The sequence below is a fragment of the Perca flavescens genome, chromosome 10 (assembly GCF_004354835.1).
Source record: "Perca flavescens isolate YP-PL-M2 chromosome 10, PFLA_1.0, whole genome shotgun sequence".
Taxonomy (NCBI): Eukaryota; Metazoa; Chordata; class Actinopteri; order Perciformes; family Percidae; genus Perca; species Perca flavescens.
The window spans coordinates 19678786-19750369 of record NC_041340.1 but is presented as its reverse complement, the minus strand read 5'-3'; the positions used below and the strand labels follow the sequence as shown (position 1 = coordinate 19750369).

Below are 71584 nucleotides of genomic sequence, written 5' to 3'. Positions count from 1 at the left end.
TAGTTGGAATCAGATACCCAGCACTTCTATCTGTGCCCATGGTTGTTTAAATCTCCCTTTCCCCATTTTCCTCTCGCTCTCTCTCTCTCTCTCCCTCTCTCTCTCTCTCTCTCTCTCTCTCTCTCTCTATTGCTCGATCCATCTCCATGTCAACCTCCCCTCTCCTTTTCCCTGCTCCATTCTTATATTTGATGGTGACACTTCGGCATAAAGGGCGGATGGATGACCTACACATTCTTGACTACAAGGATGAATTACTCGCCTCACCCTTTCTCTCTTGTCCTGTTCTATGAAAGCTCTTTCACATGTGGTGTTTGTCTTCTGCTTTTCTGTCATGGCAAAGCCTTGAGGTTTACTCATGCCTTTTCCAAGGAAGACACCAGGGGTGTAAATATAGACGGTGTAAGCAGTGCAGTTGCACTAGGGCCCATGGGGTGGGGGGGCCCAGAGAGAGAAGAATGGGCCCTTGTGAGTGCTTTAGATTGTCACCTTGGAAATATGCCTGTGCTCAAAAAGGAAACTCACGTTAAATGAAACATGATACATTTGCTATATAAATGCACTCGAAAAGGCAAACCCACCTCCGTCATGCTTTTCAATTTGTTTTTGTTTAATAGCAATCTATAACAAACATATATGCTTATTCTACATAAACTATAAAAACTTTACAAAAAAAACTTCAATTAGATAAATAATTTCTTATTTTCTAAGGTATTTTTGTCATATACAGATAAGAAATGATGCTTGCTGGGTAATATGTACGTTAATGTTGTTCAATGTCAAGTCTCTATTCGAACATGTGACGAGACGATACGATATATGGTAGCTAGTTTAGGCGCTATATTTGTGAAGACTGACAACCTGAACACATCTGCCAGCCGAACACCTAATGCTGTGTGTGTTTGTGTGTTTCATAACTAGGAACTAGCATGCACTGGGGCCCGTCGCAACTACCTTGCGCCACTGGAAGACACATATAACCATATCCTATATCATTCTTTCCAAACTTCACTCAGTATTTTGATATCAGGAATAATATGATTTATTGTATTGACACTAGCTCAGGGACCAGCCCATGGGTAATGAGCTTTGAATAGAAAAAAAGTAATGGTCCTTTGAAAAAACTGCTTTGTTCTAATTGCGTTGTCAATTAGAACAATTAACAAATAAGAGCAGGCCAAAATCATCTGTATGTCTGAAGGCAAGGCAAGGCAGCTTTATTTGTATAGCACATTTCAGCAACAGGGCAATTCAATTTACATAAAACAATAAAGAGCAGTTAAAAACGATTTAAAAAAATTCAAACATTAAAGAGCAGTTCAAAACGATTAAAAAAAAAATGTTTAAGTCCGAAGAGGACTTATGCTTTCTGTTGCAACTCAGGTTCCAAACCTGGCATCCCAGAGGACTTAACCAGTTCCAAACTGGGCCTTACAAAGGACTTAACAAGTTAACCGAGTCCAACTCGGGCCTCCCAGAGGACTTATACTTTAACTCTTTTTCTGTTGCAACGCAGGATCCAAACCTGGCCTCCCAGAGGACTTATAACACCCTTGGACCCAAGAGGGATTATTAAGTACTCTGTACTCTGTATTGGCGAGTACCCAAATGTAAGAATCGGTGCATCCCTAATTGTAACCGTACATACAGTATATGGCTGTGGGGGTGAAAGATTGTCCGACACAGAACTGTCAGTATGTACTATGATACATGAAGCTGTAAACATGAAGTTGAAATCAACACATCTGTGACACAGACTGAACAGTATAAGTAGCACAATTTCCAAGGCTGTTGGGTTTATATTTGGATTTATATTTTTTGTCATCTAGAGTCTACAAGTTTATCTTTCAACTGTTTAGTCACTAGTCCATTATTTAAAAAGCAAATGTAGGGAATGTTTGTTCATGCTATGTGTTAAATGTTAAAAAGCAAATATTGACCAATATTTTTAACTCTCAAATATCAGAAAATCTGATATTCCTTAGCTGATAGTTCTTCAATCTGTTCGTAATCTAATATATTCATGAATCCATGTACAGAACTCTATTTTTGCTCTATTATCTGTAATCTGTAATAGTGCAGGATCAGCCACAGTCTAGTCCCCTCGGGGCCGTTTGGCATGCAGTGTCTCATTCAAGATGACTTCAGCAGGGTGAATGCTTCCCCTCACGGGGGCCCTGTATTCAAGGTCTCTCTGAACCACTAAGCCCCCTTGTGCTCGGAATTTACAAGTGTTCACCATGTATTCCCTGTGGAACAACTTTGATGTCAGTTGTGTGTCTGACTCTGACATCTTTAAGCCAGCCTGACCCTGCTGTGCTGCTAACAGAAACAGTTAACAGGACATGTTGTCTCTGTGCATCTTGTCGCTTTGTATGTGTGCCTCCCAGTGTGCAAATGTTTTCTGCTCAGGCTTTCTGACTCAGTGCCCAGCAAAGGGCTTCCATCACAGGCAGCAGTGTCGTTCCTGTCCAAAACAATTTGGTTCACGCCAAGTGAGACAGAAAAGAGAGTTCCTTCGAGACTCATCGTGGGCCACAGTGCAAAGTCATAAGAGAGCAGAGCGGCAACGATGGAGGGAGGGAGAAGTCAGAGCAGCAGGACAATCGGAGGAGGAAAGGATAAAGTGAGTGTCAAAGTAAAACAAATTGAGTTAGTGTCCAAACACCAAAAGACTGTCAAAGGGAGAAAATGGAAAAAGAACGGAAGGAGGCATTAAAGTGAAGGAGAAAATGAGTGTTTCAACTTAAATCATGTCTTGAGATAAATTGCTTTTATTGAGCAGCGGAGAGTAAATTAATTAATTCAGATTGTTCTTATCAGATGCAGTTCTTGTTGAATCATATTTGTGATTGTATATGGGAAGAATATGAAATGTTTCAATTATAAACTGTTTTTATTCATTCATTTTTGTTGTTAGATTAGTAAAACCCCATATATGAAAATCAGTCATCAATCATTGTGTTCCCAGAGTTACTCCGGTGTTTTCTTCACATGCCATCTTTGTTTATCAATTAGTGCTGCCGATCAAAGAGACTCTCACACACACACAAACCAAATATGCAGGTCAGGTATAATTATCAGATTGCGTTCCTATGGTAACAGTCAAGACTTTGCAACAGATTGTGTGTTTACTGTGCTGCGTAGAAAGGAGAGTTTATATGTAAAATGAAAAGGAAAGGAAGAGAATACATGTTTGTTTTTCCTCTCTGTTTCTCTGTTAATTTGGTGTGTGTGTGTGTGTGTGTGTGTGTGTGTGTGTGTGTGTGTGTGTGTGAGTGAGTCTGTAGGGCTTTGTACCAGTTTCTCCCACTTAACCTTTCTCCACATTTCTGAGTCACTCTCAGCTTTGAGTGGACCCCCGATAAAATATACGGGATTTAGTGGTAAAATAACAAGACCATAAATTGAGATACCACTTGTTCCAAGGGAACATTGGAATGGAAAACTTGTATTTAAATGTGGCAGGGAGAACTTTACCGTAATAACGGCATGCAATTTCTTTTACATTACTGCCCTCCACTGTTCATCTTGTTTCTATTTGTTTGCACTTGATGCCAAGTGTGGTGGTGAAAATGATTTGTTTTTTTTTAGGGAAAGGGGAAGGCTAAAAGGTCACTTGACAGAGAAGCATTTTTAAATTGGGACACCGCAACATTTGAATTGAATGTGCCATCAGACGGGGTTGGGGTAGTGAGGGAAAACCTATATGTTTTTGTTAAATTGGAATAGACTTTGGAGGACCAAAAATAATGATTTACGATTTGTTTTCATTTAGCATGAAAAGGTTTTGGCATCCAACATTTTTTGTGTGGCAGATAAGGTAATAACTGATGAAAATTGCCTTCTTTACTGTTTTTGAAAAAGTACTGTTTTCTGAACAATCATTTGTGTGTCATCTGCATAACAATGGTACTCTTGTGTTTATGTAATACGTTTAATTAATGTATTTCTACTGCAGGTGTAGGCTATTTAAATACTTTTGGAGGTTTAGTCTGATGCTGGCCAGATCTAAGTAAGATCATGATTCTCAGGATTTTGTCATTCATGGAAATGAATACACACACAAGCACATATCTCTCATATGTCTGCTGCTCTGTCTCTAGACTCTGACACCAGCATCTTGCCCATCTGTAAATACTCACTGGCTGGATGAGTTAAGAGAGGAAGAAATGTAAGATGCAGCGAATGTGTATTGAACAGTGAGGTTTGCAGCCCTAAAACCGTCCATAGAGAAAGTGATGACAATGTAAGTGGTTGTACTGCCTCCTGCTGCCGTTTCAGGAAGGCGGTTTAATAAACTCTGAGTCTAACCCTGAACTCTGAGTTGATTTACCCTGAGATGGGAAACTCTGAGTTTTTGGTTCCAGAACAGCTGATTCAAGTTGGTTCAATCAACTCTGAGTAGGTTCACTCAGAGTTAAGCACCACCACCACTATAAAAAGGCAGCATGAATGGAGCAATGATACTACGGTTCACCATGGTAAGAACCAAAAACAATCAGCAATATTGCGAGTTTGAACATATATTTCGTTATAAAAGCAACAGAGTGGCAAAAGAGAGAGAATTTGTGTGGGAGAAAATTGTTGTAAGAGTAAATGCGTATGTTCCAATATAGTGTATTAATTTTATATTTAATCATAAGTATAATATTACTGGTGAAATGGTATTGAACCTATAATCTATTTCATTTAGGTGCAATCCTGCGGCCTACTAATCCCATTCTGAGGCTGCAGCACCATCATTAACAGAATTATAATTCATAATCTTTTATTTCAAAGGGTTTATATCATTCACCTGCAATATTGTGGAACTCCTTTTTAATGGCTCTAACTGGTTTGTGTCCAGGGAACACTACAAAAACGTTTAAAACACGTTTCAGAGCGAGTCACATAGGGGGGTGAGCAAGTGGCAGCAGGTCAAGCATCAATCATCACAAACCATACATATATTAACCCTTGTGTGGTCCTTCGGGTCCCGGTGACCCGAAGGACCACACAAGGGTTAAATAGATATGCATACTTGCGTATCGATAATGTCATCGCCACACCCCTCGACCTCTAGCCTTCGACCTCTTATCCCGCGACAACGTCTCATAACAACAACAACACTACATGCTTGTGTTCCTGCTGGAGAAGATATTGAGCTTATTAGGGTTACTAGGGCTGATTGGTTTCTTCTTCTACTGTCTGTTTGTAAGCTTTATGCGCATGCTCAACTTCTTCTTCTCCGTTTTTGGTGAATTTCTGTAGCAGAAACAGCGCTACCTATAGGCCTGGAATATGAAGTAGCGTGTTGAGTCATTTACAAATGGATCCATTTGGACGCAAACATTCTTGAAACGATGCCAGGGAAGACGGGGGAAAAAAAAGATCGTTTTGGTACGTGTGGACGTGGCCTAAGAAAAACTTGAGGTTTATTGGAGAAAACCTGCTCCCGGCCAGGTTAGGTTCACAGGCTCAGTTACCATAGTAACTGACTCTGAGGTTAAGTTACCTCTCTTTCTGAAATGGGCTGGAGTTCCCCCTCTCTCTCAGGTTTGATTAACCTCTCTTTCTGAAACAGAAAACCCAGAGTTCCCCTCATCTCAGGGTTAACAAACTCAAGAGTTTTCACTAAACCTGCTTTCTGAAACGGACCCCTGATGCAGAAAGAATGATGGGGAAAGGTAAACAGGTACAACATGGAAAGAGGAGAGGGGCAGCAAGACAGGCAGGAATGAAACAATAGATAAGCATGGACAGGTTTTTGACAGACAATTTCAAGAGGTTGATGGTGGTTTAAGTCAATACTTTAAATGGCAAAAGTATGGAGAGGACAACGGAGGTGGACAAGGCAGGAAAGTGAAAATCAAAATGTCTTTTTTTTTCTTGATACAATTGTGTTTTGTTTTGTTAAACTGTATCTTCCTGTGATTGTAGGATTGCTTTGCCAAAGCAAGAGACACATGATCCAGACTCGAAAGGAAAGGGCCTGCAGGTCAGGTCAGGTCAGGTTTCATTTCATTTTCTTAGATTTAAAGGAATCAGCAACTCATGCGCACTGGATATCTTTAACACAGGTTTCATCAGCCAGTCTTTTATTACTGAGCATATTACTCTTACTGAAAACAATACACAAATGGCCTTTGTGTATACATGTCTAAATGTTGTTAAAGGTGAATGGCAGCCTTGAAGTAGGCATCAGCCTTTACTGTGCTTAACATTCCTCATTCATGTTTTTGTTTCTCTATTCTGTTTTTGCTGTGTTGGTATTTGGACAAATAAAGCAACAGAACCGAATGGCTCCAGCCAACAAGGCAGCCCCAGCTGTTGTATTACCACCACAACCACAAGACCACAACACTGACTTGAGCACAGATTATAAAACTGGCAGTTTTTTTTTTTTTTTTTTTTTTTTATCAAATTATGTGATATATTATTCAAATGTACATTAATCCCTAACTCAAAAGTTCCTGCCGTCCCTTTCCTATGCATAAAAAATACCCCATCCATCCAACCTGGGGATTTTCCTGTCTTTCCGAGTTATCTTTTTGATTCTGGTGGAGTGCTGTGAGACTGTAATCTTTCTGCCTGTGTAATCTGGACTGCTGCAGACAGCCTGCAGAGATTCTCTTTAAACATTATACTGAAACATAGTGAACATCACAGTTACAATTGTACTGTCTTTTAGAGGCACATCACAGAGCGAAGTGTGGGTGGCACAGAGAACATTGAGTATGTAAAGGTCCCCTATGCATTTGTTGACCACTAGAGGGCACCAAAGACTCCAAAACAAACTCACAGGAACGAGACTACGTACAGTATAGTACTGTACATGAACTAATCAAGATGGAAGCATATTAGCAAACATTTTTCTAACATTGCTTGCACATCCAGTCGAAGCAACATGAATATCCTGAAGGGAGTTCAATCCTACTACTCACCTGCTGAATCCAAGTCCAATGTTGACTCACTTTTTGCCCGTGTTTGGTCTGTCAACTGCTAAAAACAAATCTGGGTCTCTTTGGTTTATTAGATTAAGTTTTTGCTGCTAGCCATTTACTTCGGCATGTGTGTGTGTGTGTGTGTGTGTGTGTGTGTGTGTGTGTGTGTGTGTGCGTGTGCGTGTGTGTGTGTGTGTGTGTGGTCTATTTACCTCTGAGTTTAAACTCTTGTATCTGTTTCCCCCCGAGATGATGATGGGTTATATATTGGCTACACAAAAAAACACCAAATAACTAAAGGGAATCTGCCAGCCTCTTTGTAAGTCTGTTGTCTTTCTGCAGATGAGGAGCAGGACACATCTGGGGATTTTAGCAGCCAGGATGATGTAATTCTCTTTGTTGACCAAGAGAAGGAGTCATCACAGAATGAGCAAGGCAAACAGAAACAGCGATCCACCCCAGAGGAGCTATTGAGGGCGATAAAGACCTGGCGGGGGAGGATGAAACTGGATGTGTTCGGTAGCTTTGCCCCATCTACTCTGCCTTAGCCAAGTAGGGACCTCTGTTCTCTCAGCACACACTTGAAGCCATTTTAGTCAGTCCACAAACTTAAGACTGCCCAATAATCTTCCATTCAGGTGATGAGTAGACTCTATTTGGGAGGAGTTCTAAATGTACACATTCTAAATATCGTTATCAAAAGTTGAATATTTTTTATGGCTCTTCAGAAAACATTCATCTTACCAATTGTGGTGGTACCAAAGTGATAAGATATTGTGGAACTTTGAGGACCAGCAGCCATTCATTAAGTGTGCCTAGTGTCTCATTTTACCTTGGCTTTAGTTCATGTTTTTGCTTTGATAATTTTAAAACTACTGGAATTTGGATGGCCAGGTCAAGGTGTAAGGCACTCTCTTACAATTACAATTAAATTGCACTCTCTTACAATTAAATAAATCAATTCAAATCAAATCAAAATCAGGTCATGGTGTACATACATCTTGCAAAACAAAGAAGAATGATCATTAATTTTGATAATGATCATGGTGACATTGTTGCTGCTTTGGTCCATCGCAGCGATCACAGTGATATGGCCTTCTTCTTTTTCTCCCAAGCTCAGAGTGGAAATATATCAAAATGCTGATTGCATGACACAAGAGCAGTCCAATATTGCTACTTTTATTACCTTGTAAAACATATGAATCCAATAAAACACTAGCTTTTTTCACCCAAGTCATGCTCTCGAGTAAAATCTTTATAAACAAGACAGTCTGCCACCATATTTGACCTCTTTGAAAAAAGTATTTACACAGACCCAATGGGAAATAACAGAAACAGTGTTTACCTGTCGGCTTTGCAAGATAGGAATCTGAAAGAGTAACAAGTATTGTTTGAAGAAGTCTGGTGCTTGTTGCCTGTGAGTTTAACTAAGCAAGTTCAAGTCTCTCTCTGGAGTCTGCTCAAAGAATATTTATCATATAATTTGTCTCTATTATATCTTACCAACATATCTTAGAAGAACCAGTTGTAAAAACCATTGTATTGTAGCCTGGGAAAACCCTGACGAACTTCCAGCAAATTTGAGATTTGCTCTGCAAGTTAGTCTGGCCAAGAGCCCATTCAAGCCCATTTCCAATTTTTCCAAATCGAGGCACCAATCACAACCGTTGATGAGGGCTTTACACAATGACGATAGCGCAGCGACGGCAAGCAGCTTTTTGTTTACATTCAACATGACGGCCACCAAGTGCAGCAATCTCTCTCTATTAATACATCCATGGCAGCTACCCGTTGATGCTGCTGTCGCCGCAACGTCACCCGGATTGTTGGTCTGATTGGTTGAAGGACTATCCAATCGCGCCCAGAGGCATTTGAGCGGTGTCCGTTGGTGACGCCCCTTTGGAAATGAGCTGTGAATGAACCTTGCCCAGACCCTTCTCAGTTACAACTGAGAAGGGTCTGGTGTCAACCAGGCTAATTGTATTGTAGAATGTAAAGCACTATATTTATTTTGTTGTGGGCTTTAATATGAAGTGATATGTCTGCTGATAGCAAATACATTTGGATCAGTATCTCATCATTATTAACACTGCTGAAAAAGTACTGAAACACTGAGTTGAATTACTCAGTTGTGGCTAGTTGTTATAATAAAGAAATGTTTGTATGCAAAAAATCTTGAGCTCAAAAATTGACCTTTGACCCTTGTTTGGCAGTAACTGTATTCTGCCTTTGTATCATGTGCCAAAAATAAGGAGTCGTGCAAAGGCAAAATGCAGTAACTGACATATAATTAATATTTGCTTGCTGTTCACCATACTTACATCCATTATAAGAACACCTAACCAAGGTCTAGTCATCATGGTATTTGTTTTAAATTATATAGAAGACTTTTGGTTGTTCCTATTTAGTGCTATAATGATCAGGACAGTGCGGCAACACTAACACAGTTAAACAGTATGACAGATAAGTTACTTTGTAGTACAGTATGTACAGTATGAATAAATACAATAAATATTTTCTCAATAAAGATAATTTAATTATAATTGAATACAAAGGTATATTTATTTAAATGCAAGATAGAATAATAATTAATTAAACATTAGACCAAGACATTAGGGGCCCTATCTTGGCCGCTGCGGATCGCCCACTAATTGCGGGGGTGAGCAAGACAATGGATCCCAGAATTCTCTAAATGGTTAGGGTTTGCGCTGCTGAATTGTAAAGTGTTTTGCATAACAGCGCTAAATAAATACATTACTCAAGCAGGAAAATACTGCTTGAGTAGTCAAATTAGAAAGAGTAGTTAGATTCACAAATTTAAGAGACAAATATAGCAAAGTATAACCTGAATTCTTTTTGCTGTTTTTTTTTTCCATTTTGACTTCTCTTAGCTTCACAGTCAGACTGGTCTTTTCTGTTGCCCTCTCGTGATGTTGTCAGTGAGCTATGATATCCTGCATGGTCTTACCCTTTGGCTATGAGGTGCTTCTTCGTGGGGCTATAGGCACACACAGATGTAAACATTCCCAATGATAAACACAAAAACATTTTACAGGTTTGTCTTTTACAAATGCAATACTAAATGGCCACATTTGCAAAGGCGTTTTGTTCTATTAATTAAATTGGTTATATTATGAGCTGAAAAGGTTTGAGTTTCACTGTGACAGTTCCACAATGTTTGTTTGAATAAATGAGTCTCCCTGTCTCATGCTGTCTGTTCAGTGTCCTCATTTCAGCATCGGTCGTATACATGTGCCAGCAGCAGACACACACTGTGCAAATGACACTTTTGCATGCACCAGAGCAGACTCAACCCAACACACACACACACACACACACACACACACACACACACACACACACACACACACAAACACACACCCGTTGCATACATTGACTTGAGCACCTTCCCTATGTGTGTTAAAAATAATGTACACAATAAATACATTACACAACCCACACAATTATACATGTATAGTTTGATTGTGAGTAATGCATTTAGGAGAGTTTTTATTTTTACAAATAATTTCACTTTGGCATCGACTTTTGATCATTCCCTTCATCATCCCTCAAAGTAAGCCCGCTTCACCGGACATGCCTTTGTCCTCCATTGTACTGATAATGCCCTTTCTGTAGTCAATGTGATTAATGCAGCTCGAAGAAAATCTATTTTCCACCGCCTTTCTCCCCTGTTTCATCCCCTCTTCCCATCTTTCTTTCCCTATCAGTCTATCTGTGAGGTTGTCATGGTAGTGGCTTCCAAAAGAATGATTTCAGACTGGTTTAAAGCTGCACTGCATGAGTGATGGCATGGGTTACTGCATGTTCTTGCATTTACAATTGTTTTGTTAATACATGTTTTGTGAAAGAGGGGCAGATTAAATTATAAAATGAATCTACTTTCTGCTCCTTTTCATTCAGGACTTGAAAGTTTGTGTTTGCATTCAGTTTTTTTTTTTTTTTTTTTTTTTTTTTTAAAGTGCTCATATTATGCTCCTTTTCAGGTTCATAATTATATTTAGAGGTTGTACCAGAATAGGTTCATGTAGTTTAATTTTCAGAAAACATCATATATTTGTTGTACTGCACATTGCTGCAGCTCCTCTTTTCACCCTGTGTGTTGAGCTCTGTTTTAGCTACCGAGTGAGGCTTCTCACTTCTGTTCCATCTTTGTTGGGAGTCGCACATGTGCAGTAAGTACTGCTAGCTAGGCAGTTGCAGAGTATGAGGGCGTGCCATGCTAGCAGCTAGGTGAGCATGATAACATGTGTTACAAAGTGACGCACGTTTGTCACAGAAGTAAAGGCTGTATAGATATATAACACAATAAAGGAAAGGGGAAAAGCCAAAAAGCATAATATGAGCACTTTAATGAATGAAGTAAACTTATATGAAATAAAAATAAAATGTACTGGACTCACTAGTATGAAAACTTGATTTTCCCTAGGAGTGACGACCAAGACCTCAGCATCTCTGGTGCCCAGAGATACCACCCCAGCAAATTGGTATAGATTCATCTAAAAACAGCACCAAACTAACATTAAGTTAGGCGTGACTTTGATTCTCTTAATTTTCTATCTTTGTTTATTGTGCCAAAGGAATGTAGCCATCAGATGAAGAAATGCAGTGTTTATGTGTGTGGCAGGTGTTGATGGAACAGATGTTCCAGAACAGCTGCATTTGGTAAGTTTTTGCATACACAGATATGTGTTTTTCTGCATGTACAAATGTATGTATACATTCATGCTGTTTCTCCAATATACATTGCTGGCAAAGAGGATATACCATCAGGCTGGGGGGAAGATGTGAGATTGATGGGAGCATCTGGTAATCTCTCCTTGGGGAGTGATGTGTGGCATCTAGGCCTTATCAACTGGATGTGTTGACTTCAACACAGCATTATCCTCCAGTCCAACATTGACAGGTAGCACCTTGTTTACTCAAGGAATTCTGCTTTTATTTTCATATTTACTAGTCTGCAGAAAATGTGGGAAAAATAGTTTTAAAATCTAACTTAAACTTAAACAAAATACACCGAACTCCTCGCTTCCTGAGGCGTGAAAGACAATTGGATTATGCCTTGGGGCAGTGAGTGGTGTAAGCAGGCCTGCTGGTCCATATTACCTTTGGGTTTAACCCCTTTCCAATGCATCATTAAGATTGACTGTGTGTCTTGGCCTCTAGATTGAGGTTATTGGTCTTAATCCACTGCACTGATAAACTCCTAATAGCCTTCACTGTGTGGACATGAAGCGTGTCTCGCACTATGCCTGAAAAGACCTCATTTATATTTATGACAACCTCGACTCTCCATTCCTGATTAATCCACTTAATATTAGGACGCAGATCCGTAAATCTCCTTGTGCCTCTGTGGAGAGCAGTGAGAGAACCAGGGATGTGACAGGAATGTCAACTCTAAGATTTGCACACAAAAAAACATACTTGCACCCAAACACCCCTGCTGCTGCTGCTGCTGAAATCCCAAATTGTTGCACTTGTCCCAGAACCAAAAGCTCAGTGGTGCAGCAGACAGCTGACGGACACCAACAGTTGTACATTCTCAAACTCATACAGCACGTCCTAAGAAGATTGGTTTAAGTCATAAGCAAGCTATTGAAATGCTGATGATTATGATCCTCTTTTTCACTGGAGAGGACATACAAAGAGAGCCTGAGAGACAGACGCATACTGAGTCACAGATTAGTCAGCAGAGAATGTGTGCTGCTTAATTCCCTTCCTTGTCTGTATCGAGAGCTGCACTACACACACTGAGGGGCAAATAATGTTTTCATGTAGGGTTAGCATTAAAGCTTTAACCCTTGTGTTGCCTTCCCGTCAACCTTGAAAAAAACACTTATTTTTTCGACGTTTTTGACGCCTTTTTTTCACAGTTTGTTTTTGCTTTTTCCAACGTTTTTAATTGTAAAATTTTTCTTCTACACATGTTCAGCGCTTATTTCTACGTCCCATATTTTCTGATATAAAACAAAAATTGAAAACGGGTCAATTTGACAAAGGGTTTTTAACATGTCAGTGACAGCAAGAGTCAGCGAAACAGGTATCACAGAGCTTTGATTGGCTGAATGTCTTTTTAGTTAATAGTTTTTGACTAACTTTTACATGTCCAGGATGTTGCTCTCTCTGATATGCAGCCAAGGCGTTTCACAACTTCCATGTCAATGTGTTTATGTACATATATCTGTGATTATGTAACCGCCTCTTTATGGAAGTGTCAGATTGGATGCATCCTCACTCCCTATGTCTTTTTACCCCACTCGCATTCCGTGATGACAAGCAAGACTGTGTCCTTGAATACCCCTGAGAGTCCCACCTTCACTCATCCCTATCTCCCTTCAACTCTACTTAAGCAGATGGTCACAGATGCATTGGAAATAGAGCCCTGTGAACCTGGTGGCATTTGTTTTGGGTCACACTCCATAACTCTCGCACATGAATACCTATGTACACAACACACACACAAATACACAGAATGCTTCCTTCTTAAGGTCACTATGACAAAAAAGACTTATTAGTCAGTTTAGGGGTTTTTCCTGATACAAGAGCACAGTGTGAGATTCTGGAAGAGCAGCCAAATTGGCTACACATTTATGGAAAACTTCTAAAGAACTACCCAACAAGTACTCTATTCACAATAACAATATAACTTATTCTGGTCAAGGGTATGAAAACTGACAGAATGTAAAAGCATCAATACAAAAGCACAAAACATTCAAATGTATGGGTGCATCAAAAACCTGAGTTTAATAAAATATCTGAGTATGTGCTTTGTATTTACTTATAGATACATGTCCAAACTACACATATAGGCAGACAATGAGGCAATTAAGTTGGGATCCTTTTAAATGTTCTTTTAACAAGACAATTATGATTTGTGTTGATGTATCTGCTATATTTTTAATTGAAACACTATATAGGTTTTCAATGTCATTGTTTCATTGTATATTTGAAACTCTTTCAGAGCTCTTCACTGAAAAAAGTGATTCTGAGCATTTCTATATATATCTTAAATTAAATCTGTGAAATTAACAATAAAAGTCTCAGTTTGTATCTTTACATGAAAATGTATAGTTTGAAATCCATCTGCATTTTTTCAAAATACAATAAAATTGTGTTTTCTTTCATGTACATGCATTATTTAGTTATCCCAGTCGATGTTCTCAAGTACAAACCCTCAACGAACAATAAGCTTGTTTCATTTATGCTGTTCCGTAATACCGCGAACTGGCACGCACACCTGTTCCCTCCTGATTGAAATTGAACAGCAGACCGCATTTCCAGAGGCTGACTTTATGGTTGAGTCGGCTGAACGTTAAGGTAAGAATAAGGTTTGCCAAGTAGCCTACCTGGTTAGATTCTAATCTAACCATTGACAGTAGGCCTGATCTCTATCGTCTTTTCGTTTAATTTGAAGATTAGCAAGTGGCTTTCCTCGAGGCCTGCTAGTGTATTAGCAGCTAGCCAACTAGCTGCTAATACACGTCAAAATCGTTATTTTTAAAATATTAAGAAGGCTCGACATAACATGACACGTTGCTTGAAGTATTACAATGGTCCCTACACATGAACTTGTGTTGTATGTGAAACCTGGATTTATAATTTAATTTAAAACGAAACATTAATATCCTGTATTATGTCTTATCTAATACTACAGGCTGTTACTATGTTTGTTGGACTTGGAAGTAGCCTACCACAGCAACAGCTAGTTTGAGAAGCTACAAGTAGGAAAAATATTCAGTGCAACTTTTGAGATGTTAAAATCTCAAAAGTCACTGTCAGATCATAATGGTTTTAGAGGTATTATGCAGAATGTGACCCATAATGTATAAATTACTCACTAATGTTTATATAAATGTCCTGAAGTTGTTTGAGATATGGAAAGAAATTTACATGTAAGTCTATGAGAGGCAAAGTCTTTCTGCAAACAGCAGACTAATTTATTCTAACAGCAGAATAAATGTACAGTGTGCTTCAGAAAAGATGTGAATGCATGCAAAAACAGAAATAATCTGCAAAGAAATAAAATTAACATCAGATAAATGATAAATGTGGAAGACGTAGAATAAATAAATTTAGGTCAATGCAAATCTTAAAACTTGAATTACTATTTTTCATGCATTTTATTTTGGTCTTTTAGTGTAGTTTTGGTTAATTGCAGTGGTTAGTAACTAACTATGATGTATCTTTACCAGCTGTCTCTACAACCACACTGGATGAAGGTATCCTTACCAGGTGACTCTACAAGTTTGTTTTATCGACCTTACGAGGTGAAACTGATGCCAGATGAAACTGATGCAACGCTTGAAAAGAGTGGAGCTTCTCTATGAGTACCAGAAGAGAGACAATAACAAACTCATTAATGAGAAGATGGCAAAAACCTTCTCACTGCGTCGAAATTATGTAATCCTCCAACCACCTGTGATCGACCTTAAAGCTCGATGGCCTGCCTTCTTTGAGTGTTTCCAGGTATGTTGAACATTTTGATCACATCTTCTCCAATACAGGGTGTTTTTTGGCAAAGTTTCAAAGTGAATTTTGCTATTTTGAAATAATCATTATGTCCTTGTTTGATAGTATCACTGCCATTATCCTGTAACCTATGTGACACTTTCTGAAGTGAAAATCACACATCTTCCTGTAAAGATTCAACAGTGTTTTGGGTGTGCTTTTAATTTCTAAGTGCAACATTGAAATGTAACTGGAATAGCTGTAGGCAGATGCTTAGTTTTAGTAAGCAATATATTTACCTGATGAGGCTGCCAGAATGAAAGCTATTCTTACCTGATTACCTGTGGATAACATTATTCAGTATTCTTACACTTCCGGTGCAGCATCCCCATGTTAAATGAGGCATGTATTTACAACAGTGTAGTAGTAGTTAGTTTTATGTAGTCGCTTTCTGACGTCTGTAATCTCATGTTTTATATTAATCTCATATTTCTCGTTTAATTAGTAATCTAATTTCATATTTTTGTAGGACGGCAACATTGAGTCCCAAAGAACAAAGAGTTATGCATCCTTCACATTACTATACAATAAATGTTTTATTCTCTCTGGTGTATTTTACAGGTTTTCAATGACAACGATGGTGCAGCTGTCCAAGAAGCTCTACTACTACTTTTGTCCTCGGCATCTTTGTTGTCAGCAAAACCAGGGATGGTCTCCCCAAGCAAGCTGGAATAGCCGTTGAGGGAGCAGAAATCCTTTTTGGTATCCCAGATGTGGCACATGCTTGCACCTATCTGATGGGCCTTATCTATGCCTTGGAACTAAGGTACCCTAATAAACTGAAATACACATTTGAGGTCTTTCAGAAGATCTTCCTAGAGCTGGAGGATGCGAACAAAAAAAATTCCTCCAAAGTCCATGATCTCAAGATCGGTTTGCATGCTTAAAAGCTATACAGATGGTGTTGAAGGTGTAGGATTTGAGTGAGCTCACTCTTATCAAGTTTTACAGAGTTTTACACAGTTCTTCTGAGGTTCTCCCAATGCACTCTCTCAGGTTACACTGCTCGTTTTTTTCTATGATGTTGGGAAATAATTAATTTGATAGAGTTTAATGTGCTGGCGCATGCTTTATTATGTTACAGTGGTGCTCATAAGTTTATGAACCCATGCTTAAGTTGACTAAAAGAGGAATAAAAAATAATCTTTTGGAAATGGATCTTAATGCCTTAATTTAAAAAATGAGGGAAAATTCAACCTTTGAGGACACCAATTTTCTTTTAATGAATAATGTGTCGTAAATAAATTAAATAAATGTTCTTCCTTAAAATACAGGGGGCATAAGTAAGTACACTCCTATGTTAAATTCTCATAGAGGCAGGCAGATTTTTATTTTGAAAGGCCAGTTATTTCATTGATCAAGGATACTATGCATCCTGATAAAGTTCCCTTGGCCTTTGGAATTAAAATAGCCCCACATCATCACATACCCTTCACCATACCTAGAGATTGGCATGGGGTACTTTCCATAAAATCATCTCTCAATGCAAATCAAAACAGCTATTAGGCTAACTGAAATAAAACCATGCCACTTTCTAGGTATAGTGAAGGGTATCTTCAAAGTCAACTTTAGCATGGGTTCATAAACTTATGAGCACAACTGTATATGTATTGTGAATTGTATCTGTTCTTTGCACTTTAAATGGTAAAGCATTTAAAGTAACCTGAACTATATTTTTCGAGCAGTTTTTCATGTACTGCCACAAGAGGCAGAGAAACCATGTAGAACTGGACATTTCTTCACTACAGTTTAAAATTTTGAAAGCTGCTGGATTTTGGTGTGTTTTTTTGGCCTCATCAATGTATCTGAATGTAGCTGTTGATTTGAATGTAGCCATGTAAAAGCTAGGATTTCATTTTGTTATGGTGTTCTAACCTCTAACCCCAGATTTCCACTAGATGTGGAACGGCTGCGGAACGTCTATTCTACCTGAATTCTACCTGGGTCCTTGTGACTACAGCTGTCAGTCATGGCCGCAGCCGTGCCGCAACAAATCCGGACCTGGTGGGTATTGACGGACGGCGGAGCACGCAGCAGACACGCAGCGGAGCCGGTACGCAGCCGTTACGCATCCTGTGGAAATCCAAAGTAAGAAAGACTGTCAGTGGGGTTCTGATAGCATGTCCTGTGCTGATGGCACTGATTCATTCAGTGTTCATGACTCTGTGGAATGGGGTTCTGATTTTATTGTCAAATAAATTTGTTTATTTGAGCTAAACAACTTCCAAGTCTTGTTTTGGGTTAAGATGCATAATTATACCTGAGATTGTTTGACTCATGTGAGAGTTGTTCATAGTATCCAGTGTTGGGACTGCAACCAATGATTTAATCTGTCGATTTTCTTGATAATCGATTTGTAGTTTGGTCCATACAATGTAAGACTATGGTTAAAAATCCGTCTTCTCTTTCCCAAAGTCCAAGACGCAACCTAAAATGTCTTGTTTTGTCCTAATCAGCAGTTCACAATTTAAAACATTCACATCAGAGAATCTGGGATTATCCTAATTGTTGATGATTAATTTAGTTGTTGGCAACTAATTGATCAATCAACTAATCGTTGCAGCTCCTGTCTTTTTATCAGTATGGTCAACACTGGGCTCCATGGCAGCATATCTTGACATGTGATAAGAGGACTGTCATTTCTAACACATAGCCTAGATGACACATACTTAACTTCTTAAGTAGACCAAGCATGATACAAAATATCGTGCCTGATCTACTTAAAAAAGGTATGGCAACTTTTTCATCAGATTATTATGTAGATAAAGCAAGGCTAGTCTTTGTATAGGCTACTTAATTTCTTGAATATAAGAAATTAGTTTCTGAAGTAAAGTCTACTTAATTTAGTCAACTTAATTTATTAAGTAAAGTCTTCTTAACTTTGCAAGTTCAGTCATTTGCAAAACTAAGTTGACTTTACTTGAAAAAGCAAGTTGACATTACTTCCAAAACTCATTTCTTACACACAAGAAATTAAGTAGCCTATACAAAGACTAGCCTTGCTTTATTTACATAATCTGATGCAAAAAGTTCCCTTACCCTTTTTAAGTAGATCAGGCTCTATATTTTTTATCAGTGTTGAAAACAGAATAATAAATCATAACTTGATCAAATTTTCACAAAAACTTAGCAACCCTTACTGCTGGGATCATGAGAATATTTCAGAGCTAAAATCTGGGCCAAAAAGGGGTTAAAAACCCTGATACTGTATAAACCCTTATGCTGATTGTATGTCTTGCTGCTGTAATAGGAAATAGTGTCTTATATGCTAAAATGCTGAAGATTCAACAACCTGTCAACCTTCTCTGCTCATCTGAATGCTCATGTGTGACGACTAGATGAAATGAGAAATAGCGGCCCTGGCCAGGACAGCTCTCATCCACAGCACAGCAAGCACCATCCATTTCCAAGCGACAGATCATTACAGCTCTGATAGTCGACAGATGGTGATGAATTGGTGCTGATATCGGTGCTGGACAATTTTGGAGGCACAAACTGCAATATCACTTTTTCTCAATGATGTAGCTATCCTGTGAGTGTCAGATCCAGACACAAGCTCCACCCACCTCCTACTACTCCCCCAGTTCACCAGAGATGGGTAATACCACAGAGATAATCCTTGGGTTTGTAGCTTCATGCAAAAACAGATGTTTGTTCTGATAGAAACAACCCCAATTCACTAAAGACACTGACTAATATCAAGCATATGGCAACCTAATAAAGTCTAACAAACTGCATGCCACAATTAGTAAAATAAATACACAACAAGACCTGACTTGAGTGTCCCATTGAGCAATGCAAAAAAAAAAGGGATATGATACCCCTTCATCAACTAATACAAACAAGCCAGATACTGGAGAAGCTATTCATTTGTCCTTTAACCAATACTGTCATCTAGTGGTGTAAATGTGTATAGGCCATATTATCCTTCAACTGCTCCATGTAAAAGAAAATATGCAGGTGTCTTCTGTGTAGATCTTACATTGAAAATGGAAATATATCAGATTAGTGTATTGTCCCTATATATTTTTGCCTTTTTGCTTCTGATGCAGGCTCCCACTGCCAGCCTGTTCTAGTAAACATATCCTTTAACGTAGCTATGTGGAATGAAATAGTGAAAAATGGAAACATATCAGGAAAAGTGACAGACTCTGACCTCTAATTTATTGTTTAGAAAATACTATAGGCTTTTGATGTTCAGAGTGATTGCACTTCACTCCCCTGACAGTTATTGACAAAGAGGGGGGAAAAGATATGCAATAAATGTCATCCACGTTTGCTTATTAATTTTTCTAAAAATCAGGTGTCCAAAGATGGATAGGACTAAAACCATAACACACACATATATATATATATATATATATATATATATATATATATATATATATATATATATATATATATATATATATATATATATAGCATACACTTTAAAAAAAATAACAGATGTAGTATTAACAGTGAACAGAAACCTTTTAGTTAAAACTATTGTTATATCAGATTTTTGTTATGTTCTGATTGAGTTCAAACTGTTTAGTGAAGTTTTTTTAAACACCATTTCTATATATATTTTTCTCCTATAAAAAGTACCAAATATCATTGAAGACAAAATATTCTAAGAGTAAAAAGGACAAACCGATATACAGTATTTCACTAAATATGGCACACCATATCTACAGAAGGCTCAGCAGTTAATTGTTGTGTTGCGGAGTGACCTATAACCCTAATCAGAACCACACTATACTTACACCATCCTCACACTGCAATATTATGCTTACACAATAGCTCACTCAGCATCTCACCCAATAATATGCATCTGCATCATCAACCTCAACAAAATAAGGTAATTAGATTACTGAGCGGTCTGGCTTGAAGCACACTGCTAGATTTCTTTCTTTTTTTCCCTTTTCTTTAAAGCCTTCTACACCACCAGTCACACTAATTGGACAGGTAACCTTTCTCTTTGGCTTGAAAGAGCCCACTCAGCCGTTTGGAAGCCACATTGTCGCAACACTCAGGCTTAAAAGGATGGTTGAACCCTGCTGACTTGAATATACAAAGGAAACATTCAAGACACATCATCACAAATAGTTTTGTACAGGGTGGGTATAATTCAGTTTTGAGAACATAAGACATGACTAATGCATCCAAAGGTGACTCCTGCTATAATGTTTTTTCTTGAATTGTCATGAGACTACCTACTGCTCAATATGTCAGAAAACTGAGTCACTGTCCTCTATCCTAAGTTTACTGCTGGCTTTTGAGGGTCATATGTTTCTCCCATTGGACAATGTTTAAGCCCAAGTGTTAAGAGAAGCAAGAAGAAACACAGTGAACCTATATCCTTTAAGGACCCCAGCAAGAGAGATACACGTTGTTTGTTAAAAAAAATCTTGGTTCTGTATTTTTGACAAGTAAAACCTGAAGATTAGGACTATAACAATGTTCTTTAACAACATGTGGAATTTGCCTCCACAGCACATTCAGAAAATGTAATTTGTCAGAGGAAATGTGTAAGGATATGAAACAATTGAACAGTTGATGTACTTGTTTCTGATTGAAAAGTAGAGTTTATCTGGCAAACCTGTTGAGTGGGCTGCAGATGTCACATTTCACAATAGGCTAAATGGACAGCTCTCACATAATAAGTACGCTAATGACAATGTAATGCACCAATAGCTGTTAAGTACAAACTCTAATAGAAGCAACAGTAAATATAAAAAAAAAATGTCAATGAGGTTATTAGCTTTTGTCCAATTGTTGCTTCGATTTTTATGATTGACGTACTAGCCAAGAGCTGTTATTGGTTTCTATGTGGTTTCCAGGAAGTGAACGCTACAATTCAAACCACCTCCCACATGTGGGCACAGTCGTTAGCACCACGCGCAGCGTGTGGAGGAGAGAAACCGGTCGGGAAGGCAACGTCACTCCTCGGACTACCTACTCGACGTAGCGCAACGGATACACAGATAGCGGAGCGGAGCGGCGTTGTCCGAGGCAGGTACTGTACCGGCTCCATTTATGCTGACATATACTCAACATCTGAAAAGCTGACAGTTGGTTTGCAGGAGTAAAGTTAGGGGAGAAAGTAGGTCGTGTTAGATAAGAACAGGGTGGACGCTAGGGCCTGGCAGACTGTAGGCCTGTTATTCTCCGCGCACTGTACTGAGCGAGACAGCCCGGGTAGAGTCTCTCCCTCTCGGTCAGCCCAGCTGCCAGTAACGTAGCTAACCGGTCAGGCGCCTAACGGACACCGCGCCACTAGGTTAGAGAGCTACCTAGTCCAGCTGGTCATGACACATATTTTGCCAGCCTAATAAGACTGTGAATATCGGCCAATCTCTTTACTTGCCGGTTTACTGCATAACTGTTACTCTTCTTTTTTCACGTCTTTTCAGGTGCTGAACAGATTACAGCAGAAAGATGGCGGACGACCCCAGCGCGGCGGACAGGAACGTGGAGATATGGAAAATCAAGAAGCTGATCAAAAGTTTGGAAGCTGCCCGTGGGTAAGGGATCGATTTGAACTGTGAGTCAGTTCAGTGGCGGGGCCACCTGTACAAGGTGATGGTGTGAATGTTGACCGTCACAACAGCTGGAGATCGGATAAGTGGGGCCGAATTTGGGAGTGGTTAGCTTAGCGCATAGCTAACTTAGCTTACCATAGCTTTTGCTGCTAGCTTGCTAATTGCTAAAACCCTAACTGCTGTCGCCTTTAACCTATCTGGAGGTTAATATGGAACAATTTATGTTTCGATATGTCTGTGTCATGGATGACATTGCGGAGAATGTTGCCTCAAATCCCTTCAAAGCGTTTAAAGCTACCAACGGTGGTGGTAGCTATGTTGCTAATAGACGTCATATCTGGAATGAGGCCGCCATGGGTGTCTTTAACAAGAAAGCACGTTGATGAGAGAGGGAGGCCGGCTAGCTTACAGTTGGACTTCCACATGCTCCGATATACTCGTTCCACAACTTCAAAGAAGTCCGCCTGGCCTTTTTATATGTAGAGCATATGGCAGAGCCTCTTATTTCCCCCAAGAGTCCACTAAGTTAGTTACCTCATGGCAGGCGTTACACACTAAAGATGTACTGGCTACAAAATGGTCAGTTGAAATGGGTACATTGTGGCCTTTTGAATTATCAAACACGAAATGTGGGTGTTACTACACTTGCTTGTAGCTTGCTCTGCGACAGCTTTCCGTTCAGTGTTGCGCAGAATCTGCTGTCCTGTGCTCCACCGTCTGCCATGTTGCACACAGTTGACCGTTTGCCCTATATTCATCCAGCCGCTGCTACCTGCTCCCGTGTGGGTGTGCAGTGTCAGCCTGTATTGGTATGCTTTGTCTTTTGACTGGCAGTGAATGGAAAGAGAGTGTGGAGCAGTGGAACTGAAACAGTCATCGCTTCAAGGGCAGATATTGTTTACTGTGTAACTAAACGTCTATTAACCTTTCAGACCTTGTTATGGTGATACTTTGCATGGGTGGGTTGTTTGTTTACAAAACAAGAGGCATTGGTGTTACCTTGAAGGTAAGAAAAATGAACAGGTCAAAGTTGCAGTTCAAAATAATGAACTTTTCATATAGCTAGTTTGGATAACATCTATAGTTTGTGTCATTTTGACATATGAATTACAGTGGGGGAAATAAGTATTTGACCCCTTGCTGATTTTGCAGGTTTGCCCACTTACAAAGAATGCAAAAATCTACAATTTTAATCATATGTACATTCTAACAGTGAAAGACAGAATCCCAAAGAAAATTCCAGAAAATCACATCATATGAATTTATTAAAATTGATAACCATCTGATGAGGAAAAACAAGTATTTGACCCCCTGGACAAACAGCATGTTAATATTTTGTAGAAAAGCCATTATTGGCCAGCACAGATGTCAAACGGTTTTTATAGTTGGTGACAAGGTTTGTGCACATTTCGGCAGGGATGTTGGCCCACTCCTCCCTGCAGACAGCCTCCAAATCATTCAGGTTCCGAGGTTGTCGCCTGGCAACTCGAATTTTAAGCTCCCTCCAAAGATTTTCAATCGGTTCAGGTCTGGAGACTGGCTAGGCCACTCCAGAACCTTGATGTGCTTCTTCTTCAGCCACTCTTTTGTTGCTTTGGCGATGTGCTTAGGGTCGTTGTCGTGCTGAAACACCCATCCTAGACCCATCTTCAGCTCTCTCACTGAGGGAAGGAGATGTCGGTCCAGAATTCCACGATACATGGCCCGTCCATCCTCCCCTCAATACGATGGAGTTGTCCCGTCCCCTTGGCTGAAAAGCACCCCAAAGCATGATGTTGCCACCACCATGCTTGACGGTGGGGATGGTGTTCTTTGGGTTGTACTCTGTGTTCTTTGCCCTCCAAACACGACGAGTTGAGTTGAGGCCAAAAGTTCTATTTTGGTCTCATCTGACCACATCACCTTCTTCCAGGCCTCTTCTGAGTCGTCCAGGTGGTGAATGGCGAACTTCATGCGGGCCTGTACATGTTTCTTCTTGAGCAGGGGGACCTTGCGTGCGCTGCAGGATTTCAATCCATGACGGGCGTAGTGTGTTACCAAGCGTTTCTTTTTGTAACTGTGGTCCCAGCTGCCTTCAGTTGATTCATCAGTTCCCCCTTGTGGTTTTGGGATGATTCCTCACCGTTCGCATGATCAGGGACACCCCACGAGGCAAGATCTTGTGTGGAGGCCCAGACCGAGGGAGGTTGGCGGTGGTGTGGTGCTTCTTCCATTTCCTGATAACTGCACCGACAGTTGATCTTTTCTCTCCAAGTTGCTTTCTGATTCTCTTGTAGCCCATCCCAGCCTTGTGCAGATCAACAATCTTGTCCCTGATGTCCGTGAGAAAGCTCTTTGGTCTTGCCCATGGTGGTGATGTTGGATGCTGGTTGTTTGGGTGTTGACAGGTGTCTTTTATACAGGTAACGAGGTGAGGCAGGTGTATTTGATGTAGATAATTGGTTCGGATTGGGGCTGTGTCTTAAAGAAAGACTAACTGGCTTGTAGGAGCCAGAATACTTGCTGTTTGTCCAGGGGGTCAAATACTTGTTTTTCCTCATCAGATGGTTATCAATTTTAATAAATTCATATGATGTGATTTTCTGGAATTTTCTTTGGGATTCTGTCTTTCACTGTTAGAATGTACATATGATTAAAATTGTAGATTTTTGCATTCTTTGTAAGTGGGCAAACCTGCAAAATCAGCAAGGGGTCAAATACTTATTTCCCCCACTGTATGTTGCTGTTACACTGTTGAAATGGTAAAGCACTAATGTTTACAGTAAGTTGACACTGCATCACATAGTATCTTTTGGGTATGAACTGTATGCCTAATAGGGGTGAAATGGATTACAAAATGCACGGTTTTCAGTTGAGTTTGGTTTGTTTTTGGAACAGAGCAGGGCATTGCCAATTACAAAACTGTTTACCTTAACAACATTCTGGCTTAGAACATAAGGAACATAAACACGTCTTCATTGTCAAATCTTTATTAAAAGAATAGGTTTTCTCATATAAAAATGGCCACATTATAGACTAAGGCCATCAACATGAAGTGAAGCATAAGCTTAATCAGCACTTAATAACAGTAGCCTATAACATGTCAGTTCTTCAAAAATATTAGTTTTTCCACTTGAAATAAAATGCAACATTTTAAATACAAGGAATATTGCTGAATTTTTTTTTTTTTAATCAAAAGGAAAATTGCCACATGTGTTATTAAAAGAATAAAACACTAAGTGCAACATAACCCAAACACACATTGTACACTCTTTTCAAAACAACACTGCACTATTCATTCTATTTTCATGTTTTCATTTAAAAAACACAGTTCAAGATTTACTTGTGTTGCTAAAATGTCGGCAAAAGGGAATAGTATAGTGCGGCTTAAGTACTTTAATCATATGCTGAAATCCAGCATCCTTCATGACTGCATATCATTTGCACCCAATGCTTAGTTAAGAATTGGATTGCCCTGACTGAATCTGCATGGAGAGGCTGTTTACATGCTGCTGGGAGAAGCAGTTACTCTTTCCTACCCAACTCTCCTCTTGCTCTGTGAACGGACACACTGGCGTTATGTCTTTGTAAATGCGGCATCATAATGGAACTGTGACTAGCAGACCATACAGTTACGATTTTTTTACTTGAACCGTTCTGTCCCTGATGTCTAAGTGTTTATGTAAGCGTTAACATTAAATCCTCTCTGTCTTTCTAGTAATGGCACCAGTATGATCTCGCTGATCATCCCTCCCAAGGACCAGATATCTAGAGTGGCCAAGATGTTGGCTGATGAGTTTGGCACCGCTTCCAACATTAAGAGCCGAGTCAACAGGCTCTCTGTTCTCGGAGCCATCACCTCTGTACAGCAAAGACTAAAACTCTACAACAAGGGTATGTGTTACAGTGAAAACCCACATAATACCCTACTGACTTCCATGTGGGCTTTTGTTTTCAGAGGCAGCTGGACAGAATGAATGACATTTAGTCATGTGTTACTGATACAAAGATATAATTTCAAATGCTGTGGCAAAAGCTGCTAAATAATAATTGATAACAGAACAGGTTTTCAGTCACAATAGGTCTAGATTGAACTGAAAATTATATAAATGTAATTGTCCAACATCTTTGTCAGCATGTACGTTTTTTACCATGCGTATATGGTGTATTATGCACCTCCTTGTTTTGACCAGCTAGTAAATGAGAGGGCAGTGTGGAACTAGCACAATATGTGGTGGTTGTAGCATTAAATTGTAAAGTAGGTTGTTATAATCATGAGAGAATAGTGTTTAGTACCTATCAGTACGGTGCATACATCATAATAGAAAAACATTCCAGGGACATTGGACGTTTTGTCACAGTATTTTGTGGCCTTTCAGAACCTTGAGTGCAAAATGTGAATTAACATATTTGAGAGAGCTTGATGATGCTGGCCTCCCCTTAAGACACTGTACATTGTTTATTCATCTGTACAAAAACCTAATGTTTGTCTAATCTATTGGCCTCTGACCTTTCTCTCTTGCCAGTGCCACCCAATGGTTTGGTTGTGTACTGTGGCACCATTGTGACCGAGGAAGGCAAGGAGAAGAAAGTCAATATTGACTTTGAGCCTTTTAAGCCAATCAACACCTCCCTGTACCTCTGCGACAATAAGTTCCACACCGAGGTGAGAGCTTTTGTTTGGTTTCTGTCTGCACAGATATCTTTCTTGTACAGACATAAACTTCTTGTATCTATATTGCACTTGATTTCTGTCACATTCTCATCATCCATTCTTCCATCACTCTCCCCTAACACAGGCATTGACAGCCCTGCTCTCTGATGACAGTAAGTTTGGCTTTATTGTGATCGACGGTAGTGGGGCACTGTTTGGCACACTGCAGGGCAACACCAGGGAGGTGCTGCACAAGTTCACTGTGGACTTACCCAAGAAGCACGGTACTGACCCACAATACTCACAAAACACTGAACCTTTGAGATTTTCAACTGCACAGCAAAGATCATTAGATCATTGCTTAAGTATTACTGTGTATTAATCGGTGGCTCTTAGTTTTTCCCGTAAAGAAACATTCTAAAGATTGTGGTTCTTATTCTTTATATTTCTTTCAGGCAGAGGAGGGCAGTCTGCTCTGCGTTTTGCTCGTCTGAGAATGGAGAAGAGACACAACTATGTGAGAAAGGTGGCTGAGACGGCTGTCCAGCTCTTTGTGTCCAACGACAAAGTTAATGTGGCAGGAATGGTCTTGGCTGGTTCTGCCGACTTCAAGACCGAGCTTAGCCAGTCGGACATGTTCGACCCAGTAAGTCTGTGTTATGATAAAAAGCAGTACCAATTAAGTTTTTACTATGTTTACAATTAAGTTTTTACTATATATATATATATATATATATATATATATATATATATATATATATATATATATATATATATATATATATATATATATATATATATATATATATATAATGGGAATGTCGCCAAAAAAAAGATGTATTGATTTCAGACAAATGCACATATATACAACCAAACAAAATTAAATCAACTAAAATCTTTAGTAATTAAGACAACTCTATTATCTTTATAACCTTAATATTGGGCTTTAGGAAACACGCTAGCTGTACAACAATAAATAGATATTATGAATACCCTCAGAAAGTAATACTTGGTGTGAAGAATTACATAGTTTCTGCATCCTGTAGGTAAAGGACTGTTTGTATTCTTGTTAAATACAATAGGTGTTTCTTGCACTTGCAGCAGTTTATTCCAAATGCGAATAGTTCTTTTAAACTTTGTGTATACTGTATACAGCCATATCATAGTGAAGAGTACCTCCCTCAACCCCCTTTTTAAAACCCTCTTCACATTGGAAAATAATTTACGCTGTGCCATTTAGTTCAATCTGCTCTTGTCTGTGGGTTGACTTGCACCACAATACACCTCAACATCAATAAGCTTTACATACATTATTAGGCAGTACACTTTATACTAAATAGGACAAAATGATAAGTACATAGTATATTGGTAAAAGGATTGAATATTTACATGATCAACAAAAACAACAAATGTTTGAAAATGTCCCAGCCTTTACTGGGAGCTAACGCTAGCAGTTCTTTGGGTGTGCTTACCCCTGAGCACTGGCAGTCTTAACACTGGTAACTGTAAAGTGAGCTTTCCGAAGATATCCTGCCACAGCTCCGGTGGGAGCAAAACCTGCAACATAATGTGTCATTATTGTCAACAAATTTCTGTTGGTGGTCTTTTCAATAGCTCCCATGTTAGGGACTTGGTGAAAATGCAGAGACTTAGTCATCGGGCTGTCAAGTTTGGTGAAAAACGTTATTGATATTAAGTGTGCTTCTAAGTATATAACGTTATGCCTGTATGTGGTTATCTCTATAGTGTGTTTAACCTGTGTGTGTGTTTTCTACAGAGGTTACAGGCCAAGGTTTTGAAGCTGGTGGATATCTCCTATGGTGGAGAGAATGGGTTCAACCAGGCTATTGAGCTCTCGGCAGAGGTTCTCTCTAATGTCAAGTTCATCCAGGAGAAGAAGCTCATAGGTAAGTCGTCCTATTGACACATCGGAACAACTGTTTTTAGGTGTCTCCAATGGCTGCTAAAGGAAACCAAAGCTTTTGTTGTGGTAGAGATTTTCTTAATGGTTGTCCCTCTCTCCAGGGCGGTACTTTGATGAGATCAGTCAGGACACGGGGAAGTACTGTTTTGGTGTGGAGGACACACTTAAAGCCCTGGAGATGGGAGCAGTGGAGATCCTCATAGTCTACGAAAACTTAGACACCATGCGTTACATTCTACGTGTACATGGGGCAGAGAGCAACGGAGCAGAGAACGGTACACAAACCACAATTATCACATCTACCATTGATGAGAAACTAATATATTGAAAAGAAATAATATGCTATGATGCTATAATCTTCATGTCGTCTTTGGTTTTCAGATGAGAAGACTTTGTACTTGACGCCAGAGCAGGAGAAAGACAAGTCTCACTTTACAGACAAGGAGGTGAGCACTACAAAAAACCGACCAATCCTTTTGATTTTAAATTGGATCCGTTACCCATCATGCCATGCGTCCCTGACTCTGATTGTTTTTCTAGACGGGGCAGGAACACGAGTTGATCGAGAGCATGCCACTGCTGGAGTGGTTTGCTAACAACTACAAGAAATTTGGAGCCACGCTGGAGATAGTCACAGACAAGAGCCAGGAAGGGTCCCAGTTCGTCAAGGGCTTTGGAGGCATTGGGGGTGAGGACACTGTTGTTTATGACTAGAATTATACATTTTTACAACATTAAGTTAGGAAGAAAGGATATGTGTAGTTCAGTGGTATTACATTCGTTAAATTTTTTTCTGTGACTTAGTGAGTAAATGTACTGCTCTTAAACTAGAGGGAGCAGGTTCATGCCGTCATGTATCTTCAGGTTTCCACCGTGCTTTTTCATTTGCAACCTTTCCACAATCGACCACATAACAGCTTTGTATCAATTAATACAAGTGTCTTTTCAGGAAAGCTGCTCTACCAAAAATTATTTTATGCTGAGATTACCAACAATTAAGACAGTGATAGCCATGGCTATATGATTGCAAGAATGTCACAGGCTAATAATAATCATTGGCTTGTTTCCATGAACTCAAGACTATGAACTTTAATAGGTTATGGGTATGACTAATTTGCCTTAAAGGATGCCATTTCGGACTACTTTTAGGAAATAACTGTTTACATATAACCATGGCTACAGCAGAGTGAAGTACTAGACTCTTCCACTTTTAACTAGATAGGCTACTTGTTATTGGGCCACTTGATATGGATTTTGTTACAGTAGAGGGGACAGACTGTCTCAGTTTGGTTCTCTTTACTTTGCTCCTATCCTCTGGGCAACCTCTGAGTTTTTTTAGGAGACACGTGGTGGACAGGGACGTAAAGAAATGAGGCATAGTGAAGGCAAATTAAAAGCACCCTGAATTCCTAATGTTACTATCCTGTATTTGCACTGTATGTCCTCCCCATTGAGGACAGGTAGGCACTAGAAATTCACTATGTGATCAATACAGGTTTCACATTTATCCTTTCCGTTCCAAGTGTTTTGAAGGTTGTTTCAAACACTTGTTTATCCTAAAGAGTAGTAAACAAGTATTCAGAATATAATATAACATGGTTTCCTGCTACAGGTAAGTCCTTTGCATACCGATATGTTGTCCAGTAGACGTTAGCATGAAAGAGGCCTTTATCATACAAAATCTTTGGTGTGATGCAGAACGGGAGTCTAGAATGTAGGGCTGGCGATGGCAGTACATCTTTTAAATTAGGAAACAACAAATACTAGTTCCCTGTACATTTCCTCCTCAACCTAAAAGTAAATGGTATGTTTTTATTTAATTTGGTAAGTAGTACAAAAAAAAGAGGATTCTAGGAATTCATGCTTTTTAGATACAAATACTCCCACCCCCATAGCTAAGAGGGATTATCTTATCCTTATACAAATTCTTCCTTTTAATGCTACCACAATCTAACCAAACAGGACATAAGATGGCCAGCCATCCTATTACCCTTGCTAATCTATCATCTTTGTGTTCCTCAGGTATCTTGCGGTACAGGGTGGATTTCCAGGGCATGGAGTACCAAGGAGAGGACGATGAGTTCTTCGATTTGGATGACTACTAGGTAGTCGGGGACTGATATTGGGAGAAAAAAAAGCAAAGCAAAGGAATGAATGAAGAAATGAGGAAAGAAAAATGCCACCTCTCTTGCAGCAAGTGAGAGGTGCAACCGTGATGACCATATATATGACAGACACACCTTCCAATTTACCTGTTGCATACACAAACTTGCGCATACATTTCATCTGTACACACAACAAAATGCATCACACAGGCTGAAGAGGAGTGAGATTTTCTTTCATCCAGAGAGGGAGAAAGCCCTTCCTGAATAAATCCCTGCCTTAGAGTGCTTGTTCCTTCCCCTAGTTGGATTGGACTCGACTCATTTTGTTCTTTTTTTCCTCCTCCCCTCCATTTTGAATGAACACAACAGCAAGTTTCCAGATTCGTCGCTGTCCCCAACCCGGTCTGAAGATGAACTTTGGACTCACTCCTCACATATAGAAAATATATTTTACTTTTTTGCTTCATCATGTCCCTACCCTCTCTTCTCCTATGCTTTCTCTCTCTTCTTCTTTTTTTTTTTTTTTTTTTTTTTTTTTTTTTTTTACTGGTAACTGCTGCTGTTGTATTTTATGAGAGTGGGGGATTTTTTTTACCTGGGTTTCTGTAGAGAAAGGGGGACAAAGTATTAAATTTGAACTGCTGAAAACCATTGCTACCTCCTCATCTGCTGTGGTCTCAATCCTGTGCTGTTTCTGTCCTCTTCCTGGAAAGGCGGACCTTTTCTCTGCTTTCCTGACTTTAAATGGATATATTGTTTTAGTCCTGTGTGAGCGATAAGCATGCACAACTGCTTTTAGTGGATTCTGTTTAATTGGTTCATCAAGATCCACGTCATGTTGAAATTTAATTAATTTTCAGTTGCAGAAAACAAAGGTATCAGATCTCTTGGTATTTATTAGTGTCCAGATTAGAAAATTAATTTATAAAGTTTTTAAGAATCTGAATTACAAGATTCCACCTGTGCCATATTTGATTGCATTTGTAAATCTGTGACAGCTTCCATGTTTTCAGAAATCCATTTAAAATCTGAATTTGTCAAAACATTCTTGCGGATACAATTTGAAATGTGATATGTTGGTCATCTAGAAAATGAGATTTGGCATTTGCTTGGCTATATTTGGGAACTGAACTAAAAGTGTGAGTTTTCATTCATAATGCTTTGTGGAAAAATGTTGGAAACATCTACCCAAGGAGTTGTTAAAGAATGGCCTTGTTAAATACACCAAACACTTATCCATTCTCTCTTTAAAAAAAAATGAGTCACATTGATTCACAGGACAAGCTAAGGAAGTAAAACTGCTTTAGAGAGGCTGGATTCATTCTTAGAGTAGGCACCCACTCTGAAGGAAGGAAACAAAGTATCTTGCATATTACAGCTTTAAAACATGTCCTGCAAGGATTACATTAAAGTTATGAGACTGGGTGTGAGTGTATTAAACATTAACATTCAGCCTGTTGGATTCATAGGAAAGAGTGAACTAAGGTAAAGGATGGCGGTAACTTAAATTGTGCCTGAGTACCTGGTTTACTGAGTTTTCTGGATTACTTTGTTGATTAAAGCCTGAAACGGGAATTATTACATCAGTCCATGTTCATGCAGTTCCATGTTTTACTCCTCAAAGTTATCCTGTTAACTCTGACCCGCTTTTTGCAAGAGGCCCCTAGTGTAACTATTATGTCACTCTCCTTATTCACTTGCATTCATTTTAACCATGCATCCTCCAGTGTGTATTTACTAAAATGTGCAATTGAGTGGTAATGTACTGAACCAACCCAAACCTTTTCTCAAAATTGTATTTGACCATGTTATCACAAAAGCTATACACATTGCTTACATCATTGCATCACAACTTCTGTTACTGTTTTATGGGGTGGGATTTAAATTACTATTTCCTTTCCTTTCACACATGACATATTAAAAATAGCTAACATCCTGCAGCATCTCGTACCAAAGCTATGCGGATGATTGATTTTGCCTTAGTGTATTCCACTTCAGGATAGCAACAGCATCTTCATCCATTTGCCCTTTTGTTTGGGGGAGTCACCGGGGAAGCCTTGGTAGCACGGTGAGCCAATCAATAAAAAGCAAAGCGGTTAAATCACTCCTCTTTTGACAAAATCCGTCCAATCAGCGCGTTTTTTCATAGCATGGGCGTTACCATCCCCCAACCCACCCCTTTGACACTGCCCTACCAAAGCTGTGTGGTTGAGCGAAGTGAATGACGTCTCTGCATTTGCGGGCCGCCGACGCAGGGCTGGGTTTCCATTTTCAGAGCGAGTTTCGGGGGGGATCGTCAACATGGAGCCGGAGATGGAGGACAAAACGTTGGAACTGATGGTAAGATTCGTTTCATTATGGCATCCTGAACATCCGACGTGTTCAGTATCACTCTCATATTGGTGGAGCCGCCGAGGCTCGGCTCGACGGCAGGAATGGGCTGAAGCGGCTTTTCGTAGAGGTGGAGGAGAAAGGAGGGGGGGGACCAGAAAACAGAGGGAGGGCCTGAAATTATCGATACATTTAGCTAAGAATGCTCCGCACACTAGTCGGATTAATAACCGAGACCTGGACTTCAACATCTGATAAATGTAAAACATATTTTGTTTTGGATAAAAGTGTTGATCAGCGGGGAAATTTAAAGGTTGATGTTCAGTCGTCGGCCGAAGACAGCCGAGGATTCTCGGGGTAGCGTTCACTGCGGTGACGCTGCGCCACTTTAACTGGGCCCTGTCTGATACTTAGCCAGCCAGCTAACATAGGCTAGAAGGCGATGAACCACGTAAATTTACGGCTATGTTATATTATGTAGTTTATGTTGAGACAACCCACATGATGATAGATATGTGAAACAGTCAAATATGTTTCGTAATACGACGGGATGTTGATAAAATCGTAACAATGTGCTGGTTCTCTGTTTATATTTCCAAAGTGCGTAGAAGGAAGTGTATTGCTTTTTCATTCACATAACGTTAGCGTTACCACGATTAGCGAGGTAGCAATTAGCTTAATAGCTAGCTAGCATGCTAGAAATGCTGGGGGTACTTTGACAGCCATTACCATATCAAAACAGTCAATTGACCAGGGCGGTAAAAGCTCCTTTGTTAACCAGAAACATGAACTGTCATTATAATATCGCTTTCCTCTATAGGCGGTTAGATTTGGTTTACACGTAACATCGTTTTCTTGTGTAATGAATAGCTAGCTATCTTGGGAAGCTAGCCAGCTAGGCTATGGTTAGCTTCGTAATAGCTAACATTAACATTACAGGGGTCAAAGTGGTCTCAAGGAATACGCCAATAAGATAAAGCACAAACGTGTTTTGTCAATTAACTAACACACTGGTAGGCTTTCCATTCGTTTGGAGGTAACGTAACTCCTACTCCATATCTGAAATACCGCACAGCCCTCTATTTCTCTAACAAACAAATCATGTGTATTGTCATACTTGCTATTGACATAGAAAGTTAGGCCTAGCATCTTAGGTTGTTTCGTAGATAACGTTACGGGACCGTACGTCTCCTGTGGGACACAGGATGAGGGAGCAGTTCGGGGGTCCTACCCAAAATTACTACAGATGTTTACAGACCGTGAATAACCATAGTTGAGAGAAATAATATATCACTAAAGTGCCAAATTAGTAATTGATAAAGCCACCATATTATACACACTAATACTATAGATACATTGCTTTACAAATCTTCCATTTGTTGTTTCATCTTTATTTTGGTCTCTTAAGTTACAATAAATAAATAGAAAGACTGAAAATAGAAATGTACCCATACTTACTACAGAATAAGAATGAATAGATTATTATTATTAAAAAGTAACTTATCTGACAAGCCCATACTGCATGTAGCCAATTGACTTAATTGATTTATACATTGTATCTATTTCCTCTCACTGAAGAATGATTACGCATATTAAAATGGAGGAAATATATATTTGTGCAGGGTTTGGGGGCCTTACAGACCTACAAAACATTTTTAATTTTGTGTGGGTTGTGTCTTTGTGCTTATTTTGATTTTATTTATTGTCCCAGTGTTATTCACCACTCATTATAGTGGGGATGACAGAACAGTGGGTGGGGTTTCTGTCAAAAAGAGTGACAATAACTGACAATTACTCCCATTTCCCCTCCCTCTCCTCCACCTATCCCTGCCCAGTTTGTGTCTAATAATGCTTCTGTGTGTATGTTTATCAGTCTGTATCTTGTATGTGAAAGAGTGTGTGTGTGTGTGTTCCTGCGCTCACTGTGCCAATGTGTGTCTAGCTCTAATACTGGTTTTTCCCCTCACTATCCCCCACCTCCTCCCCTGTTCTTCTCTCCTCACCTTTGGTGGTTACACACCCACCTCCTCTCAATTTCAAACTAAACCTTTTTTTTTTCATCATTTTTATACTTTTACACTTTTTCACACCACCTGTCTGGTTTCTCACCAACTCCTCCCCTCTTCCATCCATCTGTCCATTCATTGATCCATCCATTCACTCCTCTCCTTTGGTTTCCTCCTTCCACCTTCCCTTATCAACCCCCTTCCTCTTTTCCTTTACTTCCCATCTCTGGTCTCACTCTTCCCTTTCTCTTCCTCCCTCACCCTGTCCACTTCGTTCTCCTCCTCCCGTCCTCCCTTCCTCTCTCTCTTTCACACAGTGCTCTGTGCCTCGCTCTCTCTGGCTGGGCTGCTCCTCGGTGGCTGAGAGTTTGTGTGCACTCAGGTGCCTGCAGAGCATCCCCTCCACCCGGGCTCACAACCAGGTTCTGCCTCTCTCCTCTTAATTCTGCTGCTCCTCCTCCTCTCCCTTCCCTTCTTCCCTTGCCATCTTCTCACCCTTTACTTTTCTTCGCCCCCTCCACATGACTACCATTACCACCTTGGTGCAGACAGCACCCACTCACCCCGTCACCCACCTACCTCCTCACCTTCCGTTGTCCTTTCCTCCCTGTTGGAAGCACACTGCTCTCAGGTTCTTCACTGGTGCGTCCTCAAACTCTCTGCTTTACACAGAATTGTAGCTTCATAAACTGTTTGACTTCCTTATAATCATGTCAAATCACAGTTCTTGCATCTAAATTAGGCCCCAGAACACTTAAAAAGTCAAACAGTGATTGTGCCATATAAGGAAAACTGGATTTATTTTTTCTTTCTTTTTTTACAATCAGTTTGAATAGTAGACTATTTAAGTAATTTGGTGTGAGTAGAGGAAGGATGGAGGGGGTACCAGAGAATAACCCCGCACTAAGGAGTAATGTTTTCTCCCCTTCTACCTGGAGGTGGGGGGTCTTCCTTCAAGCTCGTGAGAGGCTACATGCTTGCTTGCCTTTCTGCCTGGCCAAACCTGGTCTGTGTTTTTATTTATCCTTCTTTTCTCTTCTTCTGCTCTGCATGGTCATTAACACCAGCAAGCCCATTCTGGCTTCTTGTCCTGTCTGCTTTGGTCTTGGTACCTGGTTGTTTGTCTCTTTGTTTGTGTGGTTGTGTTAATGCCAACCACTGATATGTTTTTGGTGGTATTGCTCTCCACATGTAGCAACATCACCAAGTTATATGGATAACTGCACTGAGCAAAACCTAGAACAGCTCTTCAGGGGTTCTGGGTTTTACTGAGAAAAGAATATCTATATAATTAGATGTCTTTTTTTTTTTTTTTTTTTTAAAGATATGCCCCAGGTTCTGCCCATCAATGGCAACTCTTCCGCCTCTGGAGAAGCACTAACAAATAGGCTATTCAAATAAATAGACAGACAGGCCTCTATTCTAGCTTTTTCACCAACATAGCTGTTTTCAAAGACTGACCTTGGCTCAGTCATCACCTACACAGATATGCGATAGCATTGACCCTCTACCAGCTAAAAGGTCTTGTGTGTCTCATTTCACCAAATTAGTTTTAACATATCTGCAAACGGGGAATATACACATATAGAAAAAAAATTTAAACTTATGAGTGAACCTGCAAATAATAGCACTGGTGCAATAGTCCCGTTTTGGTGTGTTTCATATGTAGTTGTGCTGTTTCTGCTCATTCCTGGAGAGTTTGCAGCGTATCCTTTTTTTAAAGAGTCTCCATAGTTCAGCAATAAGCTTGTTTGATGAAAATGTTGATTTTTACTGTGTATACATGTTGGTTCAAGGTGGTCTCCTGACATCAATCATCATATCTTTAGTCACTCACAACTAAAACATGAACCCTAAGAGGATAGCAGGACTCCATGTTGGGTTTGTGTCTAAGATTATAATATTGCTGCCTGATTGTCCATGACTCCCAAATAAGTGTATATGCTATAATGAATCTGTTATTTTCCATTTATTTAGAAGTGTTTTTTATTATTATTATTATTATTATTATTATTATTATTATTATTATTATTATTACATTTCATGATTTAAGTGTTAAGCGCCAGGCTAAATGGTCAGCCTCTCAGTCTATTACTGTCAAGTGATTTGGGCCATAACTTTGTTTATAAAATGACTCAAGTCGCTGTAGCTTATTTGCGATGCACTTTGTAAGAGACTTAAGTGGAAGTGTGATGAAATCTTGCGAGATTAAAACTGGAAAAAAAAGACTGACAGGCTGAGGTTGTAGGGCAGGTCGGGAGAACTTTATTTCTACAGCACCTTTCAGCAACAAGGCAATTTTATAGTGCTTTACGTAGAACGTTAAAGAGCAATTAAAAACAGTCATGAAAATAAAGCATAAGAATACAAATACTTGAATAAAAGTGTAAGGCTAAGAAATATTATTTAAAAAAAAAAATTTGTTAATAGGTTTTAGGGACGGGTTTGGGAGGAGAGGGGGATGCAATATTTATTAGATCTGAAGAGGTTAGTTATACAGGAGAGAAGCCATCCGTGTTTGTGGCAAAACCTTTCACAGTGCTCATTTTTCGTTTTGTGACTTTCGATTGAATAAAAGAATATTTCATAATCTAAGTTTTCTTTAAAATACTGTAGTGTTAAAATCTCGTCTGTTCTCGTGAACCCAGTCTCGTGTCTCGTTTTTTGAGCCGAGTGTCTCGTCACACCCCTAGACTTAAGTCATGATAGCAATGGGTGGGATCTGGTTACCTCCCAGTTATTTTTTTCTATCCTGTCTATATGCTCTAAGAACACTATCTGATTTTAATTTCATTACAGTCATGCCTGAGCTGCTGCCAGTGACATACCCAAGATGCTGCAGTTTAATTTCCTGTCCAGACTACTTAGCCCAGATCACAGACAAGCAAGCGAATAGATTCCTTTTGTTGCAGTACTCAGTTGTGTGTGTGTGTGTGTGTGTGTGTGTGTGTGTGTGTGTGTGTGTGTGTGTGTGTGTGTGTGTGTGTGTGTGTGTGTGTGTGTGTGTGTGTGTGTGTGTGTGTGTGTGTGTACGCACGTCATGATGGTTACCCTTCCTTGGCTGTGTTTGTGGCACTCTTGTGTCCAGCGCTGTCCACACCGCTGTCCTGGCTCTCACAGTGCCTTTAACACAGATGCAAAGAGAATAAAACACTAACCCACACCTTCTCTTTGTCTTCTTTTTTTTACAGAACACATCAGGGATGGAGTCACAGAACCTTGTGGATGATCTGTCGCCAAAGAAGAACACAGTTCTCAAGGTGTGTGTCTGTGTGTGTCTGTGTGTGTCTGTGTGTCTGTGTCGAACTTTAACCCCTTAGCAATGAATATTGATGTTTTAACTTGGGTCATTTGGCAACAATAAGCGACTCCTCTTGATCCTCTTCACAGACTTATATCCTCTTATTTCCAGTTCAGACCAAAGATTTGAGACAAGTTGAAACTTGCAACTACTTGCAATGCACTGGTCTGCAGCGTTCTAAAACCTGCTAGTTCACACCAATGCGACGAGATGGTGTATCCTCTCCATAGCAACATCTCTTTGTACTTCCATTCTAACTTCCAGGCTTTTTGTAGCTGAATATGTCATTTGTTGCGTCTAAATATGAATGTGGATAGTGATGATGAGATGCTTGTTACATTTAAATTTCTATTGATGAATTGGCGAAAAACGCATTTTATTTCTCTGATTCACGGCTTTGGCGCTCCCTCTCTTCAGTCACTCTCTACAGTAGCTTGCTCAACCGTACGTGCTTGCGGGCGCACGTTCAGCCTCCGTTTATCTGCCATTTCAACCAGTTAACGGTTTGTAGACAAACATAGAAATAAAATGGATTATGCATCATTTATTTCTGCAGTTTGTAGCTGACTTTACAAGCTGACTTCTCTATTGGTTGTTAAAACAGGTGACATCCCTTACGTTCTAAAACCAGCCTCTGCAACTTTGCCAGCTGAGTTGCAGGCGAGTCGAGCTGAGATGGGCCAGTTCAGACCGCTGCAAAATTCTAAAATGGTTACATCTGGTCACAAATCTTTGGTCTAAACTGGGCTTTAGAAGGATGGGGAAAACAGACTTCAAAGTAATTGAGGGGAAATTGTGTTTGTTACTGTGGTAACTACATTTGAATTCAAATGGTATTTTTTCCAAATTTACAGCTTAGTAATGGTCCTGTTGTGGGGTCCCGCAAGCGTCCATCAGAGGGGAACTATGAGAAGGAGAAGGAACACTGCATCGCCCTGTTTGACCAGTGGTCGGAGGCCGACCAGGTGGAGTTTGTCGAGCGCCTGATCTCCCGTATGTGCCACTACCAGCACGGCCACATCAACTCCTACCTCAAACCCATGCTGCAGAGGGACTTCATCACTGCGCTGCCAGGTACAACTCCAGATATAAATGCAACGTTTAGTAGCAACCACTCCAGTGTGAGCCCCCATCTCCCTAGCCTCGTGAGACCGTCCTGATCTTGTGAGCTCCAGTTTTCCACTCGCAGATCAGTCTGGCATCTTGAGGCAGAGAAAATTTGGAGCCGTTAGCCAAACGACCGGGCCAATCAGCGTTGGTTTTGAGGTGGGTTAGGTGGTGATAGACAGATGGTTTATCCAATCAGCTAACCAGTATTTTCAGACAGCGGTAGCCCTAATTCTGTTAGCCGCTCGCTAATGCTTTTTTTCTCTTGGATCCTTCTTTTGGAATATGGTCCGGGAACCTGAAATGGTGCCTTTTATTCCTAAATTCTCGTTACACAAACGGCAAATATCCTTTACCGACATGTTGCTTGCATGCTGAGCTTACGAGCTATGCTTTGCCTGCAGCAGCAGGGGCGGGCTTGTGGTTGTATTTTCATACGCTTCGTGGATCTGATTGGTTGATTTGGCCCGTCTATCACCAACATAGGTGATAAACAGATGGTTCATCCAATCAAATAACCAGTATTCCGCCCCTTCCCAAAAGTTCTCCAACGGAAAGTTCCCAGATGGATATGCCGAGCAAATGTGAAGCAATCCATCTGGCGGAGTCAGGTTACCATCTCCCCTGACCGCAGGGTAACTGGGACAGTTAGGAGCACATAAGAATTTCATTTTTTTTACAGATTTCCCTTAAAAATGCTCTGATTTTATTTGGAAAAAATATTATTTTAAAGTGATTTTAGATTTATGTCCAAAAGTAGTTTTTTGCTAAATAAGGACGGTCATTGTAGTTTAGAGTAAATGTTTAGAGTAAATATATATATGTATGTATGCACTACAAAAGGTTTTCCTTAAACTTTTTTTTTTTTAAGGCATTTTTTTTTATATTTGAAATGAATACCAATAAACAAGGATTACTTTTGAAAATAATGAACAACAGGTACAGATAAACTGACAAGAGAAAATCTTTTTAGTTTTGCAAACACTCACTCATCCTCTTCTTTCTCCCTTTAGCCCAAGGCTTGGATCACATAGCGGAGAACATCCTGTCTTTCCTGGATGCACGCTCGCTGTGTTCGGCAGAGCTGGTGTGTAAAGAATGGCAGAGGGTCATCTCTGAGGGTATGCTGTGGAAGAAGCTCATTGAGCGCATGGTCCGCACTGACCCGCTCTGGAAAGGCCTCTCTGAGAGACACCAGTGGTAAGAATGGACACAGACCCGTTTACACACACATACAGGGTTAGCTATCCTACTTTTGGTTTGCATTAAGATCTAAAAATGGCCAATGCTCTGGCAGAAATTATGCTATCTGAGGATATAGGTAAACTATTTGTTTTCAGTGTGCTTGTTAGTCTTCAGTTTTTTGGCATTTAATTTAGGATAAAGGAAAGTAAGAGAAGGAGAAAGTAAGGTTATACTTGGTTGGTCTTGAGTGTCTATTGTAGATGCAGGGAAATCCCAGTGGATACAAAGCAGCTGTCATTCTTAAATTTTTTTTTCCCCCCAGGGAGAAATATCTGTTCAAGAACCGCACGTCAGAAGTCCCACCCAACTCCTACTATCACTCCCTTTATCCTAAGATCATCCAAGACATAGAGGTAAGAGACAGTGAAATGGATGTCAGTATTAACTGAATACTTTTTGTAGACTTCAGGAATTGACTTCAATAAAAAGAGCAGCTTTCATTATTGCATCAGATTATTTTTTTCCTTTTGTTGTTAAAAATCCCATTGCTGTCTACAGGGAATGTATTATTGTATCTCAAACCCTATAAAACATTAATCTGTTCATATACTATTTTTTTTCTTTCATTGACCTTAAAACAGGTGGGAGAAGTCTAATTTGACTACATATCCCATTGGTTAATCTAATAATTTTAATATATAGCAAATGTATTCACACTTTGCAGCAGCTTTTTTTTTTGTAACAGCATGGTCTGAAAAAGTTGCTTCACTCACACAGAAAATGTTGATTACAGCTAATTGTTAATGTTGAGTTAAGTCTTATTCTAATTGTGTAATAATCTCATGAACAGATCACATCTTTTACTGTCCCCTCTAATAACAATACATCACATATTTGCCTCCATCTTCTCTTTCTGTTCAACTACAGTGCTTCTCTTTCTCTATTGTTGCTCTGTGTTTGTGTTTCTTATTGTTTCTTCCTCTTTTCTCCAGACTATTGAGGCAAATTGGCGATGTGGCAGACACAACTTGCAGAGGATTCAGTGTCGCTCAGAAAATAGCAAAGGGGTCTACTGTCTTCAGTACGACGATGACAAGATCATCAGTGGCCTTAGGGACAATTCTATCAAGGTACGTGTGTATTGAACATCTAGACAGTCGGTGATTTAGCTTGGCCCACTTTATTGTTATTTTTACCACTGTGCCTGTCCACACATTGGCTCTTTTTCTAAACGTTCTGGTCCAAAACTGCCTCAGATCTGTATAGTTGACATGTTAGCAGGTACTTTGATTTAAAAATTGATAAAAGGCTGTTTGTTTTATTATGTAAGGTGTCATGTCCTTATGTTCTAATATCGAATCACCCCTGTCATCATTGTCTAAGTGGACCATATATGAACAGGCAATGCACTGACAGCTCCTGGAAACAAAAACTCATTGCCTAGAATTAAAGCTGGTAGCACCTGTTCTGTACAACAGCAAAGCAGCAGAGTGGGAAACCCTCATCAGGACCAGTTGATTGCAAAGTAGTGAGTGAGGTTAGTTGTTATTGCTTCTTTGGCCATTACACCGCATCTTTCCACATTTCCCACACGTTAATGATAACTGCATTCACTGTACAAAATGCAAAATATATCCCCACCCATCTTTTTTGAAGAGCAGAGTAGTCTCAACTAAGGCTGGGTGTTCTGGCCAACATCTTCAATCTTGATATAGGTAATCTCTAGAGCTATCACGATATAGCATGTTTTCTGGTAATTCAAATAATAAATAGTATATTAAAGGGTAACTTTTTTTTTTTTTTTTTTTTTTTTTTTTTTTTTTTTTTTTTTTTTTTTATAACCTGGACCCAATTTTCCTAAATTTTTGTGTCAAAGTGACTGATGGGAACAACAATCTTTGACATTGGTCCAGTATTAAGCAAGACTGCTGCTGTCGGTAGTCAGCGAAACAAGCTACAATGTAAGTTATGGGGCAATTGTGCACCTTCAATTTACGTTCACATAAGTGCTTGTTTTGCCATTGAAAGTCTGGTGGGTTTAGCGCTAGCGATCTCAGAGCTGTTTCTGGTTAAACAAAAAGGTATTAAATAGGTTAAAAAGGCCTATATCTGTAGTGATCCTTCCCATAATGTTGTCCGACACTTATAATAACAATCTGTGCCTGTCAGTGGCAAAAACAGCACTTCAAGTGAACAAAATTGATAATGCACGTTTGCCGTATAGGATTGCATTGCTGCTGCTGCTCAGTGTTCTCGCTTAATACTGGACCAATTTCATAGATTGTTGTTCCCATCAGTTACTTGCACAAGAAAACACTTGATAGCTCTTTCGATACCAAATAGAACATTTCCTAGGGACACAAAGGATAATTCCCTCTTTTTTTTTTTTTTTTTTTTCTTTTTTTTTTTAATGAACAACCTGCTGGTACAGAATCAGCTTGTGCCTCCAGTCATATGGTGGTTTATGGCTGAAGGAAATGCAGTAACAGCCACGTCTTGAGGACCAGTTGATTTGAATCTGTGCAGCCTTGGGTTGAAAATCTAAATATAGATCTGTTTTTTGTTTTTTTAATAGCGTTGATACTTTCGATACCATCAAATGTACAATTAACAAAGATTGTAACTTTTTAAACATGCGGTACCGAATATTGAATCGAACATCGAAGTAACAATACTTTTACTGCAAAATAAACATGACCTGCAAGAATCAGAAAATAAAGCGTTGCCCAAATCACATAAATATTGCTGTAACGCAGTTAGGCCGTTTGTATATAATGTTGACGATATATATCGTCGTATCACCCAGCTCTAGTCTCAACCTCGTCTTTGATCAGCATTACCCGGCCCACACGCTGCAGCAATCATTACGGCATCTCCTCTATTTCTTCCGCGAGCAAACGTGTCAAGCCAGGCACATTATCACATCCAGGAAGGCTACAGTGTAGCCGGGTACTTTACAAAAAACACCCAAGTTTATGGTGATTTTGGCTGTCTTGACTTCTCAGCTGTGTCTACATGGATCAGGAACACGGAGAGAGAGATCCACACACACACACACGCAGCGCTGTTCTGAAGAATGGAGAGGAGAAGGCTTTGTGAGCGGAAAAATGTGCGGCTGTTATGAACAGCCAGGCGCGCAATCAGGCACAAATCTACGCTTCACGGCACTTCACCGGTGTTAGAGCCACATTTCAGTTTGTTTGAAAAATTCTACTGCAAATAAAAAGCGGTTTACACTCTAAGTTTTTTTTCTCTTAATGTTAACATAGCTTAAGTTGTACTTTAGCTAGATAGAATATAGAAGTCATTAACATTGATCTAGGGCTTCCCCCTGAAAACATTTAAAGGAACACGCCGACTTATTGGGAATTTAGCTTATTCACCGTAACCCCCAGAGTTAGACAAGGCGATACATACCCTTCTCATCTCCGTGCGTGCTGTAATGCTGTCTGACGGCTCCAGCGGCATCAGGCCAGCACAGAACATGCAGGTGAATGGTTCCAGTAATCCTACTGCTCCGAATAAGTGACAAAATAACGCCAACATGTTCCTATTTACATGTTGTGATTTATAGAGTCACAGCGTGTACAAAAAACAACGTAACATGAGACACAGACGTCTTCTAACTGTAAACAAACTGGGAACTATATTCTCAGGCGGAAGAATATAGTACTTGGGCGGAGTGATATGCTTGCAGCAAGCCTGTCTGAGAATATAGTTCTCGGTTTGTTTACTGTTAGAAGACGGCTGTGTCTCATGTTACGTTGTTTTTTCTACACGCTGTGACTCTATAAATCACAACATGTAAATAGGAACATGTTGGCGTTATTTTGTCACTTTTGTCAAAATTTGGAGCAGTAGGCTAGTTGGAACCGGTTACCTGCAGGATCTGTGCTGGGCTAAGCTAATGCTGGAGCCGTCAGACAGCGTTACAGCAAGCACGGAGATGAGAAGGGTATGTATCGACTTGTCTAACTCTGGGGGTTACGGTGAATAAGCTTAATTCCCAATAAGTCGGCGTGTTCCTTTAAATCATTAGTCACCCCTCAATCGACTGAGATTCTTCAAGTTGTTTTTTTTTTTTTGTCAGTGTGCAGCTACTTCTGTACAAAGTTAGTGCTCCTCGCTGTAACGCTACTCTCCGGGGTAAAATCATACATCAAGTTGTCTCGCCCTCTCGTTGAAGATGTCACCGATGGATACAGGCAGCTGTTGAGCCTGACCCAGGGTGAGCCTGAGTGACAGTTGCCGGCAGGAAGAGAGCCTTTGCCTGGTCAGGCTCCAAGATGATGTTATATTCTGCCTTCTGCTTAGTAGTGAATTTACAGCTCGCAGCAACTTAATATGATCTAGTATCTGACTTTTGTTTGATATCTAGTTTTTGCAAAAATGTTGTTGGCATAGTGTAAGCTATTTTATTGAGTTGCCTCTTCACGAAATGCTCTGAGTGAATTTATGTTGGGCTTTTCTTGGTTCACACTGGTTCAGATTACAGAGAATGCGTGTTTTTATTTTATTACACTACAGTAGTTAGGGCTATCTTGGCTTTGTGGTTGTTTTCTGCCTACCTGGGTTTGTGTATTCAATTTATGAATCAAATATTTTCTTCTGGCTCAGTATGGCTTATCATCTTATTGTCTATGGCACTGAGCTAATCCAGCAGACACTGAGACAGAACACAAGTGAATATAGGATAAAAGGGCTCAGCTCCAAACATGTTGTGTGTTCTACTTATCTGCCTGGCCTCGGAGAGGAGGAGGAGGAGGAGAAGAAGATGAAGAGCATGGGAGGATGGAGGCAGGAGAAGAGTGGATTTGTTGTCTTATTGTTCTGGAGGAGGCTAAAGCACACTCAGAGAAAAGCTGAATGGCTCTTATGTACACATGTAGAGCATGGCACAGCAGTGGGGAAATGGGCCATGAACACTGATGTGAGAATAGGCCATTCTTAGCATGAGCCAAATCTGCAACCTTTTTAAAAAAACAAAACACTTATTTCTTCTCTTTCTCTGTGTCCTTCTCTATCTTCCCCGGCTTCACTTGTCTTTCTCCCGTCTCTTCCTACTCCTGTCCTTTCTCCTGATAGATCTGGGATAAGCAGTCTCTGGAGTGTCTGAAGATACTGACTGGTCACACAGGATCAGTGTTGTGTCTGCAGTATGATGAGAGGGTCATCGTCACCGGGTCTTCTGACTCAACTGTCAGGTACGGCACACTTCTTGTTACAGAAGGAACACCCTGGATTTTGGAGATGACCAGCGAGTAGTGTCGGCAAGATAAAAAAATATTTAAATGAAGTTGCACTGTTACTCCGTGTTAATCAGGCTGGATGTTTGAAGGACTTAAGAGGATTTACTGCCCAACTATGCTTGGGTCAAATGTCAGTTATTTAGCTATATCATATATCTATTCATCTTTATTAACCTATTTTTAGTTTTGAACACACTGTACATCCTTGGTTAATTTTTGCAACATAATGAGATAAATAGTAAATGGGCAATAATAGATACCAGATTTATGAAATGTAATACTATGCTAAAATCTGCAACAGTCAGGTTATAAGTCAAAACTAGCTGCTAACAGCATCTCTATATTTCTTGAATTGATTACTCACTTAGGCTGTAAATACAAGTTGACACCAACATCAGTGTTGAAGGCGTTGGTGCCACAAGTACATGAGACGGTTTTTATAAACTAGAGCTTGGGCGTCCTACACAAGGATATACTTGTTGTCTTTGCGTCAACCTTGAAAAAAACTTCTCCAACGTTTTTGACGCCACGGTTTTTTTTTTTTTTTTTTTTTTGCTTTTTCCAACGTTTTAAATTGTAACATTTTTCTTCTACACATTTTTAGCGCTTATTTCTACGTCCCATATTTTCTGCTATAAAACAAAAATTGAAAACGGGTCAATTTGACCCGAAGTCAACACAAGGGTTAAATGATACCAATTCATACACATCGGTAATAAAATAAATGCCTTACTTTAACTTTGTAAATAAGAACTGATTTTAGCCAAAATCTGCATTCCTGCTCTTAGTGAATAGACTGACTTCACTAATCAACTTTCAGTGGTTACAGCCAAAGGAGAGCAATCGGGCTCCATAGCCACTAATTCTATTTAAATACATTTCATCCCAACAATTGTACAAATGTGCAGCTTTAACTATAGTTTGGCTAATAAATTGAGCATACAGCATCTCTTTACTTGAGCAATTAACATGGCTGTTACTTTTTTGCATTTTACAACTATTGGATGATATGTTATGTAGGGCTGCAGCTATTGATTATTTTAGTAATCGAGTATTCTACCGATTAATTGAGTAATCGGATAAGAAATACTTTTGTTTTATTGAAGAGCAATAATATACAATAGTTTGGTTTAATTTTTGGAAAAAGGTACATTTTTATTGCCTACATTGCTTACAATATCATCTCTCAAAATTCAAAAGTGCATTTAAGTGCCATATTACATTGTTTGTTTTTTCTTGTGTTTTCTGAAATGCAATAACAACCTCAAACTAAGGCATACATTAAACATACATAAACATTACCTTTTTAAGTTGTGCAACTTAACTTTCAGAACTACAACTTTCAACCTGAGACTGATCTGTATATAGGCCTATATGTAAATATTAGTTATACTCAGCCTATTTTCATTTATATATTTGATTACAATGCTACACAGCTCTGTTACACTTACGCTAGTAGATCGTTGATCAGCTGTTTCTCTGTGAAGAGAGCGCGAGAGAAAATGGTGCACAACAATCGGCTGTTTTTCCGGCCCTTTAGATGAAATTGCGGTCACCACTACGTATTTTCTTGTCTTTTGATTTTGGTAGTTGATGTGTTTGGTGTAGTTTCATCGTCCATACGACTCTGTGATTTACTTTTGTCGTGTCCGCGTTGTGGAATGGAGGATTAAGTTAAACTTGTTTTCTGTTGAGATGCTGAAGCACTGACGTCAAGCTATTATTATTATTATTATTATTATTATTATTATATTATTATTATCTAGTAGTTTTCGTTTGAATTACGTTTGAACTGATTCCAAACTTTGGACACTTTCCGTCGTTTTCTCCAGCCTGTCTCTTCTCTTAGCCCCTTGCGCTCTTCCTTCGTTTTGTAATCGGTCTTTGTGGCACGTGTGGCCCGCAGCATCAGCCCGCTGTGCGGAAACACCGTGAGCAGTACAACGTTGGTAACATTGATTAAACAAAGCTTCGAGGCAAATCATTTTTGCATCGAGGATTTTTAGTAATCAAATTATTCCAGTTACTCGAGGAATCGTTTCAGCCCTAATGCTGTGCAGTATTGCTGTTTATATGACAGAATAATCACTTGACTGAAATATGTACTTTTAGAAGCTATGATCACACTTGTAATGAGTATGATTGATATATTTTAATAAGACTGATCATGCTTAAGATGCTGTTCAGTAGGTTTTATTTTGATTTGGTCAGTTTGTTCAGTCAAGTGGAGTGCATCTGTTGAATATAATGAATAGTTCATCCACAGAGCAAAATTTACAAAACTACATACTGTACCGTTTGAATGAGGAGACGTGTTTTCTTATCACCTGAAACGGTGGCTGCGTTTTATCGCTTCAAAGCCTTATACAAATATCTGATGCAAAATACACCTCTATGTAATGTAGAACAAGCTGCTTATTATTGCGAATTAGAAGTTCACTTTGCAATAATGACCCGCTCACTCTACATTATCCCGCTTATTACATGGCTACATACTGAAGGACTCAATCATTTGACACAAAATATTGATTTAAAAATGATTTTACTAATATAAATATGGTCCTCAAGTGTCTATGATTAGAACTACGTCCAACAACGGTCTGCTATTCAGAAATAACACACCATAGAATGCCGTAATCGAACAATCACAATGGAGTATTCAACAAACCCGGTTAATTAAAACGCAGGTTAAGTGCAATTGATTTTAATTATAAATTAATATTAAATGTTGAAAATTGTATTGATTAATAATATAAAATGTGCATTCCTAACCATATTGCACCAAGATTGTTATGCCCTTCCATGCTCAAAGTATGGTACTATTGCTGTAGACCTATGGCACTTACCCACTGCTAGTACCAGCTCTTCTCGACCGCGGTGACCTGTCCTCCATTTACCATTGCAGATTTAGTACCGCGTCATGTGTGAGGCGAGCGTGGCTGGTCGTCATAGCGACGCTGAAGGAAACTGCCGTCGCCTAACGCGACACACTGAACGTCGGAGCTGTGGTGTTTTTGAGTCTCGGCATTTGTTGCCACGGCCAGAAGACACATTTGGTTTAAAAAGAAGCAGGAGGCAGCAAAAAAAACGCCGCCGGCTAAACTATTTAAAAACGGCGGTTTGTTCAGGACACCCCCGTCTGTCGCTAGCAATGATGACTCAGTGATTAGTGACGATTCTCTTCGACCAATCAGTAGTCTGCAGGTTAGTGCATGAGTTAGATTTACTATCATTACTAGAGGTGTGTGTGTGTGTGTGTGTGTGTGTGTGTGTGTGTGTGTGTGTGTGTGTGTGTGTGTGTGTGTGTGTGTGTGTGTGTGTGTGTGTGTGTGTGTGTGTGTGTGTGTGTGTGTGTGTGTGTGTGTGTGTGTGTGTGTGTGTGTGTGTGTGTGTGTGTGTGTGTGTGTGTGTGTGTGTGTGTGTGTGTGTGTGTGTGTGTGTGTGTGTGTACTGCACACAGAAGCTCAACATTAACTCTCTTATTACTTCACACTTCAGCCGTACTTGTTGTGCGGTATCCAAGGAAAATGTGACTTCACTTCCTTAGCAACAGCTTGACAGGCACTTTGTTTGGTAGGTTTGGTTGTCAGCTTTTCCAGTGTGTTCTGCGTTTGACTCTAAATGCCCAGCGGTGCAGTTCAGTAACATGTTCTTCAGCCGCCCCTCTCGTGTGTGTGTGTTATACAGTAGTCGTGAACTCTGGGTTACTCTCCATTGTAAAACTAATAAACATACATCTGTCTCCATTGTTTCCCCTTTTCCTTCTCTCCCATTACATTAATTTTCCATTCTTCATCTTCAACCTTCTTTTCTTTGATTTTGACCACTCTTTCCACTGCCATCTCATTTTTCTTTCCAACTCACCCCTTCCTCCTATCATTTTCAACTTTTCTCACCCCTTTGTCATTTGTTCCCTTTGTCTCGCACCCCTCCCCTCTCATTCCACATGCCCATTTTCCTTTCCTGCCTTTTCTTTTCCTCTCTGTCACCTTTGCCCTTATCATTTGGCCACCATCCAATTTCTCCCTACCTCTATTTTCTCTTCCTCCATCATTCTTTTTTCTCTTCCTTCATCCTCTGTAGGGTGTGGGAGGTGACGACGGGTGAGGTACTGAACACACTGATCCACCACAACGAGGCAGTTCTTCACCTGCGTTTCGCCAACGGCCTGATGGTCACCTGCTCCAAGGACCGTTCAATTGCCGTCTGGGACATGGCCTCGCCTACTGACATCAGCCTACGTCGTGTCCTTGTGGGACACCGGGCTGCTGTCAACGTGGTTGATTTTGACGACAAGTACATCGTGTCCGCCTCAGGGGACCGCACCATCAAGGTAACGAGAGACAAAGAGGTGGTTCCTGGGAAACCTTTTTCTTATTGTTGCTGCAGTGTAGCGTTTTATGAAATGTTAATTGTATAGCAAAAGTTTGGAGCACACGCAAGGATTTCCTTTATGATAGTTGAACAGACTAGACTGTGAATTATAAGGGCCAAGACATTTTAAATGAAACTAGAAATGTCAGACTTCAAAGTGGATGTTTTGGTTAGCTGTACGCATCTGAATAAATCCAGGCCGTTGTTTCACCAAGCCTTTTGTGTTGCCCCCCCCTGTAGGTATGGAGCACCAGCACCTGTGAGTTTGTGCGCACTCTAAATGGTCATAAGAGGGGCATTGCCTGTCTACAGTACAGAGATCGTCTGGTGGTCAGTGGCTCATCTGACAACACAATCCGGTACGTGTGTGAGATTAAAGATGTATAGGGTTTGTGTGTTATATAGATTTTATATTCAATGTATCTTGTTAAAATTGCATCAAGCCAAACTGTTTGACAATTTTCTAAATGTACTAAGAAGATTTGACAGTTTAGTTAACATACAAGTATGACCAGTCGGTCAAAAACACTTTGTCTGATAAAATTGAATTAAGCAGTAATAACCCTGTACTCGGGTGTGTGTGTGTGTGTGTGTGTGTGTGTGTGTGTGTGTGTGTGTGTGTGTGTGTGTGTGTGTGTGTGTGTGTGTGTGTGTGTGTGTGTGTGTGTGTGTGTGTGTGTGTGTGTGTGTGTGTGTGTGTGTGTGTGTGTGTGTTTTCTCTCATGTGTTTACTAAGGCTTCTCTTTCTCCAGGTTATGGGACATTGAGTGTGGGGCATGTTTGCGAGTGCTGGAAGGTCACGAGGAGCTGGTGCGCTGCATTCGCTTCGACAACAAAAGGATTGTCAGCGGCGCCTACGACGGGTCAGTCTCACACACACACGCACAGCTTTGGCACAGAGGCGCATTTTGTTTCTGACATTGTGTCGTCTCATGTTTCTCTCTGCAGCAAGATCAAGGTGTGGGACCTGCAGGCAGCCCTGGACCCACGAGCCCCCGCCAGCACATTATGTCTGCGCACTCTAGTGGTGAGACCTTTTGATTTACAGGTCTAACAGTTGAAACATGAATGACTGATGGATCTTATGCACAAGTGTCTTAACCTGCAGTTTATTTAAAGCATTCTAGATGTAAAAAATCTCTACTCAAACTCCTACCTTCTTTCTCACAACACAAAACATTTATTTTTAATTTTTCACAATAGTTCATCAATGATGGTTAATTTCACTTCTAATGTGCATTTTGTGATCAAAGGACTACTCATTTGCTAATGTTGGGTACAATTAGCTAAAATGAATGCTTTCAATAGTCCTGCAGTAAACCCTACCATCACAATGAATATAATGTTTTAGTTTTAGTTGAAACTGTTTAAGTTTGGGATTTAAAGTTTCTTATCAGTGGTCATGTTGCTATTGAATTATATGGTATTGTACTGAAAGGTGTTTCCAGTGTTTACATCTACCCTCATTGATCTAAATGGGGTGGACAAAATATTGAAAACCCCTCCATATATGGTATCTGAGGTTGGACTGCGAAGGTGGTTTTAAAATGTACTCTCATATAAATCTGTGGGTGAAGTCCAGCGTTTCCCCACCTTAAAGACTTTATTTGTGATGTCTTGGAATGGGATGTGGTGCTGCAAACAGCACTGAACATTGAGAGTCGGCTGCAAAACGGTTAGCTGCTAATATGAAATGTAACAATCTCTGACCCTGGTCGCTCAACCTGCAACCGATGCATGCAATTCGTTGGTGACCTCACACGTGTCCATGTTTTTTAAGAGTCCATTGTCTGCCTGTACTCGTAGTATGTTAAAATAATCTCTTAATTCATTGTGTTTTCAGGAGCACTCTGGCCGCGTGTTCCGTCTCCAGTTCGATGAGTTCCAGATCATCAGCAGTTCTCACGACGACACCATTCTGATCTGGGACTTCCTCAACGTCTCGACCAATGGCCAGTCAGAGGGACGGTCTCCCTCCCGCACCTACACCTACATTTCTAGATAGCAGGTACAAAGACACACACACACATTCACACTTGGCTGATGAGACCTTTCTGTAAAAATGTTTCATCCTGCATCACACATGAGGTTCTGTATGTGTGCATAGTTGGAGAATTATGCTCATGCTTGTTGAGCAGATCCAAATGTGATTGCAGACTCTTTTCTACCCCCCCCCCCCCCCCCCCCCTCCCCCCCCCCCCCACAGGTGGTGCCATCCAAAGGGTGTGGTACCCTTTCTTGGAGGAGCCCAGGGCTGATTGGCTGATGGATGATGGGTGCGTCCATCATGGAAAGGAGCCCATCTCTTCTCTTTCCTCCTCGTCATCTCTCTGTCCACCTCCCACCCTGCCACCTCCACCTCCACCTCCCTGCCCGTTCTGACAGACTCTTGAGCTTGTGCCCATTGCCTGCCAGTACTGTGACATGCACACACAGACACGCACACACAGGTCAACACTGATGAGGACTCCCTACTACAGAACCAACACAACTCTCCCAAGAAGTTCACCTTCTACTACTAATTTATGTTTTGTAAAGTACACTAATGGCAGTATTAATCTTGTATAAGTCACAAGCTCCCTTTTTGTCCCCTTGATACAAACTTAAAGCCGCTTCTGCCCCTCAGTTTTCAACCCCAGGTTTCCACAGATATGGACCCTCTTATAGATATATATTTATACATATATTTCACACACACACACACACACGTAGACACACACACACAATGGCACAGTTGGACAGAGGATGACCAGAGCTGTGATGCGGGAGACAGAGACTCTTTACTCAGCTCTAGAAAAGGAGGGAAGGATGGGAGATGGAGGGAGTGAACGAGGGGGAAATGTGTCGGGGACCGCTTCCCTGCTCCCTCTCACTCCCTCACACTCCTCCCTGTCTCTCTCTCTCCACCCCCTTCGCCTCCCCCCTCCCCCTCTAACCCTCAGAGATGCACACTCACTTGGAATATGGGGGCGCGCACACACTCAAGTTTGCGTGAGTGTGTGTTTGTGTATGTGGACTTGTGAAACGGCAGAACAGAGCAGAAGCGTCAAACAGACAGACATGCATGTGAGGTTGCCTTGGATACAGCATCCCGGTACACCTCTGCTTTTTTTTTTCTCTTTAACTCTTACTTTCTTACTGTTTTTTATTACTGTTATTTTCTCATTTTATTTGAGTATTTTGGTTCTTAGTACAAAAATCATACTAAGCGTAGTCCTCTTTCTATTTCCCTCTCTTACTGTCTTTTCCTCATTCTTTCGTCTAACTTCGACCCTTTTTCATCTGTCCCTTTCACTCCATCTTTCTCTCCCCCAATCATCAACATGCTTGCTTTGGTTATGAGAGAAGCTGGAACTCAAGAGCTCAAATTTAGCTGTAAACGGAGTTGTCTTGTCAAAAATTGTGTTGTATATTAAAAATGATTTTTTAAAGAAGAAAATGACCTTATTGTGAATAAAGTACTTGACAGTGGTGGAGTGTTGAGCCAACTGTAACATGAATGAGTGTCTAATTGTCTGTCTGTTCCTGTCTGTGTGCATGTGTGGGTGGATTTGTGCTATGCTGCCTCTCTATCTGACATGTAGATACCACACTCGGTAGTCTTTCGGTTTGTTCCTTTTTGTATGTGTTTTGTGTCCTTTTGGATGAACCAGTCAGTGGTTCAGTGTCGTAAAGACAAATAATTTAGATATTTATTTGTAATGTGTGGAAGTCATGTTTTTATTTTCCTGAAAACAAAATAACCCAACATAACATCCAGTTACTAGATTTTTCTGGATATCACAGCATCTTGTGGTGTTCCTGAGTGGAATTTTCTCAGTTGACCAACTCAACAGACAGCAACTCTACTGAACAAACTCCATCTGCTGGGGAGGACAAAGGTGGAAGGTTGAAAGATTGGTGGAAAAAAAAAAACTAGTAAAAGTGGACCTTGAGTAAAGATTATTTTATGTTTTGGTTCAAACTGTTTCCAAGGTCAAGAAAGAACACTGAGTGTGTTTGCGTGTAAACACACTCCTTTTAAGTTGGGCAGTACTATCCCAGTTTTGAGTCTCATCCTGGTTTTAATCTTAATGTTTATATGGGACATGCAAAACCTGGCTATCCATATCCCTGTATACTTGATTCTAACAGTATCCAGGTTTTTGATCATCTGTGTACAGTTGTGTTATTTATCACCATCTCAGCCGTCATGTACGACATACAAAACATTCATCACATCACCAGGATACAGGCTCACTGATTTCTGAGGTCTGCAAATAACTCATGGAATGTGATGTCATAAAGGTTTAAAACTGCATCAGTGAAAATTCTCAAAATGAAACTCCATACACAAACTTGCTGTAGCTGGTTGCAGCTAAATGTAAGGGCTCTTCTATGGGGGAGAAGTATAATGTAAGCCTCTTGTGTCAACTGTAGAGTTAATGTGGATAGCATCACTTAGGTAGTTTTAAATCATGTTTGTCCCATCACGCGCATATATAAGTAGAAGCACACCAATTTTTAATTATGATTAAATTAATACATTTGTAACAAAAATGTGTGCACAAATGAATCAAAGTTGACCTCAACATTCTCTAGCTGTTTATAATTCCCCTTTTTTTGACAGTCAAAAGTTGTAAATAGTAAAATAAGGCCAGTTTGCACATAAGTCACAATAGTCTACTTTTAATTGTAACCACATTTTATATGCGTTACAAATTCATTTGATTCTACGCACCGGTCCGTAAGACTTTCTAGTGTAGTTTTGACACACTTCTAGGCATAGTGATACCTCCTCATTTAATATAACCCATGACATATTTTGGACTCCTTCCCAAAATATTCTTATTTCTGTGCAGTATCATAACCTATGTATTAAAGTTCCTCTTTCTCCACAGCCATTCCAGCACATATTTGGGTTAATTTTATGTATGGTGTAAAATCTTCATCTGTATGAGTTTATATATCACATTTTGATAAATAATTTGTATATTTAATTGTAGTGCCCAATTACACGTTCCCAGTGTAATTTAACTTTATCCATGACACTACAGGAGAAGAGAGATATAAATCTGCACATTTTGGTTACTGTCCCTCTGTTTGTTACAGTCTCTTTCAGTGTGTTATCTGTGTCATCATCTGAGGCCAGTACAGTGCCTAGAGTTATGAATTTCTGCATTATAGATTTGAGCTGGAAGTACTGCAGGAAACACAAATCCTTAAGGTCAAAATTATCTTTAAGCTCACTAAACTATTATTCACAGTATGATTTTTTCGCCATACTATAGCATGACTTTTTCATAACTTTTTTGACATACTATATTATACTATGACTGTTTTTGACATACTATACTATCTCTTTTTCATCACTTTTTCAACATACTATACCATGATGTTTTCATAATTTTTTTAACATACTATACTATGACTATTTTCAACATATAATACTATACTGTACTATGACTTTTTCATAACTTCTTCAACATACTATACCATGAATCACTTTTTGACAAACAATTACTTTTTTATCACTTATTTCAACTATACTATGACTTTTTTCAATATACTACACTATGACTTTTTTATCACTTTTTATCGACATACTATACCATTACTTTTTCATTACTTTTTTGACATAGGGACCGTTCGGTATTTATGGAATGGACCACCGGAGGAAAATAGGGGAGGGTCATGTCTTTTTATTCTTTGTTCTTTGGAGGTCTCCAGGCTGCAGCCGTACCCATATCCTTTCGGTCAGGTGATTATTTGTGAAATTATGCAAACGACAGCCTTTTCAAGGCATTTGAGAAGGAAGGAGTGGCATGCAAGCTCCCAAATTGACGCTCGTCTGAGAAAAGGAGTTTTGGATAATGTTCAGCTTCGGCAGCTTTACCGATGCTAAAATATACAATGTCTGAGGAAGCCTAGTGATGAGTCCATAGCAACCAGTGTTGAATTTCTTATTACCCAGTGTGCTTTGTTAGTCTCAATGTTTTATTGTTTTATTTCATGTGAATACTAGTTTACTAATACTAGAGTAATTTAGTATTTGGAGTAATGCAGTAATCAGGAAGTGTGCATTTAGTTTCCATGCTTATTGTTTTTCCACAACAACGTTAGTGAGTAAATCTACTGAAATGACCATGGTGTGATCGATGCGTAAAATGAGAATGCAGATGTTTAGTCACGTATGTCATGGCTGTAAAAAAAAACAATGGACATCTGTACATCTTTGCCAAGTGCAAACCCATACAGAAGGCATCAATAGATTGTTGGGGATTCCATATCAGTTTGGAGGTTCATCCAAAATGTATTGCTGGTAAAGGGAGGGTCAGGTCTATTTCGACTAAAGATCCTGAAACTCCTCCGGTGGCCCATGAAATAAATAACGAACAGTTCCATGCTATAGGCCTACTATATTCTGACTTTTTTTGAAATACCATACTATGACTTTTTTGACATACAATTACTTTTTATCACTTTTATCAATATACTATACTATGACTTTTTAATAAGTGTTTTCAACATAGTATACAATCACTTTTTTCGACATACTAAATTATGACTTTTTTCGATATACTATACTATGACGTTTTTATCACTTGTTTCGACGTACTATGACTTTTTTTTCGATATAAATACTATGACTTTTTTTAATCACGTTTTTCAACATAGCCTACTATAACTTTTTTATGACTTTTATCGATATAATATATTATGATTTTTTTAACATGCTATGCTTTGACTTTTTTATCACTTTTTCGACATACTATACTGTAACTGTTTTGTCACTTTTTGTCAACATACCATACTATGACTTTTTAATGGCTTTTTTACATACTATAGTTTTGACTTCTTTTTAATATACTATACTATGACTATTTTATCACTTTTTTCGACATACTATACGTTAACATTCTTATCACTTTTTTATCATCTAGCCTATACTATGACTTTTTTCGATATACTACACCATCACTTTTTCGACATACTATACTATGACTTTTTTCGATATACTATACTATGACTTTTTCATCACTTTTTTTATGACTTTTATTGATATACTATATTATGATTTTTTTTAACATGCCTTGCTTTGACTTTTTTATCATTTTTTCGACATACTATACTGTAACTGTTTTGTCACTTTTTGTCAACATACCATACCATGACTTTTTAATGGCTTTTGTACATACAAATGCTTTTACTTCTTTTTGACCTACTATACTATGACTTTTCCATCACTTTTTTCGACATACTATACTATGACGTTTTTATCACTTTTTCCAGCTCACTATACTATGACTTTTTTTTAAATCCCTTTTCGACATAAAATTACTTTTTTCTTGAGGTAACTGTCGAGATAGAGCCTTACTTTCTTTTTTGATACAGAGTACAGAGTTATCAGGACTTTTACGTTTCTCCGCCATGTTTCATTCATAAAATAGTGATGCCGCGGCGGTAGGAAAGACGAGGATGATAGCTGTTGACCTGATGACAGCAAGGGTCCTAGGTTAAGAGGTCCCGGAGGTTTGGCCTACTAAGTAGCCTGCCTACAATTTTAAGCAAGAACAAAAATATATAGTTTTTATACAGACTTTTGTAAACATTATATATTCTAGTGTATTATCATAATTTATTTAACATGTGCAAATATTTTTTTTTTTTACCTCAACCTTAAACCAGATAAAGACTTGCGCCCCCCTTGTGATCTTTGCCGATTTCTATACTGATTATTTTTGACATACTACACCATGACTTTTTCATTACTTTTTAAACATACCATACTATACTTTGACTTTTTTTCGACATACCATACTATGACTTTTTTTGACATACTATATTATGACTTTTTTATCACTTTTTTCGAGATAATATACTATCACTTTTTTATCACTTTTTCCAACATACTATACCATGACTTTTTTATCACTTGTTTCAACATACTATACTATGACTTTTAACGACATTATATACTATAACTTTTTTATGTCTTTTATCGATATATTATATTATGATTTTTTAACATGCTATGCTTTGACCTTTTTATCACTTTTTCAACATACTATACTGTCACGTTTTGTCACTTTTTTTCAACATACCATACTATGACTTTTTAATGGCTTTTTTCCATACTATGCTTAAACTTTTTTGACATACTATCCTATGACTATTTTATCACTTTCTTCAACATACTATACTTTTACATCTTTACCACTTTTTTTCATCATACTATACTATGACTTTTTTCCATATACTATACTATAACTTTTTTATAATTTTTTTTGACATATACTATACTGACTTTTTTTTCGATATACTATACAATTACTTTTTTATGACTTTTTTCAACATAGTATACCATCACTTTTTCATCACTTTTTTGACATACTGTACTATGACTTTTTTATGATATTTTTTTTTGACATACTATATTGTGACTCTTTTATCACTTTTTGACATATTACTTTTTTCGACATACTTTACTATGACTTTTTTTTGATATACTATACAATGACTTTTTTATTACTTTTTCCCACATACCTATACTATGACTTTTCGACATACCTATACGATGACTTTTTTTTCAAAAACCTTAAAATATTCCACTTTTGTTTAATACATTATTGGTATTTTTCAATATTTCAATGAAATTCATACTAATTAAAACCATTCCCACTTTTCCAACTATTTTCACTACTTCACCAATTTAGCATTCACAAGCATTTTCTGCAGGAAATGCATTTTCTAGTTATACATTTGTAACTTTTTTTTTTTTTAACAAATTTGACTTGAAGTCATTTAACAAGAAACAAATGTTGGTTAAACTATTGTGGGATGTCAGTGTATTAAGAATGGCCACCAGGTGGGAGTATAAACTCAGCTATCTCCTACAGTGTTATCTGTTTCTGAGACTTTGGCTTTGACTGTTTGGTAGCCAAGTTTGGAGTCAAAACAACCTGTTACAGTAGATCACATACTCCGTCTTGTAAACACTGCAACTGTGAATGAGGAATGTCTGTTTAAGATGCTTAGAGTGGTGCCTTTATAGCAAATATCTGGCTTGCATAATTGAGCTCTAAAATTTGTCTGTCTGGTTGTACAGTGTGTATTCTCTCAACAAGGAGAAGGAGGGGAGTTGGTTTCCTAAATTTCTGGGTTTAGTTTAGTGCAGTAGAATGTTTCAAATTCTGGGAATAAGTTATGTGGGATGGATTTGTGCTTGGTGGAGCACCATCAGTATATGATGTGTGTATGAGTTGGATATGGGTGTGTGTGCTTCCTCTGGGTCTGTGGGATTTTGGCCCATAATTCCTGCAGCTCTCAGGTCACAGCTCCGTTCTCACGCACATATTTGGCATTCCTTCCTCGACATGATTACCATACACCTTCCACTCTGGGTTTGGCTAAGCAGAATATTTCCATCATTCCCGAGTGGAACTGGAGCAACGTTCCAGAAATGAACAACTCACCCCACCACCCCTTACTCGCTCTTCTTTATCCCACCCCCACACCTCGTTTCCCTCCCACCTCACTGTCTCCCCCTTATACCACCCCCCTCCAGCACAGATTCCTGCTGCCTTGCAATAGGAATCCTCTGGTACAACCCTTTTTCCCCCTGAGTCAGCTGTTTGTGTCTGCCGGCATGATTGGGTCATTTGGCAGAGACATCTCTTCGGTGACCTCCCGCTAGGATAGGGAAGGAAGGGGAGGGATGGGGGGATAAGAGCAGGATAGATGAGAGGAGAAGCAGCTATGAAATTCTATCCCACTACTGCATTTTTCCCTTTCACTGTGATCATTCATGCTGTATATTCATGGCAATACTTTATAATGTGGAGGTGACTGTTGATTTTTGCACAACAGTTGGTGCTCAGCCGTTTTGAAGGGTTCCTGAGTGAGGCTGGTCCATATTATATTTGTATTTTTTCTTAAAGCAATTTAATGTCTGAGTTTTGAGCTTCAGTGACCACTTCAACTCATACCGACAAGAACTAGAAAACCACAGAATCCATTCTTCTTTACATTCTTGCTCCTTGTCTCTATAAGAAATCTACTGGTTTGATTTAAAGTGCTGAAGTATCTAGGAACTTTTCCCAGTTTGTAAGATGAATTCTTGTGGAAAATGCTGAATTCATAATTTTGCAGTCACAGTCTGCTATCGGGCCTTGAGACTTGCTCAAAGGTTACTAGTTATGTAGTTTTCTAATCATTTTAAAGTCAGCCAGAGCAGCAACTAAGTAAATGTCATGAGCAATTAATCAGTCTATTATTATTATTATTATTATTATTATTATTATTATTATATTTTTTCAATTAATCAATGTCTTTTCATCTATAAAAGTGAAAAGGCCTATTTGGAATGGGCGATATGGATAAAATCCATCACAGTAGATTTAATTCAATATAATATTAATACATATTGTGATACGGTACATTTTCTGTGAATTCAAATGAGAAGTTTTCTTTTTTTATGGATAAAGTACCAAGAGGGCAATGTTTGTGTTTGGTTAATCCAGTGAATTAAATACCTGAAAAATTAAGGTACATTGATGCAAAACTCTTGCAAACCCAATATTGCCATACATTATCCCTGCACACTGATTTATTGCAATATTGCCAGCAATGGTCTAAAGGCTCTGACACACCAACCCGATTATTGGCCGTTGGACAGTCTGGCGAGGTCGGTGACTCAAGTCTGTTTGGTGTATTCCGTGCCGTCGTCAGTCGGAGGAGCTATCGGCGCTCATTTTGGCCGATTTGAACATGTTGAATGTCGGACTCAATGACCAATCTGATTGGTGGAGTGCTAGTCCTTGACTAGCGAATCAGTGCACGAGTAAACTGGAGCTGACAACGCCCGTATCTTCTAAATACTAGCCATTGTATTTTCTTCCGTTCAGCGAGTAATGACAACAACGATCCTTCTTGACTACTATCAACACTCTCTGATGAAAACAATGACTGATGACAGCGTGCTCTGTGTTTGAACGTACGCTCAAGTCAGCGTCGCTTCGGTGTTTTTCCAAGGCACTTTTTTGACCTCAGGGAGCCGACTGATCAGTCCGACTGCCTTTTCTGCCAACGGTCGGCCGTCTGGTTGATATGTCAGAGCTTTAATACAACCAAATATATTAAAGGGATAGAAATCTTGGTATAAATAGTATGGCACAATCTCTGATGGTTGACAAATGTATATTGCATCATGGTACATATCATTATAATGCCCAACTCTACTGAGTATCACAATTTCTTTGAGCCTAAAGCAATTGCTTCAGTTTGCTTGTTTTGTTTAACCAACAGTCTAAAACCCAAAGATATTCCATTTAGAGTGCTACAAAACAGAGAATACCATCAAAACACTCATATTACAGTGGTTGGAACAAGCAAATGTTGGGATTTTTTTTCTTGATACATGACTTACAATTATTAATTATCAAAATAGTTTCCAGTTATTTTTTTGTCGATCAACTAATTGAGCAAAAAAGCCAGCCCACAACATCACAAACTTGAATCTCTTTCTACAATATAATCCTTGACAGAAAATCTAGCAGGTGGAGAAGCAGTTTAAAGATGCTGGGAGACACAGGAAATGTTTCTGTAAGGTTTACTGAGTCGAGAAAGACTGCTGCACACAGAGCTGAAATAAATAAATGAAATAATTTTATCGTAATAATTATAATAACCATCATAGTAAGATTGCTTATTTAGGGTTTCTGTCGTCTTTTATATATATAATATATATAACTTTCAATAAATTGTTCCCTTTAATATTTTTTCCCCTGTGTGTATACATGAGACTTTGGTTTGTTCCACTGAATGTCCTGGTAGCAGCATTCTGTATCCATGGTATCGCACGGGAGCATCATCCCCTGGGTCGTTTCTATAGCAATGCTAATAGACAAGGCACCCTCCCCGCCGTCCTCGCCCCTGCGCTCTTCATCCTCTGCACCTATAAGTTGAGAGTGTCCTGGGGGTTGTCTTTGGTCAGTCGTTGGTTTGGTTTGCTGTGATTGGCTGGCTGTTTTTGGTGCAGCTTGGTTTTTATACATTCCAGTTCCTAAAGCTTCAGTCCCTGCGGTGAGTTGTCACAGGTTCATGCAGGACTGGATGGTCCCTTTTCGGAGTCCCTTGTGATCCAGCTTCACTCATGGTTGTTGGTGCACTCACTCACTCGCTCACACACACACACACACACACACACACACACACACACACACACACACACACACACACTCTTACATACATTTCGTCGTCTTCTTACAAACATGCATTTATTCAGTAAGTCACTTGCTCGACCATCCCCTCATTCATCTTTATGTCATCCATTCATCCAACAGTCTCACAGGTTCACACCAATTTAGCAGTGAGACAAAAATAAGTGTGTCACATGTCAACAGTCCATTATTGGTCCATTTGATGTGTGCAGATCACTCTATCCCTTTGTCCACTCCGTTTTCCTGTCTTCTTCTTCTTCCTTTTTTCCCTTTATCCGTAGGCTAAGCATCCACTCTCTTGTTCAGTCAGTCTTTCCCACCCTTGTTCTCTCTCTGTATGGTCCAGCTGTAATCCCATACTTGACATTGTCCAGCTGGTCCAGAAAAGGAGACATGAAGGCCTTGTGGTTGTAGAATAAAGGCCTTCGTAGAGCCTGGGACTCTGGCAGCCCTTCAGGTTCCCTGTCAGTATTTCTGGCCTATGAAGGGAAGCAGACCAGGTCCATAGAGCTTCCAGCGATGGACCAGTCCAGTAATGGTCCAGTTAGTCCAGTAAGGGAACTAAAATTGAGAGGAATGATCACTAACTAGTGGCAAATTAGTAGGTGTAAAGCTAAACCCCATGAATGATTCATCAAGTTTCTGGTTAATGTTTGTCCCAATGAAGGGAGGTGTTCAGTCGTGTGTGACAGAGGAGAGGATTGGGTTAGCCATTGGTAGGCTCCGGTAAAGGCTTTAGATGACAAGATAGCGGGTGCTAGCATTAGCCACTACTAGCGGGGCCCAGTAGCACGCACCCGCTTGCCCCGCTTGCTGACGGTGGTGAAGCGAAAGGGGGTGGTGAGGTCGGGCTGCTCCCCAGGCGGGAAGCGCTTCATAAAGTGTACGTCCTGCTGGTTGGGGAGAGTGTGGGGGCCACGGCGAGGACGCCCTCTTTTAGTGAAGCCAACATACCAGCCTGTGTAGCGTGCTGACATCAGAGCTGTGTAGTGGTTTTCCAGAACCTTTTCCACAAAGACGCAGTCATCACTTCGATTACTGGCCTTCTGAGAGAGCAGATAAACCACAGGTACACACACGTGTGCACACACACACACACACACACACACACACACACACACACACACACACACACACACACACACACACACACAAAGGGAGAAACAAAGAGAGGCTGGTCAGAAAACTGTAAGATAATTACATTTTTGATAATGTTGATGAAAGAAAGAAGTCTTACCTTTCCTACCAGCTTGCCGCGGCGGTTCATGCACAGGTAGAAATTGGTTTCTTTGCCCCGGATTCTCACCTGGCTACCAAAGGTATCGGCCTCCACTACGAGCTGGGCTTGTGAAGGGACAGACAGAGGGACAGACAGACATTAGAGCCGCAGGCAGTACAGAGAAATAAAGTTTGTTTATTAGGTTGTATCACACAAAAATTAGAGAAAGGAATTAGACAACATTCAAGCTTACACGAACAATCACATGGCCAAGTAGTGTGGCACTAATTGCACAGATTACCAGACACCAATAAATAAGATTTGGGTTTTTAAAACCAGATAAGGCATTCACATTAAATCACAGTTTTAGGATTCATAGTTGCTATTAAATGTGCTGATAAATCACAGGCCGATGTAAATGTCTCTGGCTGGACAGATGGTTGTCAGATAAGCCTGGTCACACACATGGATGTAAGGCCGCTGACCACAAATGGGCCTCGTAAAAAAAGATAACAGCCAAGAGTAGACGGAGCACGGTGGGCTGAGAGCAGCGGGAGAACACTCAGACTGAGTGTCTGCGATACTGTTGTTTAAAGGTGAGTGCATGTGTGCGTGCACCTATGTGTATTTGTGTGTGCAGGTGCATGCATGTTCATCCTTCCAGGCAATACTGCTTCACCAACTACACATGTTCAGAGAGCGCTTGTGCCTGTTTAAAAATAAATTCCTAAAATGGTTCCTACATGACCTTAGTCAACAAAAGGGGTCAAGAGAAATCAATACCTCCCTCCCTCTTGCCCTCTTCCGCTCTCTTCCCCCAACTCTTCTCTCGTCTCCCGTCTGCTCTTTTGCTTCATGTTTATACCTTCATGCACCCGCCTCTTCTTTGCTTTATTTCTTCTCTCTGCACTTGGTTCCCCTGTGTAATATCTCATCGCCATAGTTGGTCAGTTTTGGATGGATTGTTCAGTAGGCCCTATAAGAGTGTTATTTGTCAATAAACAGACAGGCTTGTGCATCTATGGTCCCATCTATGGCTTGAAGTGGCGTGTTAGCAACCTGACATGTTTGTGAATCAACGGGATGTGCAATATGAGCCACCGCTGGAGCACATGCAGAAATGTGAACTCTTGCTTTATTGCTTTTCTTTCTTCTGCCCATTGATTCTGTGTGGGGTTTAAGAATGGGTTAGACATCATTACAGATGGAGAAAGGTGGAGAGGAAGAGGGAGTGGGGGATGGACAGAGGGAGGATGGAGGGAGGGAGGGAGGTAGGGAGAGGAAGCCTGCTGTTTTAAATCCAGGGGAGACAACAGGGAGGATGAGAAATCAATGGAGAGATCGATGAAGGAGATGAGTTTCTAACACTCGGTCCGACACGCTACCTGCCAGGCTTCACCCGCTAACTCACACTTTTTTTCACTAACACCTTCACTAACCACCTCTCTCGTTCTCTCTCTCTCCCTCCCTCCCTCTCTCTCTCTCTCTCTCTCTCCATTCTTTTGCTCTCTTGTGAATCATTGAGTCAGCAGCCAGTCGATGAGGTCTTTGTACTCCCAAGACAAGCTCCACTGCCCCTCTGCCAAAGCCTGGGGAGGCATGTGTGTGTGCTTTTGTGAGTGTGCCTGCACAGTTGCATTCTGTATCCATTCATGCATGCACTTGGTCAACCTTCAAGTCTTTGTACTTGCAGCCGTTAGTCTGTGTGAATGTGCATGTGTGTGCAGGAAAGAATCTAACTGTGCATACACTCACATGTGCCAAAGTGTTTGGCTGTGTTCTACTGTGTGTGTCTTACCAAATTTGTCTCCATCTTCTCCTCGAGCGCTGATTTTGCGTCCTAGCACCTGGACGTGTTTGCCGCTGGTGCGGCTGTAGAGCTGGTAGACCCGGTGGTGTCGCCGACTCATGGTGTCTCGCACCTGCGTCTGGTTCTCCACATGCACACTGAAGTTGACCCCATCCACACCAAGTACCTGCTGAGAGAACACACACACACACACACACACACACACACACACACACACACACACACACACACACACCAAGGCAGACACACACCCAGAGTTAGGATCAGGCTTAATGAACTGCACGTACTACCAATATACAACTTGTTCTTTATAATGTACGATTGCTCTTTGTCATGCACAACTTTCATGAATCTTACCTGTAATGGATTGCACATCACCAGCAACATCTGGATACATCTGGAAAATGTAGAAACAGATGAGTTTAGAAATATGTAAGCAACATTGAATGTTGGAAGAGTTATGCGTGACACCATCATTTCCATCTCTTTCTTCTCTGCCGTTCTTTCTGTTCAACATCTCTTTTCCTTATTGGGTGATTACTCACACTGCTGGGTGTGTGGCTGGCACAGAGACATGACATACAGACAGGCAGATGTCCAGGCATCGGCAGACAGAAAACACCCAGAACAGTGTTTATCGTTACGCTACCAGCCTTCTGTCCAAACCCATTTTCTGACCCGTTCATGACTTTCGCCACACCAAAATCTGGCCTCCAAATGACCCGATTGGACCATGGCGAAATGGCAAACATGCCGAGACAACTAGAACATGTTTTGGTTTGGACATCTAAGGGACTGGGCTGGCTTATTTGGCTGCCCTGTGTATGTAGACAGCTGGGCTGGACTACAGGTGTACGCTCCACTGTGATGTGGCTTTGGAGAGTGACGGATTGTGGTTACATTTAGAGATGCTATATATAAGTGAGAACACGAGCTTCCAAAACTTATAGAAAAATAATTTAAGGAGGAATCAGTTGGTGGTTGGTGATGGCGGTGATGTAGCATGCAGAATTAATATGTATTGTCCCAACATGTGTATTATTTCTTATTAATTACTTATCTGTCTGATCAGGACATTTATGATTTAAACAGCTGGTTACAGTTAGAATTAAAATTTGTCTCACTTTATCACATTGCTTAATTGAAGTGTAGACCTTGGATGTATCAAATGTTATTCACAACTTTAGTAAGGGAGTGATAGTGTTGCGCAAAATCTACTCTGGCAGTCCTTGAACTGTTCTGAATTAGTGGCTGAAGACATGATGAAGTTCAGAACCAAGTGTGTGGGCTGAAAAGCAATTCTACGAATTTTGTCTTTCCCCACCTCGTTTTGTGCTATCTCTCTGCATGCCTCTTTCACTCTCTTTCTCTCTCTCTCTCTACTCCACTCTTTTTCTCTGATGTGTTGTCCTCCCTATCTCTTCTCTACCTTATCTCTCCCTCTCTGTCCACTCTACCTTTCTCCTATCGTTCCCTGCCTCCCATCTTCCCTTATGTTGGGGGTTAGTAAGGTGACTCCTCCACACTGTCATGGGCATGCACACAGATGTGCCGATGTGTGCAGGGTGTATGTGTGTGTACAGGAGAAGCAGGCAGCTGACAGCTGGGCCAAAGGAAAGACATATGCACTTCTGAGAGAGGGAGATAGCGAGGAGAGAGAGGGATAGACTGAAAGGTACACAAAGGGATAGGGAGAAGGAAGGTAATGTAAGATTAAATAGAGGGGGAGACGGTGGTTGTGATGGCGCAGTGGATATGACACATGCCTTTGGTGTGGGAGATCTGGGTTCAATTCCCACTGCAAAACATCAACCAATGTGTCCCTGAGACACACTGGTTGATCTTTCTAAGACACTTAACCCCTAGTTGCTCCAGAGGCATGCAACCTCTGATATATAGCAATTGTAAGCCTTGGATAAAAGTGTTAGCTAAATGACATGTAATGTAAAATGAAGCAAGAGAAGGCTGACAGATAATGAGAGAGGTGAGAGATAAAATCAAAAAGAAGATGCACAGATGTGACAAGGAGAGGGTGAAAAAAGACAAAGGTTACATCTTGAAGGAAGGAGGAGAAAAAATGGCAAAATGAGAGACAGTAGTGTAACCACAGAGTGTGGTCTGGTGTGAGAAGTAGACAAAAAGATAAATATGGGAATGAAAGAGGAGGGGGGTTCAACTCATGCACGTCTTAACACATGTCACTGTCTCCTGACTAACACACATATACATATACATATTCTCCTTTCCCTCGTGTTTCTCAGCATTTCGTTCCCATAGCTGGTGTGTTGGCCCCTGTGTCACTCTAATAGATGCAGATATCCTGGGCAATGCAGTAGAGAGTTGGCCCTCACATTTTGCCTGTGCAGACGAAAAAACCTGAGCGCCTGTGCATTGTGAGGACTCTCAGCTGTTAAAACACCACGGCTGCACTGCCACCGAGGACACTGCAGGAAAAGTGCCTCGCACTGGATTCCCCCGCTCCCACAAAAGCCACAGACACTCCATATTATGCCAGCCACAGAGAGAAAGAAAAGGAGAGAGGAAGAGGGAGACAGGATCTGCCGGGGGTGGGGGAGGGATGAGAAAATGAGAGAATAAAAGAGCGCTGAGTAAAAGTTGGGGAGAGTAAAGACAGAAGGAGGTACGGACAGAGGGAAAGCCCGGTGCGCGTTGGCCGACTGCCAAAACAAGCAAGAGTCTGACATCATAAACCTGCGTCCCAGCAGATCTACCATATGGAGGCTGCGGTTAGACTAGCAGGCCTCAGCAATGAGGACTGGGCAGCAGCATGGAGTGAGAGCGGTCGGCCTGGTGGGACTCAGCACAGAGCGGTGGTTTCAGCTGTGTGTAGCAGTGGTTAGCGTGGTAGGCCAACACTGGAGCAGTGGGCTGCAGCATGGTGCAAGAGTTTTAGATGTTCAGCAGTGGGACTTGGTAAAGAATAGTGGTTAGGCTAGTGGGTTTGTGAGTGGTACATGTATCAGCAGTAATAGGCCTATGGTGGAACAATGGTTAGAGAAGCAGAGGGCCTCATAATGGAGCTGTGGCTTTATGAGAAGAGCAGTAACAGGTTGTTGGGGTAAAAGGCCCTTGGCTTTTCTCACTGGCTAAAGACTTTCAGTATGATCATACAGCATGGATGAAGTGACATGGCTGTGGTAAAACTGATAGGCAAGAAGGAAATGAATGGAAAGATGATTGGCTTTGAAAGACCTAAACTAAAACAAGCAGACTAAACAGTGAGACTGCTCCTCCTCAGATACTGCCAGGGGCGCCATCATTCATCAGTTATTAAATCATACTTTTTATCTGAGCAAGTATCTGTGGAAAAATGGGGTATAGGCAAGGCAGGAAGACAGATGTAGGCAGTTAGGTGGGTAAGTGGAGAGAGTGTGAGGGAGACACACACGAAGAGAGAGAAGGACCGGCAGACACCAGCAGCAGCAGCACACACCCTGTCCAGGTTGTGTGAGGAATGAGAAGTATCTGGAGATGACTGCCATCTGGGAGAAGTACAGCCGACACAAAGAAAGAAAAATAAATCCCTTGGCTTTTAACAAGACACACCTCAAATGGGCAAACTCAAGCCCCCTGAGTCTGTATCCTCCTCCCTTATATTTGCTCTTGGCACTTTATCATTTTCCTAGCCCACTAGATAAAGCCGGTGTTATTTGACTCAACTTCTGAAATATTTTCAATAAGGAAAAAAAAGAAGCATTTTCTTGGCGATGGGAAAATGGCCTTTTTTCTAAGCCAGCTTGGCCATCCCTGAAGTAAGTGCAGATGGTGATGGAGATGTTTATGGCAGGTTTTATGAGTAACAGGGCCCTGACTCTGACCCAGTGACCCTGAACTGTCAGCCAATCAAAACAGGGCCTTCCATGGCATGTTTTCTATGGGGACTGATGAGGAGTGATGTAATCGTTAGACACTGCAACCTTCCTCTCCATCATCTTCATATGTAGTTAGACCTGCCAGGAAACTAGTTCAAACAATTATAGAAAGACATAGAACCTGAGTGGATAAATACGATTATTACATGATAAAGTGATAAAAGTGACTTACAATACGGTCAGCGTGGAAAGAAGGGGCCACATTGCTTCCCCCCTCCACTATGGAACTTGTCCCTGAGACAGTCTCCTCGCTCGGTCTGGGCCAGTCCGACAGTCCGGAGAGTTCCCCTCTGTGTTTTGAATCCGCTGTATGTAGTGCAGAGTCAAAGAGTCAGACACTCCCGTTGGCATCGGCGGCGGCGTGCCCAGGTTTTCCCGGTGTGGGTAAATGTGCGGGCGCGGGCAATTTGGGGTGCGAGGCCGGGGTAACTGTGCCACTGTGACCGCTGGGCAACCTCTAACAGCTGTCCAGACCGGTGGAGAGACGAATGGGCGGGGTAGCAAAGGGGGAAGGTCAGGGCTTTAAAGGCTGCGCGTCCTCGACAAGGAGAGGAACAGGTGAAAGCGCGCTCACGCGTCAAAGATAACCAACTGCAATCGACCTTGTTGACCCTCAGAGTGATGCTCGGCCCTGTGGACAGGGCGTAATCTTCTGCGTAATCCAATGCGTAACGTTTCAGCGCAACAGCAAGTTTCTGGTCACCAAACTATTTCTGTAGTCGGTGAGATGATAACAGAAAGTGGAGTGTTTGTTCCGACACAGGCAGGAGTAGCAGTCAGGTTCAGTCCCAGCAGAGCAGGGTCAGGAGCTGTTGGAGGTGGGCTACCTGGGCTGGCTGATGGAGCAAACGGCGAGCTGGAGACGGGGGCTCTGCGGGCGCAGGGTAATGCAAGGTTGCCTCGGTCATGACTGCGCCCCCACGCTGGCTCAACGGGTCTGTGGCTCAGGTAACACCGACCAACAGTGTCCAACAGAGAGGGTGATAAGGTCCCGGAGAGGTCCAGCTCAGAGGGGTATATGGAGAGTGCTGAATGAAAATGGGATAATAAAGACGAGGGAGGGGTGGCTGGAGAGGATGGGGACAGCTGTGACTGGGTGGCGGACTCAGCCTCCCGCGACACAGCGAGGAAATGACAGCCGCACTTTGCACCTGATTTTCCGGACTTCCCCGCTTGCCTCAGCCGCTGGTAACCGCCTGGCTGCAGTAGTCCTCCCTGCGCCCTCTCGACACAATACCAGCCAAAACACAGCACGATGACATCACCTCAAAAATGTTTGAAGGGGGAAAATGCAATCCGATCTTTTTATTTATTTTTTTAAACGTAGAAAGTTTAAGCAGTTTCTCCGAAGACGAAAAAAACACGAAAGTCTCCTCGTTCCGAGAAAAGCGAACTCCGCGGTGCAAGAGAGGAGTCGAGCTCACCAGTTTCTGAAGAAATAAAAGTTAAAACGTGCGCACTGGAAACGTGTCTACCCAAAATCACACTGACAGATCAACTCCCAGATCAGAACCTGCACCGTCCCTCGTCCCCTTATGTTCGCCTCCCTGTTTCATTCAGACACCAGAGGAGAAAACGCAAGATAGAACGCAAAAAGAACCCAGTCGTGCGTTTTTTTTATCCACTTCACTGGTATAATGCAGCTTCTTGCTTTCAAAAATGCCAAGGTTTTCTTCCATAAAAAGCTCTTCTTGAGGGGGGCTGCATAGGAGAGGCGCGTCGGCAGGCACAGACCTCACTCCAAGAAAAACCAGAACAAGATTTTAACAGACGCGGATCAATCTTCCCTCCCTCCCTGCCTCCTCTCCTCACTCCCTCCCTCCTCTCTCTCGCTCCCCTCTCTTTGCCTCTCACACACACGCACATGCACACTTATTGGATCAAAATGGGATTAGTCAGTCGCTATGCGATGCCGAATCAATTTACACTGCACAAATATTCATTTTAACAAGCGTTCCGTTCTGTGAAAAACATCTGCTAATGAGGTGAGATAATTTCACTTGTTTAGGCAATACAATACAAATCAACTTGTTTCTTTAATTTTCACGAATCAGGCCATTTCCCCATTATGTTATTGTGCCTTGTTTCAACTTATATTTGTTTGTGGGAATTCCTGAAACAAGTAGGCCAATATTGGAAACAATATGAATGGTGTCATAGTATCGAGAGGAATTCATTCGTTTAAGAAAATATGATTTTAAAGTGGATTTCAGAGCAAATTAATATCTGTGACAGAAAGAGTTTTTTTTTTTTTTATATCTCCACAAA

The 71584-nt window shown here is 40.4% G+C and overlaps 3 protein-coding genes and 1 long non-coding RNA gene across 11 annotated transcripts; 3 read left to right on the top strand and 1 right to left on the bottom strand.

Moving 5' to 3' along the window:
• Positions 1-14132: 14132 nt before the first annotated feature.
• Positions 14133-17448, top strand: LOC114563096 (uncharacterized). 3 transcript variants are annotated; one of them, XR_003693577.1, is made up of 4 exons: positions 14133-14261; positions 15137-15410; positions 16014-16218; positions 17351-17448. It is a non-coding gene; the product is annotated as an uncharacterized LOC114563096 (long non-coding RNA). The 3 variants fall into 3 exon arrangements; XR_003693576.1 differs by having other exon boundaries at positions 17340-17448; XR_003693575.1 differs by lacking the exon at positions 17351-17448 and having other exon boundaries at positions 14135-14261; positions 16014-16601.
• Positions 17449-21281: 3833 nt separating this feature from the next.
• etf1a (eukaryotic translation termination factor 1a) lies at positions 21282-31306 on the top strand. 4 transcript variants are annotated; one of them, XM_028588620.1, is made up of 11 exons: positions 21282-21449; positions 21851-21961; positions 25677-25852; positions 26485-26624; positions 26758-26896; positions 27068-27258; positions 28390-28519; positions 28638-28811; positions 28918-28982; positions 29077-29224; positions 30559-31306. In XM_028588620.1, the coding sequence occupies exons 2-11, from the start codon at positions 21876-21878 to the stop codon at positions 30639-30641; spliced, it is 1332 nt and encodes a 443-aa protein (XP_028444421.1). In that variant the 5' UTR covers positions 21282-21449; positions 21851-21875; the 3' UTR covers positions 30642-31306. The 4 variants fall into 4 exon arrangements, with proteins under 4 accessions (XP_028444421.1, XP_028444422.1, XP_028444419.1 ...); XM_028588621.1 differs by having other exon boundaries at positions 21282-21453; positions 26758-26785; XM_028588618.1 differs by having other exon boundaries at positions 21283-21453.
• Positions 31307-32808: 1502 nt separating this feature from the next.
• On the top strand, positions 32809-53694 carry fbxw11a (F-box and WD repeat domain containing 11a). 2 transcript variants are annotated; one of them, XM_028588616.1, is made up of 13 exons: positions 32809-32981; positions 38170-38238; positions 39134-39353; positions 40400-40586; positions 40894-40984; positions 41564-41701; positions 45657-45775; positions 49904-50153; positions 50435-50553; positions 50947-51057; positions 51143-51221; positions 52038-52202; positions 52401-53694. In XM_028588616.1, exons 1-12 carry the CDS (start codon positions 32943-32945, stop codon positions 52197-52199), a joined length of 1584 nt encoding a protein of 527 aa, XP_028444417.1. In that variant the 5' UTR covers positions 32809-32942; the 3' UTR covers positions 52200-52202; positions 52401-53694. The 2 variants fall into 2 exon arrangements, with proteins under 2 accessions (XP_028444417.1, XP_028444418.1); XM_028588617.1 differs by lacking the exon at positions 32809-32981 and adding an exon at positions 33147-33232.
• An 8463-nt stretch (positions 53695-62157) lies between these two features.
• On the bottom strand, positions 62158-71060 carry fgf18a (fibroblast growth factor 18a). 2 transcript variants are annotated; one of them, XM_028590116.1, is made up of 5 exons: positions 69489-71060; positions 65781-65820; positions 65412-65592; positions 63632-63738; positions 62158-63440 (listed from the first exon to the last, which is right to left on the bottom strand). In XM_028590116.1, the coding sequence occupies exons 1-5, from the start codon at positions 69518-69520 to the stop codon at positions 63168-63170; spliced, it is 633 nt and encodes a 210-aa protein (XP_028445917.1). In that variant the 5' UTR covers positions 69521-71060; the 3' UTR covers positions 62158-63167. The 2 variants fall into 2 exon arrangements, with proteins under 2 accessions (XP_028445917.1, XP_028445918.1); XM_028590117.1 differs by having other exon boundaries at positions 65412-65589.
• Positions 71061-71584: the final 524 nt, after the last annotated feature.

What these genes read in the sequence shown, in the direction of transcription:
- etf1a (XM_028588620.1), top strand. Translation starts at nt 21,876, where the DNA reads ATGGCGGACGACCCCAGCGCGGCGGACAGGAACGTGGAGATATGGAAA. An exon ending in GGACTTACCCAAGAAGCACG is followed by an intron (nt 26,897 to 27,067) that starts GTACTGACCCAC and finishes TATTTCTTTCAG; the next exon opens with GCAGAGGAGGGCAGTCTGCT. An exon ending in GAGCAACGGAGCAGAGAACG is followed by an intron (nt 28,812 to 28,917) that starts GTACACAAACCA and finishes TTTGGTTTTCAG; the next exon opens with ATGAGAAGACTTTGTACTTG.
- fgf18a (XM_028590116.1), bottom strand. Translation starts at nt 69,520, where the DNA reads ATGTGGCCCCTTCTTTCCACGCTGACCGTATT. An exon ending in TGATGTGCAATCCATTACAG is followed by an intron (nt 65,593 to 65,780) that starts GTAAGATTCATG and finishes GTGTTCTCTCAG; the next exon opens with CAGGTACTTGGTGTGGATGG. An exon ending in GCGGCAAGCTGGTAGGAAAG is followed by an intron (nt 63,441 to 63,631) that starts GTAAGACTTCTT and finishes CTGCTCTCTCAG; the next exon opens with AAGGCCAGTAATCGAAGTGA.
- fbxw11a (XM_028588616.1), top strand. Translation starts at nt 32,943, where the DNA reads ATGGAGCCGGAGATGGAGGACAAAACGTTGGAACTGATG. An exon ending in TCTTCTGACTCAACTGTCAG is followed by an intron (nt 45,776 to 49,903) that starts GTACGGCACACT and finishes CATCCTCTGTAG; the next exon opens with GGTGTGGGAGGTGACGACGG. An exon ending in TCATCTGACAACACAATCCG is followed by an intron (nt 50,554 to 50,946) that starts GTACGTGTGTGA and finishes CTCTTTCTCCAG; the next exon opens with GTTATGGGACATTGAGTGTG.